Genomic DNA, 58,231 nt, shown 5'->3' with positions numbered 1-58,231 from the left:
CAGAATGGCTAAAATCAATAATACAGGAAACAGGTTTTGGTGAGGATGTGAAGAGAGGGGAACCCTCTTGCACTGTTGGTGGGAATGCAAACTGGTGCAGCCACTGTGGAAAACAGTGTGGAGGTTCTTCATAACGTTAAAAATTGAACTCTTATGATCCAGTAATCACACTACTAAGTAGGCGAAGAACACAAGAGTACTAATTCAAAGCAATACATGCCCCTGTATGTTTATAGCAGCATTATTGACGATAGCGAAGATATGGAAGCAGCCCAAGTGTCCATCAGTTGATGAATGGATAAAGAAGATGTGGTATACATACACAATGGAATATTATTCAGCCATAAAAAGGAATGAAATCTTGCCATTTGCAACAACACGGATGGAGCTAGAGAGTATAATGCTAAGCAAAGTAAGTCAGAGAAAGATACCATATTATTTCACTCATGTAGAATTTATGAAACAAATAAGCAAAGGGAAAAAGACAAACCAAGAAACAGACTCTTAACTATAGAGGACAAACTGACAGTTGCCAGAGGGGAGGTGAGTGGGAGGATGGGTGAAATAGGTGATAGGGATTAAGGAGTGCACTTGTGATGAACACTGGGTGATTAAAATAAAAACAAAAAGGTGAAAAAAAGGCTTAAAAAAATAAAGTTCTTTTTGATAGGTATGTTTTGTTTACTTAATCAGTGTCAAGGTTTATTTCATTTCACCTTACATTAAATTGGAACATTTGGAAGTTCCAGGTGGATCAATATTTTTATAAATAAAACAATGGGAAGGTGCCTGGGTGACTCAGTTGAGCGTCCAACTCCTGATTTCAGCTCAGGTCTTGATCCCAGAGTTGTGGGATCGAGCCCTGTGTCAGACTCCATGCTTGCTTATGATTCTTTCTCTCCCTCTGTCCTTCTCCCCAACTCATGTTCTGTCTCTAAAAATAAAATAATAGTAAAACAATGAAAACATGAAAATACAGGTGAGCTTTTTTTTTAAGTTTACTTCTTTTGAGAGACACAGTGAGCAGGGTAGGAGCAGTGAGAGAGGAAGAGAGATCCCAAGCAGGCTCTGCATGGCCAGTGTAGAGCCTAATGGACTCAAACCCATGAATTGTAAGATCATGACCTGCCAAGACCAAGAGTCAGACACTTAACCAACTGAGACACCCAGGCGCCCCTGGGTGGGTTTTTTTTGTTTGTTTTCATATCTGGTCATTTTCCTGCAATGGTGTATTCATGTACGATAATACCAAGTTCCACTCTCAAGTGTGGTATAAGAAGCTCCTTGTTCTGGGGAACTTTATTTCAGCTCAGGTCATGATCTCACAGATGCCCGCGTTGGGCTCTGCCCTGGTGGTGCAGAGTCTGCTTGGGATTCTCTCCCTCTCTCTCTGCCTTAGCCCCACTCTCAAAACAAATAAATGAACATTTTAAGAAAGTTAATTGACTCCTCTTGTGTTTTGGCCCCTCTTTAATGCTCCTTTTACCTTTTCTGTAGAATTTATTACACTGTACTATAGGTATGTTTTTGTTTTCCCAGTTCCTTAAAAGCAAGAATTGTATCTTTTTCTCCCTCCAGAAGTACTTAGTATACAGTATATGCTTAATATATGTTTGAAAAAAATAAGTTGTCTCACCTTTAACATTTTTTTTTTTTTTGGTCTCTGGAATATCCCATATTGAAAACAAAATAAAAAAAGGGGGTGCGCTTGGGTGGCTCAGCCAGTTGAGCATCCGACTTCAGCTCAAGTCATGATCTCACAGCTTGTTACTTTGAGCCCTGTGTGGGGCTCTGTGCTGACAGCTCAGAGCCTGAAGCTTGCTTCAGATTCTGTGCCTCCCTCTCTCTCTGCTGTTCCCTTGCTTGTTCTCTCTCTCTCAAAAACAATAAACATTAAAAAAAAAATTTTAATGAAAAAAAAGACTCAAATTGTGAAAGGGTTTCAATTTTTTTTTTTTAATTTTTTTTTTTCAACATTTATTTATTTTTGGGACAGAGAGAGACAGAGCATGAACGGGGGAGGGGCAGAGAGAGAGGGAGACACAGAATCGGAAACAGGCTCCAGGCTCTGAGCCATCAGCCCAGAGCCTGACGCGGGGCTCGAACTCACGCACTGCAAGATCGTGACCTGGCTGAAGTCGGACGCCTAACCGACTGCGCCACCCAGGCGCCCCAAGGGGTTTCAATTTTTTAATTTTTAAAAAAAATGTTTATTTTTGAGAGAGAGAGACAACAAACAGGGGAGGTGTGGCAGAGAGAGGGAGACACAGAGTCCAAAGCAGGCTCCAGGCTGTGACCTGTCAGCACAGAACCCGACACGGGGCTTGAACCTATGAACCACAAGATTATAACCTGAATCTAAGATGGATGCTTAACTGACTGAGCCACCCAGGGACCCCCCCCCATTTTTTTTGAGAGAGACAGAGTATGAATGGGGAGGGGCAGAGAGAGAAGGAGACAGATCCAAAGCAGGCTCCAGAGCCCAATGCGGAGCTCCAACCAACCCACGAACCGTGAGATCATGGCCTGAGCCGAAGTCGGATGTCCTCAAAGGGTTTCAAAACTTTACAAAGTTATGAAAACAAAATAACCCATAATCTCAATACCCAGAAATAAGTGTGACTAAAATTGTATACTAAAAGTATGTCCTGTTGGACTTTCTATGCTTATGTACAATTGATTAAAAAAGCAAAAAAGGACCCCACATTTTTAGACCCCTTGAAAAACTGATATTGTGAAAGCTAACAAGAAACTGTGCTACTTAGGAACTGTGGTAGCCAGCTCCGCGGTGGGGAAATTTTTATGTGGCAAGGGAGAACTAGTACAAGAAACATTCAGGATATTTTCCCTAACAGGTTGAAATGGCCTTAGGGTGAATGCCTTTTGCTGTTCTGGGTAGATTCTTTGGCTTCTGTAGCTGGCAATATGTCTTAGGGCTCCTTTCAAACAGTCAGTAAGCTTCCACTATTCTTTGAAATAGACTCAAGTGCAGATAGAAATACAATAGAAAATGAACAAACACTTCCGTATTTACCTGTTCTGATCACAGACTTTCATAGACTCTATTTTCAGTTGTCCATCATCATCCATTTCCAAGGATACAGACTACAGAAAATATTATCGTTAAAAAACAATCTTTGTGTCGGGATGAGCACTGGGTGTTGTATGGAAACCAATTTGACAATAAATTTCATATTAAAAAAAACAATCTTTGTTCTCTTTTAAAAAGCCAAATTTTAGTAATTAGCAAATGGCCTTTAAAATTTGCGGCATAAAGTTTCCTCCTGTGTCCCCAATTTCTAACACAAACATCATTGGGGCTATTTGCATAGCAATATATTTTTCTTTAAGCAAAGAAAAAACACTATTAGTTGTACCGCTAAAGCGCTAATGATAGATGGTTGTTTCCTTGGTTACAAAACTAATTTCTTCCCCTGGATGGAGAGAAAGGACACAAACCTTAAATCTTTAGATTCTTGGTTAATAATACTATTTTTTATACTATAGTCCCTTTGAAATGAGTTGGAAAAATTAGAAACATAATTAAGGAATTATTTTTAGGTATGATGATGGCATTGTGGTTAGGTGAGAAAGAAAAGAATCTTTATCTCTAAAGATATATGCTGCAATATCATAGGAATTATGGTAAAAATCTGCTTCAAAATATTGGGGAGAGGACAGTAGGTGGGCATATAGCTGAATAAATATTAAAGCCTAATAAAAGGTACATTAGGGTACCTTATACTCTTCTTTCTAATTCTGTATAATTTCCATGATAAACTGTTTAATGATATCAACAGGCTTAAGATTAAAAAAAAAAAAAGGGCGGGGCGCAGTCGGTTGAACGACCGACTTCAGCTCAGGTCATGATCTTGTGGTTTGTGAGTTTGAGTCCCACATCCTCGGGCTCTGTGCTGACAGCTCAGAGCCTGGAGCCTGCTTCAGATTCTATGTCTCTCTCTCTCTCTCTCTCTCTCTCTCTCTCTCTCTGCCCCTCCCCCACTGATGCTCTGTCTCTCAAAAAAAAATAAACATTGAAACATTTTTAAAAATTAAAAATAAATAAAGGTGGCAGGAGATGGGGGGGGGAACTAGTCTTAATCAGTTAATTGTTCTACTAGCTGAAACAGATCCTAAAAATAACAATACATATCCTTCTAAACCGTACGTATCCTTCTACTTAGGATAAAGCTGTAAAGAATGTTTTTCTCTAACAAGAAGCAGCTGGATGATGCACAAAACCATAACATTTTTGAGCCTCAGATTGCTGAGGCTGCAAAGGATTCACGGAACCAGAATTCCAAAGGGGGATAATCCACTACAAGGAGAGACAGGAAGAGGTTCGGTAGAATTGTCGGTGCTATACAAACATAAGACAAATCCAGCTAAGATTTTAACATTTTTAAAGGCCAAGCGTGGGCCGCTGTATCACTTTGGAATGGGACTGGCTATTTAATTTGTGAGTCTTAGTGCAAAATGAAAATGTGGGAAACCTCGCTGGAAAGTGAAGAATTCCAGATGGTGACAGCGAGCATTAAATCAAGCGTGAGGACCGTCTAGGTGTGGGCTGTATGTGGCCGCACAAGGCATCCGCCTCAAAGCCAGTCCTGGCCGGTGGTCTGAGACAGAAAGGGAGTTTCCACTCACCTAAAAGCACTTCACTATCAGCCTTCATTCGCCAGGTGTTTGTGGAGGGGAGAAAGACAGGTGCAGGAGACCAGGAAAGGCCAACCTGGTTGCAAATGAGGAGGTGATTGCTGGCTGTGGAGGAATGAGTTTAAAGCTCCACTAGCTTTCTAGGAGCCTTCTCCTCTACAAAGCCTCTTTGTAGAGGACCATAGGCGGAACCATAGGCGGTTCACCAAGTACGAAGACCTCAGGACGCTGGCATAGATCTACTGTTGGCTGGAGAAGCAGTAAAAGGAAGATCCATCTGCCTCTCCGAAGACATAGGTAAAGATTTATTGCTCCCAGGGGAAGAGTAGAAGCAAACATTCTCATTCCTGGGGGATGGCTGGATACAGATACGAAACAGATGCTGGCTATTGCTGGGGGCGGCGCAGCGAACAGCCACCCTAGACCAACCACAGATACAAGGCGGAGTTTGGTTGCCACAGGTAGGAAGAGCAGGAACCCTGAGAAAACCTCACCTGGGAAGTCAAAGCACAAAGGGCCTGCCTGAGATGGAGGCGGAGTTAGGACAATAGGGCATCTCTCCTGCTCCTGCCATGAACTTGGCACCCGGTCCCAGGCACCAGCAGGCTGCAACCACAACACACAGACCGAGCACGGAGGAAAACCCTCTCTCCGATACAGGTACGCAGGGACAATGGAGAAAATATGTTTCAAAATAGAACATGAAACAAATACTTTATTTTATTTTATTTTTTAAATTTTATTAAAATTTTTTTAATGTTTTATTTATTTTTGTGAGAGAGAGCATGAGTGGGGTAGGGGCAGAGAGTGGGAGGGGACAGAGGCTCCAAAACGGGCTCCATGCTGACAGCAGCAAGCCGAATGAGGGGCTTGAACTCACGAACCCCAAGATCATGATGTGAACCGAAGTCATTTGCTTAACCAACTGAGCCACCCAGGTGCGCTGAAACAAATACTTAAAAAAAAATTTTTTTTTACATTTATTTATTTTTGAGAGACAGAGCATGAGCGGGGGAGGGGCAGAGAGAGGAGACACAGAATCCCAAGCAGGCTTCAGGCTCCAAGCAAGCATTCAACACAGAGCCCGACTCAGGGCTCAAACCCATGAACTGTGAGATCATGACCTGAGACGAAGTCGGATGCTCAACCAACTGAGCCACCCAGGCGCCCCCAAATACTTTTTAAGATATACAAAAGCTGAAGGAATGCATTACCAGCAGACTTGTCTTACAAGAAATATTCAAGTAAGCCTTTCAGAAGAAAAAAAACATTATACGAGATGGAAATATGAATTTACATAAAGGAATTAAGTGCATTGGAAATGGTATAGATTGACCTGAGTACATACATAAAAGGTTTTCCTTATTATATAAATCACTTTACATGATAGTCTACTGTTTAAACAAAGTGATAATGTTCTATGGGATTTTTAATACTTGTAAAAGAAAGATGTAAGACAACGGTAGCAGAAAGTGTGAGGGGATCAATGGAAGTATACTAGTGAAAGGTTCTGTACGTGAAGTGGTGGGATATCACTTGAAGGTAGACTATAAATTTATTTTTTTTAAGTTATTTACTTTGAGAGTGAGGGAGGGGCAGAGAGAGAAGGAGAGAGAGAGAATCCCAAACAAGTTCCATCATGCTGTCAGCACAGAGCCCAATGCAACTCGGGGCTCAAACACATGAACCGTGAACTCATGAAATGTTCTGAGCTGAAATGAACTGAAATCAAGAGTCGGACCCTTAACCAACTGAGCCACCCAGGTGCCCCCAGATTTTATTTTTAATCTCTACACGCAACGTGGGGCTCATACTCAAAACCCCAAGATCAAGAGTTGCATGCTCTACTGATTGAGCCAGCCAGGCACCCCTGGTAAGATGAGTATTTAGACTCCATTTATTTTTTAGTCAGTTTTAATAAGGTCAAGATACTCCAGTAATTTGCTCATTGTTTGTTTTCAATTTATTGGCAAATAGTATTCATAGTACCCTTTTAATTTTTTTATTCCCTTTTGAATCTTCTATTTTGCAAAACTCAGGCTTTTATTTGTGTCTTCCTTTCCTTCATATTTTATTAGTCTTCAAGTATCAGCTTTGGTTTTGTTGATCTTTTCTTTGGAATATTTTATTTCTTTTAATATTTGCTGTAATCTTTTAACTTTTATGGAGTAGTAAACACTTAGTTCATTAATATTAAACTCTTCCTTTATTATAATACAAGCACTTAGTTATAAATTTCCCTTTAAAGACTGGTTTGGTTACATTGCACAAGTTTGTTGTGTTGTTTTTTTTTTTAATGTTTATTTTTGAGAGAGAGAGAGAGAGAGAGAGAGAGTGATTGTGTGAGCGGGGGAGGGGCAGAGAGAGGAGACACAGAATCTGAAGCAGGCTCCAGGCTCTGAGCCATCAGCACAGAACCCAGTGAGGGGCTCAAACTCATGAACTGCAAGGTCATGAACTGAGCCAAAGTCGACTCTTAACTGACTGAGCCACCCAGGTGCCCTTGTTGTTTTTTTTAAATGTATACTTATTTATTTTGAGAGAGAGAGAGAGAGAATGAGAATGAGCAAGCATGAGTTGGGGAGGAGTAGAGAGAGAAAAAGGGAGAGAACCCATGCAGGCTCCAAGTTGTCAGCACAGAGTCCAACGTGGGGCTCCATACCATGAACCGTGAGACCATGACATGAAATCAAGAGTCCAACACTCAACTGACAGAGCCACCCAGCTGCCCCTACATTGCACAGGTTTTATTTTGTTCTGTAAACAGCTTCACTAAGGTATAGTTTATATATAACATTTTCCCATTTCAAGGGTACAAATAAAAGACTTTTGGGAGTGCCTGGTTGGCTCAGTCAGTAGAGCATACAACTCTGGATTTTGGGGGTGCAGGTTCGAGCTACAGGTTGGGTGTGGAAATTAATATATTTAAAAAAAAAGATGGGGTGCCTGGGTGGCTCATTGGTTGAGCGTCCAACTTCGGCTCAGGTCATGATCTCACAGTTCATGAGTTTGAGCCCTGTGTCGGGCTCTGTGCTGACAGCTCCAAGCCTGGAGCCTGCTTCAGATTCTGTGTCTTCCTCTCTCTCTGCCCCTTCCCCGCTCATACTCTGTCTCTCTCTGTCTCTCAAAAATGAATAAACGTTAAAAAAAAATTTTTTTTAATAAAAAAAAAAAGATGGGGCGCCTGGGCTGCTCAGTCGGTTGAGCATCCGACTTTGGCTCAGGTTATGATCTCGCGGTCCGTGAGTTCGAGCCCCGCGTCGGGCTCTGTGCTGACAGCTCGGAGCCTGGAGCCTGTTTCCGATTCTGTGTCTCCTTCTCTCTCTGACCCTCCCCCATTCATGCTCTGTCTCTCTCTGTCTCAAAAATAAATAAACGTTAAAAAGAGATTTTTGGGAAAATTTATCAAATGAAACAGCTATGACAATAAATCAGTCTTAGAACATTTTCGTTGTTCCAGTAAGATCCCTCATGCCTATTTACAGTTACTTCCCATTTCTACTGGCCACCCCAAGGCAAACACTAATCTACTTCTGTCCCTATAAATGTATCTTTTTCTGCAATTTTCATATAAGTGGAATATATGTAGTTTCTCATGTTTCATTCTTTCACTAGCACATTGTGAAATTCATGTTGTAATGCATTTCAGTTTATTCCTTTTTATTTATTTATTTTATGCATTTATTTAATTATTTAAACAAAAATATTTTTTTTAATGTTTTTATTTTATTTTTGAGACAGAGACAGAGCTTGAACAGGGGAGGGTCAGAGAGAGAGGGAGACACAGAATCTGAAGCAGGCTCCAGGCTCTGAACTGTTGGCACAGAGCCCCATGTGGGGCTCAAACTTACAAACCTCGATATCATGGCCTGAGCCAAAGTCGGACGCTCACCCGACTGAGCCACCCAGGCGCCCCATTATTTTTCAATGTTTATTTATTTTTGAGAGACAGAGACAGAGTATGAGAGGGGGAGGAGGGGCAGAGAGAGAGAGAGAGAAACAGAATCGCAAGCAAGCTCCAGGCTCCGAGCTGTCAGCACAGAATCTGAAGCGGGTCTCGAACCCAGGAACCACAAGATCGTGACCTGAGCCGAAGTCGAAGGCTTAATTGACTGAGCCCCCCCTTTTTTTCCTTTTTATTAATAGTACTTTACTGTTGTATGAATATAACATTTCTGTCTATCCATTCAGCAGTTGATGGACATTTAGATTGTTTCCAGTTTTTGGCTATTATAGTTGATGTTGCTATAAATATTTGCATACTTATCTTTGTGTCAACATGTATTGTAGTTTCTCTTGGGTAGATATGTACGAGTAAAATTGCTAGGCACAAGGTAATTTTATGCTTAAGAAACTGCCAAGTTTCCCAAAGGGGCTATACCGTCTTACATTTTTTGATAGCAGTGTAAGAGCGCACCAATTTCTCTATGTTCTCACCAACATCAGTTATTGATGTGTTATATTAGTTCCAGGTGTACGATATAGTGATTCAACAGTTCCGTATACTACTCGGTGCTCATCAAGATAAGTGTACTCTTAATCCCCTTCACCTATTTCACCCACCGCCTCCCCTCTAGCAACCACTAGTTTGTTCACTGTATTTAAGAGTCTGTTTTTTTGTTTCTTTTTTCATTCATTTATTTCTTAAATTTCACATATGAGTGAAATCATATGGCATTTCCTTTCTCTGACCCACTTATTTCACTTAGCATTATACCCTCTGATCCATCCATATTGTTTCAAATGGCAAGATTTCATTATTTTTTATGGCCAAGTAATATTCCATTGTATTATACACCACATCTTCATCTATTCATCTAAGTGCATCCATGGGCACTTGGGTTGCTACCATACCCTGGCTATTTTAAATAATGCTGCAATAAACATAGGGGTGCACATATCTTCTTAAATTCGTGTTTTTTAAATTTTTTTTAAACGTTTATTTATTTTTGAGACAGAGAGAGACAGAGCATGAGCGGGGGAGGGGCAGAGAGAGAGGGAGACACAGAATCAGAAGCAGGCTCCAGGCTCTGAGCCATCAGCCCAGAGCCCGACACGGGGCTCGAACTCACAGACCGCAAGATCGTGACCTGAGCTGAAGTCGGACGCTTAACCGACTGAGCCACCCAGGCGCCCCTTAAATTCGTGTTTTTATTTTCTTTGGGTAAATACCCAGTAGTGGAATTATTGGATCATATGATAATTCTGTTCTTAATTTTTTGAGGAACTGCCATACTGTTTTCCATAATGGCTGGTAGTACCGGCTTACATTTCCATCAGTTCCTTTTTCTTCACATCCTTGTGAACACTTGTTATTTGTGTTTTTTATTAGTCATTCTGACAGGACTGAGGTGATATCTCATTGTAGTTTTGATTTGCATTTCTCTGATGGTAAGTGGTGATGAACACCTTTTAATACTATTGGCCATCCGTACATCTTCCATGGAAAAATGTCTATTCATATCCTCTGCTCATTTTTAATTTGATTATTTGTTTTTTTGGTATTGAGTTGTATAAGTTTTTTATATATTCTGGATATTAACCCCTTTTCAGATATATCATTTGCAAATATCTTCTGCCATTCAGTAGGTTGTCTTTTTGTCTTTTTGATGGTTTCCTTCACTGTACAAAAGATTTTTATTTTGGTGTAGTCCCCATAGTTTATTTTTGGTTTTGTTTCCATTGCCAAAGTGGACCTATCCAGAAAAGTGTTTCTATGGCTGATATCAAAGTGATTGCTGCCTATGTTTTCTTCTAGGGATTTTATGGTTTCAGGTATCACATTTAGGTCTTTAATCCATTTTGAATTTTCTTTGCATGTATGGTATACAAAAAGGGTCCAGTTTCTTTTGCATGTACTGTCCAGTTTTCCCAGTACCATTTAGTGAAGAGTTTGCCTTTTTTCTATTGTATATTCTTGCCTCTCCCATTGTAAGTTAATTGACCATAAAACTGTGGATTTATTTCTGGGTTCTCTATTCTGTTCTGTCGATCTATATGTCTATTTTTGTGCCAGTACCATACTGTTTACTATATGATAAACTTACTGGTTACTATAGCTTTTAAATCTGGGATTATGATACTTCCAGTTTTGTGCTGCTTTTTCAAGACTGATTTGCCTATGTGGGGTTTTTTGTGGTTCCATACAAATTTTAGGGTTATTTGTTCAAGTTCTATGAGAAATGCCGTTGGTAGTTTGATAGGGATTGCATTATATTTGTAGATTGTTTTGAGCAGTGTGGGACATTTTAACAGTATTGGTTCTCCCAATCCATGAGCATAGATATTTTTCCATTTGTTTGTGTCATCTTCAATTTCTTCATCAGTTTTTAACAGGTTTTGGAATACATCTTTTATTAAGTTTATTCTTAAGTATTTTACTCTTTTTTTAAATTTTAAATGGGAGTTTAAATTTTTAAATTTTAAATGGGAGTGTCTTCTTAATTTCTCTTTCTGCTACGTCATTATTAGTGTATAGAAATGCAGTGGATTTCCGTATTTAACACTGTATCCTGTGACCTTACTGAATTCATTTATCAGTTCTAGTAGTTTTTTGATGGAGTCTTTACGGTTTTCTCTATATAGTATCCTATCATCTGCATATAGTGAAAGTTTTACTTCTTCTTTACCAATTTGGGTGCCTTTTATTTTTTGTCTGATTGCTGCGGCTAGGACTTCCAGTACAATGTTGAATAAAAGTGGTGAGAACGGACATTCTTGTCTTTTTCCTGATCTTAGAGGAAAATCTGTTTTTTGCCAATGTGTATGTTAGCTGTGAGATTTTCACATATGGCCTTTATTATTTTGAGGCATATTTCCTTTAAATCTATTCTGTTGAAAGTTTTTATCATAAATGGATGTGGATGCTGTACTTTATTGAGTGGTTTTTCTGCATCTATTGAAATGATCATATGGTTTTTATTCTTCTTCTTGTTGATAGAATGTATCACATTGATTAATTTGTAAACATTGAACCACCCTTGCATCCCCGGAATAAATCCCACTTGATTGTGGTAAATGACTTTTTAATGTATTGTTGGATTCAGTTTGCTAACATTCTGTTGAGGAGTTTTACATCTGTGTTCACCAGAGATATCGGCCTCTAGTTTTCTTTTTTTGTGAGGTCTTTATCTGGTTTTGGTATTTGGATAATGCTGGCTTCAGAATTTGGAAGCTTTTCTTCCACTTGTATTTTTTGGAATAGTTTGAGACAGTAGGTACCGACTCTTTTTTATTTTTATCCATTCATTCATTCATTCATTCATTATTTTTAATTTTTTTTTTTTATTTTTGAGAGAGTATTTTTTTTATTTATTTTTTTTTATTTTTGAGAGACAGAATGAGCAGGGGAGGGCTCTGAGCTGTCCATGCAGAGCCCAACATGGGGATGGAACCTGAGCTGAGGTCAAACGCCCAACAGACTGAGCCACCCAGGTGCCCTGGTATTAACTCTTCTTTAAATGTTTGGTAGAATTCAACTGTGAAGCCATCTGGTCCTGGACTTTTGCTGGGAGATTTTTGATTACTGAGTCAATTTCTTTGCTAGCAATCAGTCTGTTCAAATTTTCCGTTTCTTCCTGATTCAATTTTGGAAGATTTTATGTTTCTAGGAATTTATCCATGTTCTCTAGATTGTCCAATTTGTTGGCATATTATTTTTAGTAACACTACTCTTACAATCCTTTATATTTCTGTGGTGTCGATTGTTACTTTTCCTGTTTCAATTCTGATTTTATTTATTTGAGTTCTCTCTTTTTTTAAATGAGTCTTACTAAAGGTTCATCAATTTTGTTGACCTTTTCAAAGAACTAGCTCCCAGTTTCATTGTGTTTTTAGTCTCTATTTCATTTATTTCTGCTCTAATCTTTATTTTTTCTTTCCTTTTACTGTCTTGGGCTTTGTTCTTTTTCTCGTTGCTTTAGGTGTAAGGTTAGGTTGTTTCTTGCCTTTTTTTTTTTTAATGTTTATTTTTGAGATAGAACACGAGCAGAGGAGGGGCAGAGAGAGAGAGCGAGCCAGACATAAAATCTGAAGCAGGCTCCAGGATCTGAGCTGTCAGCACAGAGCCTGACGCAGGCTCGAACCCACTAACTGCAAGATCATGACCTGAGCTGAAGTTGGACGCTTAACCAACTGAGCCACCCAGGCATCCCAGATGTTTCTCGCTTTTTGAGGAGATAGGCCCATAGTGCTATCAGGTTCCCTCTTAGAATTGCTTTTGCTTGGGGCACCTGGGTGGGTCAGTTGCTTAAAGGTCTGACTCTATTTTGGCTCAGGTCATGATCTCACGGTTTCTGAGATCAAGTCCCACGTCAGGCTCTGTGCTGACAGTAGAGCCTGCTTGGGGTTCTCTCTCTCCCTCTCTCTCTGCCCCTCCCCAGCTAGTGTTTTCTCTCTGTCTCAAAAATAAATAAAAACATTAAAAAAATTGCTTTTGCTGCATTGTAAAGATTTGGACCATTGTGTTTTCATTTTCATTTGTCTCCAAATATTTTTAAATTTCTTCTCTGATTTCTTGGTTGACCCATTTGGTAGCACACTATTTAGCCCTCATGTATTTGTGTTCTTTCCAGATTTGTTTTTAATGTTTATTTATTTATTTTGAGAGAGAAAGAATGCATGGGTGTGTGAGCTGGTAAGGGGCAAAGAGAGAGGAGAGAGAGAATCCCAATCATGTTCTACTCTTAGCACAGAGCCCAAAGCTGGGCTTGATCCGGGAACTGCAAGATCATGACCTGAGCCAAAACCAAAAGTCAAATACTTAACTGCTTAATCGACTGAGCCACCCAGGTGCCCCTCCAAGACTTTTTCTTGTGATTGATTTCCAGTTCCATACCATCGTGGTCAGAAAAGATGCATGATAGGACTTTAATTTTTTTAATTCGTTGAGAATTTTGAATTTGTTTTGTGGCCTAATGTGATCTATTCTGGAGAATGTTCCATGTGCATTTGAAAAGAATGTATATTCTGTTTTGGATGGAATGCTCTGACTATATCTGTTAGATCCATCTAGTCCAATGTATCATTTAAAGTCACTGTTTCCTTGTTAATTTTCTTCTGGATGATCTATCCATCGATGTTAGGCAGTGTTAAAGTCTGCTACTATTGGGGCGCCTGGGTGACTCAGTCGGTTAAGTGTCCACCTTCTGGCCAGGTCATGATCTCACAGTTCAAGAGTTTGGGCTCCATGTCGGGGTCCGTGCTGACAGCTCAGAGCCTGGAGCCTGCCTCGGATTCTGTGTTTCCCTCTCTCTCTCTCTGCCCCTATCCCACTCATGCTCTGTCTTAAAAATAAAACATTAAAAAAAATTTTTTTTAATCTGCTACTATTATCGTATTACTATCAATTTCTTCCTTTGTGTCTGTTAACAGATGCTTTATGTATTTGGGTGCTACCACATCGGGTACATAAATATTTACAGTTGTTATATCTTCTTACTGTTCCCTTAATTGTTACTAGGTTTTTTGTTTGTTTGTTTGTTTGGTTTGTTTGTTTGTTTGTTTTAAGGATTGTAAGTAATCTCTACCCCCATCATGGGCTCAAACTCATAACCCTGAGATCACGAGTTGCATGCTCCACCAGCAGAGCCAGCCAGGTGCCCCTCCCTTTATTATTATATGGTGTCCTTCTTTGTCTCTTGTCACAGTATTTGCTTTAAAGTCTGTTTTGTCCAATATAAATATTGCTATCCCTGCTTTCTTTTTGATTACACTTGCATATTTTTCCATCATTTCACTTTCAATCTGCAGGTGTCTTTAAGTCTGAAATGAGTCTCTTGTAGGCAGCATAGAGGTGGGTTTTTTTTATCCATTCAGTCACCCTATGTCTTTTTACATTTACATTCAAAATAACTATTGATAGATACATGCTTATTGATATTTTGTTTCTCATTTTAAGGTCTTCTTTTGTAATTCTTTTCTGTTCCTTTCTTCTCTTGCTCTCTTGCCTTGTGAATTGATGGTTTTCACTAATGATGTTCTTGGATTCCTCTTTATTTTTTTTTGCATATCTATTACAGATTTTTTATTTGTGGTTCCTAATAGGTTTATATATAACATCCTATGCAGGGGTACCTGGGTGGCTCAGTTGGTTAAGGAGCCGACTTCTACTCAGGTCATGATCTCGTAGTCTGTGAGTTCGAGCCCCACGTCGGACTCTGTGCTGGCAGCTCAGAGCCTGGAGCCTGCTTCGGATTCTGTGTCTCCCTCTCTCTCTGCTCCTCCCCCACTTGTGCTCTGTCTCGCTCTGTCTCTCAAAAATAAATAAATGTTAACATCCGATGTATATAGCAGTCTATGTGAACTTGATGGTCACTTAGGTTTGAATCCATTTTTTTTAATTAATTACTTTATTTTTAAATTTACATCCAAGTTAGTTAGCATATGGTGCAACAATGATTTCAGGAGTAGATTCCTTAATGCCCCTTATCCACTTAGCCCATCCCCCCTCCCACAACCCTTCCAGCAACTCTGTTTATTCTCTATATTTAAGAGTCTCTTATGTTTTGTCCCCCTCCCTGTTTTTATATTCTTTTTGCTTCCCTTCCCTTATGTTCATCTGTTTTTGTATCTTAAATTCCTCATGAGAGAAGTCATATATTTGTCTTTCTCTGACTGATTTTGCTTAGCATAATACCCTCCAGTTCCATCCACGTAGTTGCAAATAGCAAGATTTCATTCTTTTTGATTGCCAAGTAATACTCCAGTGTGTGTGTGTGTGTGTGTGTGTGTGTGTGTGTGTGTGTGTACATCTTCTTTATCCATTCATCCGTAGATATACATTTGGGCTCTTTCCATACTTTGGCTTTTGTCGATAGTGCTGCTATAAACATTGGGGGTGCATGTGTCCCTTTGAAACAGCACACCTGTATCCCTTGGATAAATGCCTAGTAGTGCAATTGCTGGGTCGTAGGGTAGTTCTATTTTTAATTTTTTGAGAACCTCCATACTGTTTTCCAGAGTGGCTGCACCAGTTTGCATTCCCACCAGCAGTGAAAAGATACCCTCTTTCTCTGCATCCTCGCCAACATCTGTCCTTGCCTGAGTTGTTAATTTTAGCCATTCTGACAGGTGTGAGGTGGTATCTCATTATGGTTTTGATTTGTATTTCCCTGATGATGAGGGATGTTGAGCATTTTTTCATGTGTCCGTTAGCCATCTGGATGTCTTCTTTGGAGAAGTGTCTATTCCTGTCTTTTGCCCACTTCTTCAATGGATTATTTGTTTTTTGGGTGTGGAGTTTGATAACTTCTTTAAAGATTTTGGATTCTACCCCTTTATCTGATACTTCATTTGCAAATATCTTCTCCCATTCTGTCGGTTGACTTTTAGTTTTGCTGATTGTTTCCTTCGCTGTGCAGAAGATTTTTATTTTGATGAGGTCCCAATAGTTCATTTTTGCTTTTGTTTCCCTTGCCTCTGGAGATGTGTTAAGAAGTTGCTGCAGCTGAGGTCAGAGGTTTTTGCCTGCTTTCTCCTCAAGGATTTTGATGGCTTCCTGTCTCACATTGAGGTCTTTCATCCGTTTTGAGTTGACTTTTGTGTATGGTGTAAGAAAGTGGCCCAGATTCATTCTTCTGCATGTCACTGTCCAGTTTTCCCAGCACCATTTGCTGAAGAGACTGTCTTTATTCCATTGGATATTCTTTCCTGCTTTATCAAAGATTAGTTGGCCATTTTTTGTGGGTCCATTTCTGGGTTCTCTATTCTGTTCCATTCATCCATGTGTCTGTTTTTGTGCCAGTACCATACTGTCTTGATGATTACAGCTTTGTAATACAGCTTAAAGTCCGGGAGTGTGATGCCTCCAGCTTTGGTTTTCTTTTTCAAGATTACTTGGGCTATTTGGGGTCTTTTCTGGTTCCATACAAATTTTAGGATTGTTTGTTATAGCTCTGTGAAGGAATGCTGGTGTTATTTTGATAGGGATTGCTGACTCCATTTTAAGTGGACTTAATTTTTATCCTCCCTCAAAGTTTTATGTATATGTCATAATTTTTACCCTTTTATTTTTTTTTAAGTTTCTAAAAATTTTATTTGAGAAAGAGAGCATGGAACGGGCAGAGAGAGGGAGATAAAGAGAATATCAAGCAGGCTCTACGTCATCAGTGTGGATCCCAATGCAGGATCAAACCCATACACTGCAAGATCGTGACCTGAGCCAAAGTCTGATACCCAACCAACTGAGCCACCCAGGCACCCCCACCCTTTTGTTTTTGAATCCCTTGACTTATTTTTCAAAACGTTTACGAGAGAGAGAGAGAGAGCGAGAACATCCAAGCTGGGGAGGGGCACAGAGGGAGAGAAAGACTCCCAAGCAGGCTCCAGGTGGTCAGTGCAGAGCCCAACGCAGTACTTGATCCCGCAAACTGCAATATCATGATCCGAGCTGAAACCAAGTATCAGATGATCAACCTACTGAGTCACCCAGGTGCCCTTAAAAATGTGTTTCCATAACTAACTTTTCTAAATTCTATTTTATAGAGTTAAAAATTTCCTTTATTTCATCTTTGACCCTAATTTTTAAAATTTCAAGTAAAAAGAATAGATACATCCAAAAATTATATTTTTGCTTTTTAAAAAAAAAATAGTTTCATTTTTATTTAATTTTTGAAAAGAGAGCAGTGGGTGGGTGGGGGGGAATGGGGCAGAGGAAGAGAGAATCTTAAGCAGGCTCCACACTCAGCATGGAGCCCAAAGGACAGCTCAATCCCATGACCCTGAGATTATGACCTGACCTGAGACAAATTCAAGAGGTGGACACTGAACCAACTGAGCCACTCAGGCACCCCAAGTTACTATTTAAATTCCATTTAGTTAACATATAGCATAATGCTAGTTTCAGTAGAATTTAGTGATTCATCACTTACACACAACAACCAGTGCTCATCACAAGTGTTCTCCTTAATACTCCTCACCAGTTTAACTTGCCCACTTCCCCTCTAGCAGCCTTGTTTGTTCTCTATAGTTAAGAGTCTGTTTTATGGTTTGCCTTTCTCTTTCTCCCCCACCTGCTTATGTTCATCTGTTTGATTTCTTAGATACTACATATGAGTGAAATCAATACGATATCTTTCTCTGACTTATTTTGCTTAGCATAATACACTCTAGCTCCATCCAGATCATTGTACATGGCAAGATTTCATTGTTTTTTATGGTTGAGTAATATTCCATTGTGTGTGTGTGTGTGTGTGTGTGTGTGTGTGTGTGCGCGCGCGCGCACGTGTGTGTATACACATACATAATACCTCTTCTTCATTCATGAGTTGATGGACACTTGGGCTCCTTCCATAATTTGGCTATTGTTGAAAATGCTTCTATAAACATTGGGGTGTATGTATCCGTTCAAATCAGTATTTTTGTATCCTTTGGGTAAATACCTAGTAGTGCAATTACTGGATTGTTGGGTAGTTCTATTTTTAACTAATCTCCATGCTTTTTTCCAGAGTGCCTGTACCAGTTGGCATTCCTACCAATAGTGTAAGGGAGGGTTCCCCTTTCTCCACATCCTCACCAACATTTGTTGTTTCCTGTGTTGTTGATCTTACCCATTCTGACAGGTGTGAGATGGCCTCATTGTAGTTTTGATTTGTATTTCCCTGATGATGAGTGATGTTGAGCATCTTTTTGTGTGTCTATTTAGCCATCTGCATGTCTTTGGAAAAATGGCTATTGATGTCTTCTGCCCATTTCTTAACTGGATTATTTGTATTTTGGGTGTTAGTTGTATAAGGTCTTTATACATTTTGGATACTAACCCTTTATGGGAAGTGTCATTTGCATATATTTTTTCCAATTCTGAAGGTTGCCTTTTGGTTTTGTTGTTTACTTCGTTGCTCAGAAGCCTTTTATCTTGATGAAGTCCCAGTAATTCATTTTTGCTTTTGTTTCCCTTGCCTTCGGAGACATTATCTAGTAAGAAGTGGCTATGGTCAATGTCAAAGAGGTTGTTGTCTGTGTTCTCCTCTAGGATTTTGACGGTTTCCTGTCTCACATTTAGTTCTTTCATCCATTTTGAATTTATTTCTGCGTATGGTGTAAGAAAGTATTCCGATTTCATTCTTCAGCATGTTGCTGTCCAGTTTCCCAACACTATTCGTTGAAGAGACTTTTTTCCATTGGATATTCTTTCCCGCTTTGTCTAAGATTAGTTGGCCATATAGTTGTGGGTCCATTTCTGGGTTTCCTATTCTGTACCATTGATCTGTGTCTGTTTTTGTGCCAGTACCATATTGACTTGATCAGCACAGTTTTGTAATAGAACTTGAAGTCCAGAATCGTGATATCAGCTTTTCTTTTCTTTTTCAAGATTGCTTTGACTATCTGGGGTCTTTTGTGGTTCCATACAAATGCTAGGATTGTTTGTTCTAGTTCTGTGAAAAATGTTGGTGGTATTTTGATAGGGATTGCATTAAATATGTAGATTGCTTTGGGTGGTATAAACATTTTATTTTCTTCCAATCCATGAATATGGAATGTTTTTCTATTTCTTCATGCCATCTTTCTTTCATAAGTGTTCTATAGGTTTTAGAGTACGGATCTTTGACTTCTTTTGGTGCAATTGTAAATGGAATCAATTCCTTGATTTCTTTTTGCTGCTTCATTATTGGTGTATAGAAATGCAACAGATTTTTGTACGTTGATTTTGTATCCTGCAATGTTACTGAATTCATGCATCAGTTCTAGCAAATTTTTGGTGGAGTCTTTCAGGTTTTCTACATAAGTATCATGTCTTAATTTTGCTATTTTCTAAATTACATTGTAGTCAGAATTTGGTGTTGTATCAATTTTTTGAAAAATTTTAAGACTTGCTTTAGAGCCTTATTATTTTTTCAATATATGAAATTTATTGTCAAATTGGTTTCCATACAACACCCAGTGCTCATCCCAAAAGGTGCCCTCCTCAATACCCATCACCCACCCTCCCATCCCTCCCACCCCCCATCAACCCTCAGTTCTCAGTTTTTAAGAGTCTCTTATGCTTTGGCTCTCTCCCACTCTAAACTCTTTTTTTTTTTTTCCTTCCCCTCCCCCATGGGTTTCTGTTAAGTTTCTCAGGATCCACATAAGAATGAAAACATATGGTATCTGTCTTTCTCTGTATGGCTTATTTCACTTAGCGTAACACTCTCCAGTTCCAGCCACGTTGCTACAAAGGGCCATATTTCATTCTTTCTCATTGCCACGTAGTACTCCATTGTGTATATAAACCACAATTTCTTTATCCATTCATCAGTTGATGGACATTTAGGCTCTTTCCATAATTTGGCTATTGTTGAGAGTGCTGCTATAAACATTGGGGTACAAGTGCCCCTATGCATCAGTACTCCTGTATCCCTTGGGTAAATTCCTAGCAGTGCTATTGCTGGGTCATAGGGTAGGTCTATTTTTAATTTTCTGAGGAACCTCCACACTGTTTTCCAGAGTGGCTGCACCAATTTGCATTCCCACCAACAGTGCAAGAGGGTTCCCGTTTCTCCACATCCTCTCCAGCATCTATAATCTCCTGATTTGTTCATTTTGGCCACTCTGGCGTGAGGTGATACCTGAGTGTGGTTTTGATTTGTATTTCCCTGATGAGGAGCGACGTTGAGCATCTTTTCATGTGCCTGTTGGCCACCTGGATGTCTTCTTTAGAGAAGTGTCTATTCGTTTTCTGCCCATTTCTTCACTGGGTTGTTTTTCGGGTGTGGAGTTTGGTGAGCTCTTTATAGATTTTGGATACTAGCCCTTTGTCCGATATGCCATTTGCAAATATTAGAGCCTAATTATTGCCAATTTTTATGAATTTTCCATATTAACTTGACAAAAAGGTGTATTGTTAGGGTGCAGAGACCTAGATGTTTATTGTATCAATCTTATTAAGGTGTTATTCAATACTCTACATCTTTGACTTGAGTTGAAATCTGTTTTAATGAAAGTGTGTCAATTTGATTTCTAAGGATTTTTGCTTTTATATTTTGAGGCTATTTTGGTATATACATACAGGTTTAGAATTGTGGCTTAACATTATTTGATCTGTTCTTAAATTTTGTCTATTTTAATATTGATATAGCTATTCCAGATTTCCTTTGTTTAGGATCTTCCTGATCTATTTCATCTTTTTTTCCCCCAACATTGTCTGACTTTGCTTTTGGTATGTGCCTTGTAATCAGGATATAGTTGGGTTCCAAAAAATCAAGTTTGACCCTTTTTCTTTTAACTAGAGAACTCAAAAAATTTAGTTTTCTGGGTCTTCCATTCTCCCACACTCATTCTCAACACTGACTGCATACTCCCCCCCTCTACTTGGAGTTTATATTCTACATTAATAATAGTGCTATCACTATACCCTACTAAACTCTTTTGGAGATTATTTTCATTTAGAGAAATGGATAAAGATAACATATATATATTTTAATGTTTGTTTATTCTTGAGAAACAGAGAGCGAGAGAAAGCAACCATGAGCAGGGGAGGGACAGAGAGATGGAGAGAGAGAGAATCCCAAGAAGCTCCGTGCTGTCAGTGCAGAGCCCAACGCAGGGCTCGAACTCCTGAACTATGAGATCACGACCTGAGCCAAAATCAAGAGTCAAGACGCTTAACAGATTTGAGCCATCTAGGTGCCCCTATATTTTGTTTTTTTTTTTTAATTATTACTTTTTAAAATGTTTATTCTTGACAGAGTGTGAGCTGGACAGGGGCAGAGAGGGAGACACAGAATCTGAAGCAGACTCCAGGCTCCTCTGAGGTGTCAGCACAGAGCCTGATGTGGGGTTTGAACCCATGAACCGTGAGATCACGACCTGAGCCAAAGCTGGACGCTTAACAGACTGAACCACCCAGGTGCCTCTGTATTTTGGTTTTTAAGATTCTTCTTAGCTATAGAATATTCTACAGTTAAAACATTTTTTTAAACATTTATTCAATTTTCAGAGAGACTGGGGGAGGGGCAGAGAGAGAGGGAGACTCAGAACCCAAAGCAGGCTCCAGGCTCTGAGCTGTCAGCACAGAGGCTGACGTGGGGCTCATACCCATGGAACGCGAGATCATGACCTGAGCTGAAGTCGGACACTTAAGTCAACTGAGCCACCCAGGTGCCCCTAGAATATTCTACAGTTTTAGCATACAATCCATACTTCAATACATTAACACGAACTACCTACTGAAATCATGTTTAGAAAGAAAAAATGGCTTTTCTATGGTCTAAAAGATACAGCCTACTAGTTCAATTTTTCTTCCGAAAATAAGCCTTATACAAAGAACATTATACTTAAATTACCCCAACACAATTGTTTATCACAGGTCAATAGGTTTTATTGTCAAAAAAGCAGAACTTTCATTTAAAGTGTACCACAGTAAACCAATTTGTTTCTGTTTAAAATGGAAAGTTTATTTGCTCAGTACACCAAATAGGATGCAAGCACTGTCATGACAAATATACAGAAATATGCAGATCAACATAAAACAGTAATTTAGTTTAAATGAAGGGAAACCTTTTTAAATGTTATGACAACATACTCCCAAGAATCTTTTCTTCAGTTAATTTAACTATACATTTCAATAAAATAAAGGGTAATGGATTAAGTGGAAGTTAGCTTGCGAATTTTTCTTAAAAATAAAACCCAACTCTATCAATCCATGCCAGTTAAACACTAGAACTAAAATTTCCAAGTAAGTGCAAAAGGAGATGAAGGAGTTAGTTACCTTTTTTGCTTCAACAGTCCAGAGGAAAATGGTTACTACAAATACAGCAGGCAAACTGTTAAGACTGACCGATCTAGAACATAGTGTTGTACTAAGTTTCAGTCTCAAATTGTGCTAAATGCTCATCATTAGTATGGCACATTTTGGTCCATAATATGGTTTTAATGCCAAGACAGATCCCAGAAACACATAGATTACTGTTGCTTTTTTTGTTTTGTTTTTAAATATATATATTTTAAAAAGCCAGGTATACTTCCACATACAAAGGCAGGTTTTTCCCAGGAGGAATTTACAGGAAGTAGTCTGGGGTGCGCCGGGTAACATGAGGCTCTCCACGACGAGGTGCTGGGTCAAACTGAAGGCTAGATGTGGCAAAAAAGAAAGCAAATAGTTAAAGGATTTGAAGTTAATAAAGAAGACGCTGCGGTAGAGCAGTGCTGTTTCCCATTTTTACTATGTTGTTTACAACTATTCCGATTTTCTGAGTCAATTTTGGCAGTTTGTCTTTCTAGGAATTTGTCCATTTCACCCAAGTTACCTAATTTGTTGCCATACCGTTACTCACTGTATTCTAATTCTTTTTATTTCAGTAGGGTCTTGCAGTGATTTTTGGTAATGTGAATCTTTACTCATTTTTGGTTGGCCTGTCAAGGCTTTTTAATTTTGTTGGAAAGAACTTCTGGTTTTGACTTTTTTCTATTTGTCTACTATTTCATTTTACTTCCTTCCAAATGCTTGCACTGGATTTAGTTTGCTCTTCTTTTTCTAGGGTCTGTAAAGTACAGTTAGGTTACTGACTTGAGATCTTTCTAAAAATCTGATTTTTAATATAGGCATTTACAGTTATTTATTTCCCTGCAAATACTGCTTTCATCAAATCCCATGAGTTTTGGCACATTTGGGTAAAATGTTCCATACATGTTAAAGTCTCCAACTACTGTTGAACTACCTCTTTCAATTCTGTTCGTTTTGCTCCATAATAAATGCATACGTTTATAACTGGTATATGTTCCTAATGGTTTGACTCTCATCATTGTGAAATGTCTTCGTGTAACAATTTTTATTTTGAAATCTATTTTTGTCTGATACTAGTATAACCAGGTCAGCAGTCATGTGGTTGCTGTTAGCAATGGTATATCTTTTTTTACCTATTTTCAACCTATTTGTTTTTAATCTATGTTTCCTGTAGACATCATAAAGCTGGATCTTTAAAAAAACAATCTTGATAATTTTTGAGTGCATTACTCAAACCACTCATTCACATTTAATACTGATATGACTGGATTTATACCTGCCACTTTTTGTCTTGTTTCTTGGTTCCTACTTTAACTGCTTTTTTATTAAAAGCATATTTTGGGGTGCTTGGGTGGTTCAGTTAGTTAAGCACTGGACTCTTGATTTCAGCTTGGGTCATGATCTCAAGGTTGCTGAGAACAAGGCCCATGTCAGGCTCTGGGCTGACAGCGGAGAGGCTCCTTGGGGTTCTCCCTCTCTGTGCCCCTCCCCTGCGCTATCTAAATAAATGAACATTAAAATAATAAAAGCATATTTTCTAGTGTGCCATTTAAATTCCCTTAATAACTTTAGCTATTTTTCCTAAATTATTTTGTTATTGGTTGCTCTAGATCTTAACCATACATCACTTAACTTATGGAATTCTACTTAAGATTCATAAATTCTAGTGATTTAAGAGACATTTCTACTATATAGTAAGCTCCTTTCCATTTCCTTTTTTTGCTACTGATGTTATGTTACAATCTCCAAAATGCATTATCATAATTACTATTTCATATAATCTCATGCCCTTAAAGAAGCTGAGGAGAGTGTGTAGATTGTTAACCTTCTCATTTTTTAAAATATTAATTTATTTTTGAGAGAGAGATACAGAGTGTGAGCAGGGGAGGAGCAGAGAGAGACAGAAAATCTGAAGCAGGCTCCGAGCTGTCAGCACAGAGTTCGATGTGGGGCTCAAACTCAGAAACTGCGAGATCATGACCTGAGCCGAAGTCGGATGCTTAACGGAGACTGAGCCACCCAAGTGCTCCCAAAGTTTATTTTTTAAGAGAGTGTGAGTGGGGAGTGGAAGAGAGAGAGGGGTAGAGAGGATCCAAAGCAGGCTCTGCATTGACAGCACAGAACCTGATGTGGGGCTTGAACTTAGGAACCACAAGATCATGACCTGAACCAAAGTTAGACGCTTAACCGACTGAGCCACCCAGGAGCCAACCTTCTCATTTTTTATTCATACTCTTCCTTTAGACTGAACTTATCATCAATTAAGAAACATACATGACAGTAATTGCAAATGACAGTATAATTTCATCTTCATAACTGATTTAAAAACCAGCTGCATGTGGGTGCAAAAAATACAGATGTATTTGTAGTACAGTTGAACTTTTAAGAAATGTAAAACACCAAAGGGCAAAGCAGAGCCTTTCCTGGCTTCCTTGGATCACAGTCAACACTGGGAGACAAGAAGACTATGCATATATATTAACTATACCTACAACAGGAATAATTAGTGTAGCATTTGGGGGCATTTTTTTTTTTTTTTTAAACATTTGAGAGCAAGCACATATGTGTGTGAGCTGGAAAGGGGGGGCAGAAAGTAAACATTTGAGAGCGAGCACATATGTGTGTGAGCTGGGAAGGGGGGGCAGAAAGAGGAGAGAGAAAATCCCAAGTAGGCTCTGTGCTGTCAGCGCAGGGCCCGATGCAGGGCTCAATCCCACAAACATGAGACCATGACTTGAGCTGAAATCAAGAGTTGGACAATCAACCAACTGAACCACTTAGCTGCCCTTGGGGCATTCTTGAAAACATTCCCAAGCCACACACAGACTGTGTTGGGTCAAACAGTTTATCCCCAAAATTCATACTCATTTAGAACCTCACAACGTGACACTATTTGGAAATAAGGTCTTTGCAGACATTATCAGATAAGGTGAGGTTATACTTGATTAGGTTGAGCCCTAAATTCAATCTGATGGTATCCTCAGAAGGAACACACAGAGGAGAGTGCCACGTGAAGACAGAGACAAAGACTGGAGAGATGCATCTATAAACCAAGGATTGCAGGAGCCAGGAGAAGCTAGGGAGAGGCAAGAAAGGATTCTTTACAGGGAACATCACCCTGCCAACCCCCTGATTGCAAACTTTTAGCCTCCACATATGTGAGAATAAATTCCGTTCAGGAACCCACTTGGTGGTAATTTGTTACAGGAGCCCTAGGAAACTAATCAACAAATGGGTATAACCCTCAATGGTACTAGGGGTTTAAACACAATCTCTAATCAATTACTGGCCAATAAACAAGTTCCTCTGACCCAGAAGCAATTCCTAGGAAGCCAGGCTTAAAATCCCAAACACATACATCTCTGACAGTCTGGAAAACTACTTTGTGTCATCCTTAAGCTTGTGCCCTCTCAGGACTAATCACACACACACACCCAACATACTGGTGCTTTGTTGAACTGTGAGCCAAAATGTAAATTCTTTCGACTGTGACAGCAACTTCTAAGCCACATACATTTCCATCCATCTTACTAGTTTAGGGTGGGCCCTAACATTTCACTGACCAAGGAGGCTTCAGCACAACCTCTGACCAATAAGTAGCCCGTGCCTACAGAGAGGGGACTTCGAAATAACTTTGTTGTGTAGTTTAACAGAGGCTAAAAGATTAAAACCAGAAAAAAATATGAGCAGGGTCCAGAGCGGAGTGACTGTGGAGTAGTTTCTGTACAAGGGATCTGGAAAGAGGGAGGGAACACACTATGGCTCAAATCCCACAGATTGTGGCTGTTATTACTGAGATTTAGATTTTTTAGAATGTTTCTCTATGGGCTGCATGCATTTAGGACAATATTCAAAAGCATGTAATAATTGTTTCAAATCACTTTTTCTAGTTAAATGATTGTCTCTGTTGGGAAGAGGGTTTGCCAAGTTCCTTACTCCACTATTTGAGAAGCAGAAATCTTTTTTTTTTTTTTTTTTTTTTAAAGAGTTTATTTGAGAGAGCGAGCAAGCAAGCATGTGCAAGCAGAGGAGTGGCAGGGAGAGAGACAGAATCCCAAGCTGGCAGTGCAGAGCCTGACGCGAGGCTCAATCCAAAGAACTGTGAGATCATGACCTAAGCCAAATCAAGAGTTATAAGCTTGACTGGGAGACACCCAGGAGCACCAGAAATCTATCTACATTTAAAGTTTTCCTTCTAAAAGCAATTATATACAATTTAAAAATTGTATTTAACATCAAGTTACTTACAAGGAGTATTTTAAAGTGTCATCTAATTCCATGATAGCAGCCTGGTTCCCACAACGATAACAGTAATTGGGTGCGCTGAAAATGGTAACCACATTCCGATCATGACACCAATTGTATCCCTGCAGCATTAAAAAAAACAACACAAAATATTTCATTATAAAATTATAATATTGACACAGGTAAGTTTAGAAAACTAAATTCAAAACTTATAAAATATTCTTGGTGGAAACGTAGTCTTCTATGCTACCTTATATGGTATCCATCCTTAACACTGTGCACCTGCACTGAATACTCAACTGTTGGGCACAGGGTTCTGTGACACGGAGGCTCAGTAATGGTGCTGTTCTGCTTAGATCTATACTTCAGCTCTTGGCTATGATGTGTATTAAAATTTCTCCCACAATGATGGAAGACTTCACATAACTTCTCCTTATAAATTGTATCAACTTTTGCTTTATGTTTAGAATCTGTTTATTACTAGGTAAACAAAAACCTAGAATTATTTCTTCCCTAGATCACGAGGCCAGTTTTTATCAGGAATGACCTCTTTTTATTTCAAAATATACCTTTTATCTTAGAGCCTATTTGATTCACATTATTAGTTGACTTTGGATAACTATCTAATTGATATGCCAACATACTATTTTCCCTCTTTCTAGGCTGCACTGTCATGTTTTACTTCTAAGTTTTACTCTTTATTTTTTCATTATGTTTTAGATTCATCCCAAGTTAACAGCTGAATTTTGATTATCTACTTCAGACTTTCAGTATTTTAGGGAAATAAAAATTTTCATCCATTCACATCTCTCTCTTATGATTACTGATAGAATTAGGTTTATCTTTTACTGTATGAATTTATAGTCCTTATTAACCATATTCTCACTCCTCCTGCCTCAATTGGGTTGAAGTTTTCTCTAACATCTTTATTTTTTTTTTTATTATTTTTTGTAATGTTTATTATTTTTGAGACAGAAAGAGAGCAAGCAGGGAAGGGGCAGAGAGAGGGAGACACAGAATCAGAAGCAGGCTCCAGGTTCTGAGCTGTCAGCACAGAGCCCAATGCGGGGCTTGAACCCACAAACTGTGAGATCATGACCTGAGCTACAGTCGGCCACCCAACCGACTGAGCCACCCAGAGGCCCCTTTCTCTAACATCTTGAAGCTACTCCCTAACTGGTTTGAAAAGATAAGACTCTATTTCTATTCCTTTAGTATTTATAAAACAGTAACATCATGGTAGAAAAATCTGGTGGCCACTACCTTAACTGATTTAAGCAGATAACACCAACAAACTATAGGGTAAATAGATTCCATGACTTGAATATGATGCACTGAGAAGCATATCACATTATTCTGCAATATGCCTGCCAAAAATGCATATCCTGAATCATAAGGAAACATCAATCTACAAAATAAAATTGCTTGTAGTCTTCAAAAATGTAAAGATTATGCAAAACAGAGAATCTGAGGAATTATTTCTACATTAAAGGAGTCCAAACAGCATGATCCTGGATTATACATGCTCATACATAATTAAATTTTCCTATCAAGAACATTAGTGGTATACTGAAAAACTCAAATGAAGTGTTTAGATTAGATCATAGTAATATATCAATGCAAATTTCTGGACTGCAAGAACTATACTGTCATAATATAAGAGAAAAACCTTTATTTTTGCAAAATATACATGGAAATTTGGAGATAAAGGAGTACCATATCTTCAATTGGCATTCAAATAAGTTTAAAAGAAAGTAATGTGTGCATGGAGGAAGGGAAGTTGGAGGGTAGAGATGGAATGATAAAGCAAAGATGAAAATATGTGAAAATTTTCGTATTTGCAGAATCTGAGTGTAGGATACAAGAAAATTTTTTGGTAATATTTTTGCAACTTTTCTCTGACCAACTAGTACTACCTGCTAAAACCAGCCAAATATTTTCTTCATTAATTTAGGTAATAGGAAGGACTATTTCATGAAGCCTTATTATAGAGATATAGATTTATTTGAAATAAAGATCATCGTGCAAGAAAAGGACATACCTCCATTACAAGTTGGTGAGCTCGAGAAACCAGTGTGAGACCGTTGGCATGGTTAAATGTTTCAGAAATGTCTTGTCCAAATGTGTAGCCAGCACCACGTGGTGAAATACCCCACCCACCACGATCATCTGGATCTGACCACAACAGATCACACATTGGGCCCTGGCCAAGAAAATTAAGTACATGTCATAAATTATTGACAGTTAAGTTTAACTCCTTTAGCTTTACTACAGTATGGTTGTATTTATTTTTAAAATTAAAACTAAAATTACCTCATGTGGAACTTCTTGTAAACGATCCAAGGCTCTTATATGATCCAGTGTATCTATGGATGGAGAGAGGCCACCATGAAGGCAGAATATCTGTTTATGAATTAAAAAAAAAAAAAAGAGAGAAAAAAGAGTGTTTTGTTAAATGCTGAAAGTTAACAGAGAGCCAATAATGGTTACTATAAATGTCAATCCTAAGAGCTCTTCTTTTCTTCAACTTTTTTTTTTTTAATTTTTGGGACAGAGAGAGACAGAGCATGAACGGGGGAGGGGCAGAGAGAGAGGGAGACACAGAATCGGAAACAGGCTCCAGGCTCCGAGCCATCTGCCCAGAGCCCGACGCGGGGCTCGAACTCACGGACCGCGAGATCGTGACCTGGCTGAAGTCGGACGCTTAACCGACTGCGCCACCCAGGCGCCCCAGAGCTCTTCTTTTCAAAAGTTTAATAATACTTGGAAAGTTTATAAAATACAGTGGAAAAGGAAACAAAAAATCACATCATCAGAGACAGTTGATACTTTGAAATATTTCTTCTTGGGGCGCCTGGGTGGCTCAGCTGGTTAAGCATCTGACCTGGTTTCGGCTCAGGTCATGATCTCACGGTTCTTGAAATTGAGCGTGAGTCAGCCTACATTCTGACAGCACAGAGGCTATTTAGGATTATTTCTCTTCCTCTCTCTCTGCTCCTCCCAACTCACGTGCACGCCACCTCTCTCAAATAAACTTAAAAAAAATTTTTTCCCCTTATATTCCTAAATATTTTGTATAGGGTTTTTTTTCCCTTCTCTAGTGGATGTGAGTTCCATTCTTGTGATTCACCATTACATTTTCTGACATATAAAATTTTTTCTCATATACCAAAGACTATCAATTCCTGCTCCATTTTTCAGCTTTCTTAAGAGTTCTCGGAGTACATAATCGTGTTAGCAAAAATATTTGTTAATTTCTTCTCAGTGTTTATTCCTTTTAATTCTTTTTATTGATCAGTGCACTGGTTAGAACTTCCGAAACAAAACTGAGAAATACAAATTTGGGGGGTGGGTGGGTAAAATATCTATTCCCAGACCCATCCTCTAGGGAAGCTTTAAGAGGGCATTTTTCTCCTGATTTTGATGAGATTTCTGATGTTTTGCTGATTAAGTATAGTCAATGTAAGTTTCTTTATTCAATTAGTATTATTTTATTTTACTACTTAACTGAGTTTTATTTTTTGGTGCTTGCCATGTCTGGCTTGGTATTGAGGTTATACTACTAGCCTCAAAGAATGAATTTTGAAGCTCTCCATCTTTGCCTAATCTCTGGAACACAGATGTACCTTTGGCAGAATTTGCCTATAAAACTATCTAGACCTGGTTACTTTTCCAATTCCTTCTAAGTTTGGTAGTCTATTTACACTGGCCTAATTTCCTTAAAAACTAATTTGCCAAAATAAATTTCATCTATTTTTTCAAGTTCAATAAAATAAATCTGTACCCTATGTTATTGTGATTGTAAGTAAGCACATTCACATTTATAGTAATGCCTTCTCATTCCTAGTGGTTTTTTGGTACCCATTTCTGCTTTTATCTTCATTTCTTAAATGTTTATTTATTTTGAGAGAGAGGGAGAGAATCCCAAGCAGGCTCCGTGCTGTCAGCACAGAGACTGACTTGGGGATCGATCCCATGAACCATAAGATATGACCTGAGCCAAAATCAAGAATGCATGTATGAGCTGGGGAGGGGGCAGAGGGGGAGAGAGGGAATTTTAAGGAGACTCCACAGTCAGCATGGAGCCCAAGTAAAGGCTTAATCCCACGACCCTGGGATCATGACCTGAGCCTGATCCTAAATTAAGAGTCAGATGCTCAACCAGCTGAGCTACTCGAGTGCCTGAAAGCATGCCCTTCTTAGTGAGAAGGTCTAATACACAATATTACTTCTTGCAATTACCATGAAAACAGGAATAAAAAGTTAATGGTAGTCAGCAAACTGTGTATGTGTGGAGCTAGTTTTAAAAAACAGCTTTGCTTTACTAGTATTGCACATCAGGGTCTTAAGCATTTATTTATGGTATTTATCTATAACAAAAAAAGCATACTGGCAAATACTTTGGCCAAAATATTTATACATCTGAGAACAACAGGGAAATCTTCTGGTTACAATGTGCATAAAACTTACCCCCAATTCCATATTCTGAAATTTTAATTATAAGGAAAAGCAGAAAAAGCTAAGGAGAGGTGGGTAGCATGTCATGTAAATCTAAACCCTAAATTACTATTAGAAAATCTTAAGAAAACAAAACAAAAAACCAAAAACACAGCTTTTCTTTTATTCCCCCCCCCACCATATAAGCACATACACACCTGTCCATCTACTAAAGCTGTAAGTGGAAGATAATCAAATAGATCTGTAAAATATTTCCAAACATTGGCATTTCCATACTTTCGTAGACATTCATCATAAAAGCCATATACTTGGGTAATTTGTCGGCTTTCATGGTTTCCTCTCAATATTGTAATGCGCTCTGGATAACGCACCTGGAGGAAAAGCAAAAAAAATTCATGGAATAAAGCATATTGTTACTAGTGTTAATCTTAAGCAAATTTCTGACCTATTTCTTTAAATGGCTCTTTTGTTTGCTATTACATTAAATGCTAATTCTTTTTCAGAGTTAAACACCTTCTCATTCTTTGACTGACCTTTGAAATATTTATGGTCCTTCTTCATTACTATTTATACCACCTTCATTGGAATCTTATTAACTGATATTACTGTTAATAAAATTATATATGATGCTTGGTATTTAATGTCTTCTTCATCCTCAAATAATTACTAGTCTTCTAGGTCTTTCCATACACTACGATATCTTACTGCTAAATGGATACCAAAGGTCAAAGATTTGAACCCAAGACAAACTACTCTATACAGTAACTTGTCTCTCTCCTTTCAATTTTTATTTCCCACGGAAAGACTGTATTGCTAACAAAAACACAAAAATAGGCCCTTCCCAAATCTGGGCAAGATTTCAAATGTATTTAGTCTCCTCTTCATAAAAATACACAGAGACATACCTTATAAGCGTACTATTTAGTTAGGAGTGTGTCTGATAAGAAGTATGAAAAAGCATCAGATTCTGTAAAGCAAATTAACCAAAAAGCTGCATACGCATACTTCAATTTATACGTATTTATTAACTAACCATTATGTGTCCAACATTAAGCTCAGTGTTTAAAAGTAGGTGCCAGGTCCACATAAATGCAATACGTGACTTACGCTGTTTAGGGACTAATCTTACTAAGGAGCTATGAGACGTAAATACTACAAGGCAATAAACCACTATGGTAATATAAATTAGGAGTGGAAGAGTAATTTTCCTAGTACTTAAGAGTAGAAGGAACAAGGCTAAAAAAAATGGCTGGAGACTTCAAGAAAAATGTAGGACTTAAGCTGACTCTTGGCAGAAGGGGGTAAGAAACCAGAGTCATCTTGTGGGAAAATCCAATAAGGAAATAATGAAGACGGGCAGAGTGTTTTGAAACTCTCTGATTTGAAATACGGAGTTTATGCTACCAACTACTAGCAAGCAAATTCAAGCTAGACTACAGAAGGCCAGCCAAAGGGTTTGATTCTGTAGGCAACATGGAATCTCTGAAGAGTTTGGGGACAAAAAAGTAACAAGACGAAGTGTTAAATAACATTTAATCTCAAAGCATATGCAAGCAAGGCACATTTGGAGAGGTCAGAAACATTAGATACCACACTTACACTAGCTGAAGCTATGAAGTGATGAAGATACGTATTGTGTGACAGAAAAAAACAGACACAGGAATAACAGACTTCTCAAGGCAAGAATTAAAACAAACTTATACTACCTGACTATGAGGGATACCTGACTAAATAAAAAATGATCCTAAGACTTCAGCTGCGAATTACCAAAGGGAAATGATTTACCAGGAGTAGGCAGGACAAGTTAAATGTTAACATTTTCATTTTTCTCTTTTTTACAAGATGTAAAACCAATGGTTATATTTTAAGGGGTTATAAATTGAATGGATCGTAAAATAGAACAGATGATATGCAATACTGTCATGCTCGTCTTTTGCTGGTTTGAGGCTTGAAAACAAAATTGAATTTCATTAATCATACCTTTAATGCCACAAGAAGAGTCACAGTCTCCACTGAGTAATAGCCCCTGTCTACATAGTCGCCCATGAATAGATAGTTTGTATCTGGTGATTTTCCACCAATTCTAAAGAGTTCCATAAGATCATGGAATTGACCATGCACATCTCCACACACGGTAACAGGACAACGAACCTCTTGCACATTTGATTCTTTTGTTAAAATTTCCTTAGCCTGTTAAAAGAAAATATGGAGAAAAAAGATACCTTAGAAAATCATAAAACTAAAACCACAATGAGACACCACACTACATATACTAGGATAGCTAAATTTCAAAGGTAACAACTGTCTCTGAGGATGCAGAGAAATTGGAACTCTCGCACACTGTTGGTGGGAATGTAAAATGGCACAGCTGCTGTGGAAAAGTCTGGCAGTTCCTCAAAATGTTAAACATAGAATTACCATGTGATCCAGCAATTCTGTTCCTAGACATATACTTAAGAGAAACGAAAACTTAAGTTTACACATGTTCATAGCAGCTTTATTCATAACAGCCAAAAAGTGGAAACTACCCAAATGTCCAGTAAATGATTAGGGGATAAATAAAATATGGTATTGCTCATTTGATGGAGTATCATTCAGCAATAAAAAGTATTGATACAGGCTGTAACTCTGAACATGTTAAGTGCAAGAAGTCAGTCACAAATGGGCATATGTTGTATGACTCTATTTACATGAAATATTCAGAACAGGCAAATATACAGAGACAGAAAGATTAATGGTTGCCTAAGGCTGAAGGATTAGGGGATAAAAGCTAAGAGGTACAGTGTTCCTTTTGTGGGCAATGAAATGTACTAATATTGTTCTAATATTGTGGTAATATTTAGTATATCTGCAATACACTAAAAGTCAGTGAGCTGACTGAATTCTGAATGCACTGTATTTATTAGAAATATATCAATAGGAATTCCATCTCAAGAAATCTTTCATTTAAAAAAATAATCTTATTTGCATTTTTTAAAAGGTCAATACAGAAAAGTTACCAATCAATTATTCAAATGTTTTGTACTTCTTACACCAATTCATAGGCTAACATTCAACTTCCTTATTGCAACTATTTTACATTTGAGTCAAATTAAAACATAGCATTAGTCAGGGCTCCTGGATGGCTCAGTCGGTTAAGTGGCTGCCTTCAGCTCAGGTCATGATTTCACGGTTCAGGAGTTCAAGCCCCGTGTCAGGCACTACACTGACAGCTCGGAGCCTGGAGACTGCTTCGGATTCTGTGTCTCCTTCTGTTCCTCTCCCCTTCTCGCACTCCTGTCTCTCTCTCTCAAAAATAAATAAAGATTAAAAAAAACAAAACACAGCATTAGAAGGCCTTGAAGGACAGGATTTATATGTAAACCATGGCAAAATACGTAAATAAACAGGCTAAATTAAAGTTCATTAAGTCTCATCTAGCCAGCAACTTTGCCTAATAGAAAAAGAGCCCAGAAACAGAGAAAATTAAAAAGGCCTCTTAAAGTAATAAAACAGATATGATAAAAGTTTATGTACCTCCCTACCAACCTGCCAGAAGAGTCTCTTAGGCCTTCTTTTGGGCCTAGTTACTTAATTATGTGCAAAATTTTAATAAGCTATTTATAGAGTTTCCAGATCTATGGTAGATGAGGAACAGAAAACCATGAAGAATAAGAGGGAAGAACTGGACCAACGAAGACATACAAAGTAAGGCGAAGGTAGAGAAAATGACATGGCAACAAAAGTCAAACACTAAGGATGAAGCTTACAGTAGGACCTGGTAGAGGAGAGCTTAAGACTGTAGGAGAGTAGAATTTTAGGGACAGACATTTCTCTGCCTTGGCAGATGTGATCATCTGAAGAGCATTTAAAAACATGAATTTTCAATGTCTATACAGAAGTTTCTGCTGCTCTGCATCTCTGTCAACGCTTTAACATTCTTGCCAATGGGTCAGAAATAGTATCTTTTAATTTGCAACTCTAACAGGTACACTTTTTTTAAAGTAGCTTTTTATGTTTACTGGTCATTGAATTTTTTTTTTTTTTTTTTTGGTGAAATACTACTCACAAAATTAGCTTAATTTTCTATTTGGTTGTTTATATTGTCCCTATAGAGTTGTACCAATTTTTTTTTAATTATGAATATTCACCTTTTATTGGTTTTATGCATTTTAAATATCTTCTCTCAATCTGGGGCTGGTGTTTTTATTTCGCTTCTAGTGTCACTAGTTAAGTTTCTTTTATTGTTTCGAAGACAGCCAAATCTATTTCTTTTCCTCCTTTACAGTTTCTGGTGCTTGGGTCTTGTTTTAGAAATTGTTCTCCACATCTAGGTCCAAAAAGGCACTCCTGTATTTTTTTTTTTTAAGTAGGCTCCCCACCTAGCACGGAGCCCAACGCTGGGCTTGAACTCACGAGATCAAGACCTGAGCTGAGATGGAGTCTGAACCACCCAGGTCCTACAGCACTCCTGTGTTTTTATCCCAGTTTGCCTTTTCACATTTAACAGATCGTGAACTCAGCTGGAATTCGTTATAACGTAGGGATTCATTTTTTAAAAAAGATTTTCTTTTTAAGTAATTTCTACACCCAAAGTGGGGTTCAAATACACAACCCCAAGATCAAAAGTCACATGCTCTACCGACTGAACCAGCTAGGTGCCTTTGGGAACTTTTTATTTTTCTTAGTGGTTACTCAGCTAGTCCAGCACTATTTATATAGTGCCAGACTTTTGTAAAGACCAACATTCTGTTTCCTGATTTCTTATTTGTACTGGAAACTGCCCTGTACACTTTCTCAGATTCCTTTATAATTCTTTTTCTTAGGAAGCTGCCTGTCGGGGGGACTGGGTGGCTCAGTCGGTTGAGCGTCCAACTTCAGCTCAGGTCATGATCTTGTCATGGCCCATGAGTTCGAGCCCCGCATCAGGCTCTGGGCTGACAGCTTGGAGCCTGGAGCCTGCTTCAGATTCTGTCTCCCTCTCTTTCTGTCCCTCCCCTGCTCATGCTCTCTCTCTCAAAAATAAAATATTAAAAAATATTTTAAAAAAAGAGAAAAAAAAAAGGAGCTGCCTGTCTTCTGAACTGTACTGCTGTCATCACTGATGGTACCCTGAGCTGGTTAGAATTTAAGGTGAAGTTGTGGACCTGGTTGGTCCTCATGCTGAGCCCTAACTATGCCAAGTTGCTCCTCTATTTCCAGGCATGCAATGACACATGGTGGGGATGTGGGATCTGGTCTATTGAGCAAGTGTTGAAGGCAGGATGCACAATCCGGAAACAGGTGGGGGTCATCTGGAGTGCACCTTGACCAGCGGGAAGAGAGAGTAAAGAAGGGAAGAGGGAAATAAATTGCCAGCCTGGTTTTTCCTTTCATGGGCTTCTCTGAGGTATGATTTATCTGGACTTGGCAGAAGCCTCACCTCCCAAGGTAATGCATCATATATCACATTGCTTCACAGCTTTCTCACCTGATTTTTGGGCTACCTGGGCTTGTACAGTCCCTGAATAAAGTGTCAGCATCTTAACCTTGCCTCAGATTACCTTCTCACTGGTCTACTACCCCTGCATCAGTAACAGACTAATTTAATTCTATGAGAAATGATGGTAACAGAACTGAGATGGTAACAGAGAACTTACTCCTTTTATTCAAAATTATTTGGTTTTGGTCCTTTCATTAAACCTGCCATATGAATTTTAAAACTAATTTGTCAAGGCCTATTAAAATTTTGTTGAGATTTTGACTCAAATTGCTCTGAATTTATATATTTGGAGTAGGCATCTTTAGAATATGAAGTTTTTACACTGATAAACATAGTACTGACAATTATTTCAGATCTCCTTTATTCTTCAGTCAAGTTTTTTATTTTTTTATTTTTATTTTTGAGAGAGAGACAGAGTGTGAGCGGGGGAGGGGCAGAGAGTGAGAGCAAAACACAGAATCAGAAGCAGGTTCCAGGCTCTGAGCTGAGGGCACAGAGCCTGACGCGGGGCTTGAACTCACAAGCTGTTGAGATCATGACCTGAGTGCAAGTCGGACGCTTAACTAACTGAACCACCCAGGCACCCCTGGTCAAGTGTCTTTTAATTGTCTAATAATGTCTACTTGTTATTGCAGCTGTCATACATAATCCAAGATAATCTATATTTGATACTGTACTGGGATTTTAAAAATATCTCTTATGCCAGATTTTTACATAATACTCATAACTTAGAATACTTAAAACTTTATTTAAAATTTTTTTTTTTTAATTTAGTTTTGAGAGAGAGGGAGAACACAAGTGGAAAAGGGCAGGGAGAGGGAGACAGAGGATCTGAAGAGGGCCCTGCACTGACAGCAGAGCCTAATGTGGGGCTCAAACTCAACAATTTGAGGTCATGACCTGAGCTTAAGTCAGTTGCCCGACTGTGCCACTTAAAATTTTACAGATTCTCTTGGATTTTTCATATACACTCCAGAATGACAATTTTTTTTCCCCTTATAAATCTTGTAATTACTAATGTCTTAGTCTGTTTGGCATTCTACAATAAAAATGCCATAGACTGAGTAGCTTAGAAACAACAGAATTTTACTTCTCACAGTTCTGGAAGCCTAAGAGTAAGATTTCCTAAAACTTAGTAAGATCACACTCCTTTGACTTATAAATATCATCATTTCTTAAGTTAGGGGACATTCTCTTGTCATGACATGGAATCTGCTCTATTTGAATTTCCTATTTCAGAAGTTATAAGGCAATGGGAGATTAAGGAGTACACTTGTGAGAAGCACGAGGTGATGTATGGAACTGGTGAATCATTATATTGTACACCTGAAATTAATATAACACTGTGTTAGACTGGAATTTAAAATTAAAAAAAAATTTAATTACCTGAATTATTTTTAATTATGTTTGTTTTTTTGTTGTTGTCACTTGCATTCCTTGTGATTACCTTAACTTTCTGGAGGTAGATTTTTTCCTGCTACATCTATTCTGCTTCTTTTGTATTACTACTGATTTTGACCTCAATGTTTCCTAAATCTCTATTCATCTCCTCCTATGCTATCGTTTTTCAAGCTTCTTTTATTTAATCCACATCACTGTCAGTTGTTTTATAATTTGAGCACATTTGGGTAATTTCTTCCTGTTCCTCGGGATAAGGTTTGCTTTTATTTTTACTTTGGGTCTTTTGTACAGTATTTCCCAAGCTATGTTCCATTCTTGCTTTGCTGTAATTTGCTTGCCATGCTGTTCTCACTTTGTGGTTGTCTAAACCTTCTATTTATGCCAATATATTGTAGGTGATTTATTAACTCCCACTCTACCACATGAGACTGGTTTGTTTTCCCCAATGAAACAAGGGTTTAAAGTTTTTTAAAAAAATTATTTAAATAATCTTGACACCCAACGTGGGGCTCGAACTCATGACTGTGAGATCGAGTTGCACGCTCTTCCAGCTGAGCCAGCCAGGTGCCCCTGAACCACAGGTTTAATGTTGAGGTAGTTAATTTCAATTCTTCTTTATGTAGCCAAGAGAGAAGGTAAGAGGGCTCACAAGAGGGTGTTTGGGGTCTAGAATGCCTACAAACTGCATTTGCTTCTGAGGTTTTTTAGGGCTCACTCCACTCCCATAGGGGTACACTCTCAGACTTTGGACATATTTCCCAATGTCTTGTCTTAGTTTGGGCAGCCATGACACATTCAGTTCTGTCGCTGTCAGGCCCACCACTCGCTTCCCATTTCTTTCCAAAAGCCATTTCCACTATTTCTCAGACAAGAGAGGACCAGATCAAGATCCCACTTAGCTGTCTCTTTTCAGAGATGAGGGATGTCAATGAAAACCCTCTGGGTTTTGCTAGTTTATTCATATGGCTTGGAGTGGCAGGGTACAGTAAGGAGTGGTACTTCATTGTGCCACTTGGTGATCATAGCCCTGGGCTGTGCCTCTTTTTTTAGTTACTGATTATTTCCTGTCCTTTAACTTTGGCTCAGGTCATGATCTCATGCTTCATGAGCTCGAGCCTGGGGTCAGGCTCTGTGCTGACAGCTCAGAGCCTGGAGCTGCTTTGGATTCTGTCTCCCTCTCTCTCTGCCCCTCCCCTGCTCATGCTGTGTGTGTGTGTGTGTGTGTGTGTGTGTGTCTCAAAAATAAATAAAACATTGAAAAAAATATGCTTCTTTGGGGCTCCTGGGTGGCTCAGTTGGTTAAGCATCCAACTTTGGCTCAGGTCATGATCTCACGGTTTGTGGGTTCGAGCCCCGTGTCGGGCTCTGTGCTGACAGCTTAGAGCCTGGAGCCTTATTCAGATTCTGTGTCTCCCTCTCTGTGCCCCTTCCCCCGTCCCCTCTCTCAAAAATAAATAAACATAAAAAATTTTTTAAAAAATGCTTCTTTTCCATTCGTAAGATTGGCAAAAAAGACATTCACTTACTGTTAGCAAGCCTATTCTCATACCCTACTGGTAGGAATGAACATTTATACATCTTCTTTGGAAAACAATGGACAGTAGCTAACAAAATGTAATGTGATCTAACGCAAAGACTGCTTAACCTCAATAACTAGTTTCCCCTTCCTTCTCCATAATTAAACTAATTATAGTCAAGGTAGCCATGCTCCCAGCTCAAAGACTCTACTTCTCAGCTGCCTTAGTTCAGGCTCCTACAGCAAATACCACAGACTAGATGGCTTCAACAACACAAACTGCTTCCTCACAATTCTGAAGGTTGGAAAGCCCAACACCAAGGTGCCAGCAGATTCAATTCCTGGTGAGGACCTTCATCCTGTTTTGCAGAGGCATGCCTTCTTGCTGTATTCTCACATGGTGGTGAGAGAGTGAGAGAGTGAGAGGGAGAGAGAGGGAGGGAGGGAGGGAGAGAAGGAGGGAAGTCATCTCTCCAGAGTCTCTTCTAAATAAGGGCTCTAATCCCATTCATGGGAGCTTTACCTTCATGACCTAACTACCTCTCAAAGGCCCCCTCTCCAAAAACCATCACATTGGTAATTAGGCTTCATCTATAAATTTTGGGGGGGACACAAATAGTCCATAGCACCAGCCTCTATGTAGCTACAGATAGCAATGAGACTAAGTTCTGGTCAGTGAGATGTAAGAAGTGTTATGTGGGAACCAGAAAATTTCCTTAAGGAAATGAAGGCATGTCCTTCATCACTCTCCATCCTGTTTCCTGGAATGCTTTATGGGATGGCTGGAACTTCAAAAACCACCTCAGACCACAAGGACAAGAGCTGCTCCCTGGTAACAGGAGAAGAGAGTGCTGGAAGATGTGGCAAAGCTGAAAAAACACCCACAAAGATATAGTCACTTCCTAATCACCAAAACCTGTGAATATTATCCTCGCATGAAAAAGATGTGATTGTGGATTCTGACAGGAGGAGCTTATCCTAGATTATCACAACAGGCATAATGAGGCAGAGGGAGTTTTGGACGGACAGACAAGCGCACGCACACACACCCTCATGTGAAGATAGAGGCAGAATGAAGTGATGCAGCCAAGGAATGTCACCAGCCACCAGAAGCTGTTAAGAGGCAAGGGACAGATTCTCTTAGAGCTTCCAGAGGGTGTGTGGCCCTGCTGACACCTTGATTTTGAACCTCTGGCTTCCAGAGCTGTGAGATAATATATTTCTGCTGTTTTAAGCCACCCAGTTTGTAATATTTTGTTACAGCAGCCACAGAAAAATAATACGGCAAGTGTCTATGGTTTCCTAGTAACTTTGTAGGGCTACCGTATCACCTCCAGATATGCCTATATATAAGAAAAATATAAACTGCTACTTTGGTTAAACGCTTTTTTTGGGTTTTTTGTTACACATATGAAACCTAATGCTAATATTGATATAAAGGGCATTTGATATATAAACGAAAAAGATAAGTCCTAAAACTACTTCATGATCACCTATTAAAATAAGGAAAACGGTCTAGGAACTCCACTCCAAGAAGCTGTTTGGCCAATTTTTAAGCGTTAGGTTCTCCAAATAGCTGGTTTAGATCACAAGGGCAAAATACTTATAGCAAAGTCAGCCAAGTCCTGTCAAACCACTAACGCATCAGGGAAGCAGGGGTGTAGAGAAGGAAATTCCTCAATAGAAGAACTGAGTTTACAAAAGCCAAATCCCAAAGTCAACAGGATCCCATAAAACAGCTAAAGATTGAGAAAACAATCAGAAGACCTTCAAAAGCAACATAACCTCCTGCAATGTAACTATCAACTGGAAAAAAAAAAAAAAAGGTCAATGGCAACAGGCTTAAAATGAGAAAATCATTGTCATTTACTCAGCAAGCAAAAACTTGCTTTTCAAGTAAACAGGAGCAAGTAACCAAGATTTTGCAGAGTTAAAGAAAATCCTCAAGTCATATAACATTAGTAATTTAACAAGCTAATCACAAGTACAAATCTACTAAAGGAAACATTACCAAAAACAGGAAAAGTTATTTAACATTTGTAACTGCATAGGACAACAGTTGTTAAGATGATAATCCATTCACTTTGATGTATACCATACACAGCAATCACCTGACACATCAAAATACTCCTGAAGAGTAATGTTCATGTATACATGTAACACACATTTGTGAAGTGTGTGTTGTAGGCCAGGCACCAGAGATAAAAAGAGGAACAGGTAAACCCTCTGGCATCAACAGGCTGGTTTAGATGGGCTGCACCAAACAAAATAAAAATTTCTCATACAAAAAGATAAAAGGAGAAGCCTGGGAAAATATTTATAGCACACAAGATAACAGAAACATACTGACATCTATCATCTAAAGATATCTAGAGAACAAACTATGTCTTAAAAAATCACTAACTGGTAGTCAACATTAAGAGGTCATAGTTTTGAGAAACCCTAAGAAACTATACAACAGTGTCTGGGAATATAAGTCTCTGAATTAGCCATCTTTGTTTGAACTGTTAAATGGAAGAGGGCTTGTAACTATTTTTATAGTAATGGACTTAAATGTAATTTATACTTTTCTGTATTTTATCAAAAAGTTATTTAAGTCTAGGTAAAGAGATTTTGGGAATATTGATGGCTTTCATACTTTTAAGACTTGTGTGGTGTCTGGGTGGCTCAGTCGGATGAGTGTCAGACTCTTGATTTCAAGCTCAGGTCATGATCTCAGGGTCATGGTATCGAGCCCTGTATTGGGCTCCTTCCTGAATGCCTGCTTAAGATTTTCTCTCTTCCCCCTCTACCCCTCTCCCCTTCTCGCACACGCTCAAATTAAACAAAAACAAAAAAAAATGTTCCAAGACTTGTAATATTGAAACTATGTTGAAGAAACTAATATTGAGACTATGTTGAAGAAACTTTATCTTTTAATATTTCAGCGTTAATTGCTAATAAAGTATCAATCATACAACCCACATAAAGAAAAGCTCTTTTTGGAACTTAAATTTTAAGAGTATAAAGGGGTCAGGAAACTAAAAAGTTTAACAAAATCTCTATGTTAATGCTTCTGTTGTTGACCCACATGTAAGATGAAAGACAGAGATCATGTAAGGGTAAGCAGATTCACATTTCTACAAAGACATGTTTCCCATTCACTTCAACTTGTTTTCAGTGACTATTAGTGTCCTATTAACTAATCATAAGGACTGATGTTAGAATATGTAAAACAAATTGCAATGCAAGTTTGCATACACATTGTAGGAATCACAAAGTCTATCTCCAGATTCATCTATGCCAATTGGATGCACTTAGCCCAGACTTTTAATTTGAAGTGACTCTAAGCAGTAGGGACAATAGCAAGTTCTATTCCAAAAGAGCCATTCATGGGGCGCCTGGGTGGCGCAGTCGGTTAAGCGTCCGACTTCAGCCAGGTCACGATCTCGCGGTCCGGGAGTTCGAGCCCCGCGTCAGGCTCTGGGCTGATGGCTCAGAGCCTGGAGCCTGTTTCCGATTCTGTGTCTCCCTCTCTCTCTGCCCCTCCCCTGTTCATGCTCTGTCTCTCTCTGTCTTAAAAATAAATAAACGTTGGAAAAAAAAAAAAATCCAAAAGAGCCATTCTTTGTTAATTTCTACAAAATTTCCAAGTTAAGTTCTCCAGCTTTTTTTTTTTTTTTTTTAAAGTTTATTTACTTTTGATAGAGACAGAGACAGAGAGAATCCCAAGTAAGGCTCCTCACTGTCATCTCAGAGCCTGACACAGGGCCTGATCCCATGAACCATGAGAACATGACCTGAGCTGAAATCAAGAATCAGATGCTTAACCGACTGAGACACTCAGGCGCCCCTCTCCAGGTTTCCTTTTGATTCTAGGCTACCAAATATTGTTTCTGCTTACATTAGCCTGGTAGGCCTTCCCAAGAGTTATGAACAATGTAGCCCATGTTTTTTCTTCTCTTTGCCTATAGTTACTTAGAGATTATATGTATAGAAATCTTTCAGGAAATAGGGACTCCCCTTCTGGTTCAAATCTGTGTAACCTTATATACTTTTCGTGATCTTGGGGTTGTGAGTTCGATCCCCATGGTGGGTGCAGGGATTAACTTAAAAAATATGCAGTCTTCCTTCCACATGTATAATGTGGAAATAGCTATCCTTTTGCAAACTGATATTCTTTAGGGGTTGATTTTTAGCTGTGTGGTAAGTACATTATTTTATAATCATTATAATACTGAAATTATCCCTTTTGGCAGTGGGGGTGGGGGGGAGAATACAAACTGGGTTTATTTTTGTCACATTAAGAAGAAGCCTGGAGGTAGGCATCCTGGACTGGTGCAGCTTCTCAAGGGTCACCAGGACAGCAGACTCTTTCCACCTACCTTGTGATCTGCAGTGAACACAACTGTCAACTCATGGTCACAAACTGGTGGTGCAACTCTAGTCACTGTATCTGGTGCCCTATTTCAGCAAGAAGGCAAAGGGACAAAAGACTAAAGAGTACATGCTGGCCTAGTCTATCTATCTTAGAAAACTTTCTCAGAAGTCCCACTCAGCCACTCTGCTACAGCTCACTGGCTGAGACACACGTTCCCTGCTGCCCCAATCCATCACTGGCATGCGAACAGAATGAGGGTAGAGTCACTAAAAGGTGTAATTCCAATTACAACTGAAGGAAATTTTAAATTATCAATCATCTCCTACATGGGTCTGACAAACAGCTCAAAAATGTCTAAAATCACAAATGAAAGAAACTTTAACCAACTTTACTCCACAAGACAGCTTCCCAATTATGTTCAGGAAAAGAAAAATCAAACTGAACAGCACAAATCATTAGAAGGTTCATTCGGAGCTGATGTCTTCTATTTATTACTATTATTTAAAAAATAAAAAAAACAACACTCGACTGATGGTTCCAACTCTGAAAAATTCTGCTTGATATGCAACCCTTATCACTTACTGTCTTACTTTAAATATAGAAATAAAAAGCACCAAAATACAAGTATTATCTAAGTCAATTGTTCTTTTAAGGATATACGGTTATCTTAACCCAGCACAGGTTTCACAAAACTACCTGGTGAGTTAAGATATGATATAGAATGTATCTATGTTTCACAATAATACAGCAATACTCCGTCTACACTACATAGTAGTGAAGAAAGTACTTCTCAGGCCAGTGTGATATCCATCCCACCTCTCAGTTTTAATCTCCATTGTATAGATCCCCTGATGTTTTAAACACTCTTGATTTTTAACTCACACCCTTTCTTTCAGGATTCCTGGCTCACCAAGTGATATTATTGTAAGATCACTTTGACTTGCCTACAGGGAAATCATGTGCTGGACTGGCAGAAGTATACAGTTCACCTGATATTTAAAATTCTCCATGTAAAAACCTTTGTGTGTCAGGGCCCCCCCAAACCATCCCCAGGTTTCCTGGTGGTTCACAGGTTCACAAAGAAGACCAACAGAACTCAATTATATAGTCACACTTATGGCTAGATTTTATTACAACATAAGGATACGAAGTGAACTCAGGGAAGGGAAAAGGCACATGGGGGCAAAGTCCTGAGTAAATCAGGCACAAGCTTCCAAGAGTCCTCTCCCGGGGGAGTCTCAGAGTACACTGAATGCCTGCAGCAATGAGCTGTGACAAGAAGTGTGAAATGCTGTCTACCAGAGAAGCTCATTAGACTCCGTGCTCAAGATCTGTAATTGGGAGTTGGTCACACAGGCACCCTCTTGCCAAGCATATACCAAAGTGAGGAAAGCACGTGCTCAGCATAAATCATACTGTTTGCATACAAAGTTTAGGCACAGGTGAGCCATTCGTAATGGGATGGTGGCAACCCTTCCCAAATTCAAGTTCCCAGACTCCATACAAGGGCAACCCTGAAATGAGGCCTTTCTACAGATAGTGGTCTCAGGACTGCTATGTCGACTCTTTTTATACACCTGTGATTGTATATGTAATTCTCATTTTTTTTTAAGTTTATTTATTTTGAAAGAAAGAGCACGCGCAAGCAGGGGAGGGGCAGAGAGAGACAGGCAGACAGACAGAATCTCCAGCAGGCTCCACACTGCCTGAGCGCAGAACCCAATGCAGGGCTTGAAGCCACGAACCCGTGAGACCATGACCTGAGCCAAAATAAAGAGTCTTAATAAAGATGCTTAACCAAATGAGCCACCCAGGCGCCACCCCCCCCACGAGTGATTTTTAATATGATTTAACACCCAAACTTTAATATCTCTAGGACACAGATAAGACCAAGTTTAAACCTGTAAAGTGAAGGACTGTGGGGATGGTAAATGCCACTTGGCAGGAAGCTGTTACTGCTGCATGGAATGCTGTATACCCATCCATTTAAACTGGTTTCCTTTCTCACCCATTTAAGACATGTTCTTTCTTGCTGCTATGAACCAAATCTATCTTAGGAAGAGAACTGAGAAAACAAAAATTTGGGAATGATGTTTATATAAAATAGGAGGAAAAAAATATTTTCCCTCCTACCCATGTTTTAGGAACGCATAGTATGTAAATGTACTAAAATCTCCCCTGCCCAACAGGTGAAATTCTATTTCTGTTTTTGTGCTGGTGCCCATCACCAGACCCATATTAATGAAAAGCTACTGTATTTGGTTTTGGCAGAGTCAGTATGCAAATTTTCTTTCCCCTCTATTTACACATAAATAATTTGCTCTAAAACATAGGTAAATTCATCTTAAGGCTACAGAACAGACTGATCTATGAAAGAGATGAGATTAAATGAAGTTAAAAATCCTACAGACCTAAGTTAATATAAGCAGGGTGCCTGTCCTCCTATAGTTCCAAGATTCTTCCATAAATGACATCTGACCTATTTTTTATTCAAACATATAGTACTATATTAGTACATACAGTACTATATTAGTTTCAGGGGTACAATAGAATGATTCAACAATTCTACACATCTCTCAATGTTCAAGGTACTCTTAGTCCCCTTTATTTCACCCATACCCTTACCCCATCCATCCCTCTGGTAATTATCACTTTTTTAAAAAAAAAAAATCTTTTTTTATGGTTTATTTTTGAGAGACAGAGCACAAGTGAGGGAAGAACAGACAGAAAGGAGGACACAGAATCCGAACCGGGCTCCAGGCTCTGAGCTGTCAGCACAGAGCCTGATGTGGGGCTCGAACCCACAAACTGTGAGATCGTGACCTTAAGCTGGTCGGACACTTAACTGAGTCACCCAGGCACCCATCTGTTATCTGTATTTAAGAGTCTGTTTTTGTCTCTTTTGGTTGTTGTTTCTTAAATTCCACATACGAGTGAAATCATATGGTATTTGTTTTTCTCTTATTTCACTTAGCATTATACCCTCTAGGTCCATTCATATTGTTGCAAATGGCAAGATTTCATTCTTTTTTATGGCTGGGTAATATTGCATTGCATATATACCATACATCTTCTTTATCCATTCATCTATTGATGGGATACTTCAGCTGCTTCCATGTTTTGGCTATTATAAATGATGCTGCAATAAATATAGGGGTGCATATATCTTTTTGAATTAGTGTTTCTGTTTTCGTGGGATAAATATTCAATAGTGGAATTACTGGATCATATGATCATTCTATTTTTAATTTTTTGAGGAAACTTCATACTGTTTTCCACAGTGGTTGCATCAATTTACCTTCTCACCAAGAGTGCACAAGGGTTCCTTTTTCTCCACATCCTCACCAACACTTGCTATTTCTTGTGTTTTTGACTTTAGCCATATAGTTACAAGCTTCTTCCATAAATGATAAATGACAGCTGACTTTTTTTTAAATACAAGGAAATGAACTTTTCCTTTCAGCTCAGCAACAGTCAATCTGTCTGTCTGCCAAGCAATTTCAAGCCTGGAAACACATATAAAAATAAGTCATATACTCTGTTGAAATAAAAAGAATGAGTTATGTATATGCGTATAGGTCATGATATATTGTTCAGTAAAAAAAGTTTTACGATGTTATATCTGTGATCCCATTTTAATAATAACATTATACCAAAAACACTCCCCTCCCCAACAGATGTTTTTTGCCTCTCAAGAACAAGGTCTGGAAAACTATGTTTGTCTCTGAGGTAGGAAGGCAGTGGTTGGGGAAGGTGGGTGCAACAGTGAAGAGCATTTGTGTTCTTTTCCCTACATTTCTGTGTTAAAATTTTTAAAAAGTCCTTTTTAAATCTGAAAAATAAAATTTTAAACTTCAAAAAAAAAATCCAGATGGCAAGAACTTAATTATAAAAACAACCAGGGAGCTATATCCATATGATACAAATTTATTCAGCCAATAAAAGGAATGAAGTACTGATATGTGCTACAACATGGAAGAATCTTGAAAATTTTATGCTAACTGAAAAAAGCCAGACACAAAAGACTACATATTGCATGATTTCATTTATATAAAATATCTAGAATAGAGACATTTTATAGAGACAACCTATAGAGAAAGTAAATTAGTGGCTGCCAAGGGATGGGGGAAGGGTGAAATGGGGAGTAACTGCTAATGGGCACAGAGTTTCTTTTTTGGGGTGACGAAAATGTATGAAATACTGCTGTAGCCCAATGGGGTTAGAAAAAAATTATTTAGTGGATATGAATCCTACCCCAATAATTTCTCTTTAATACAGGCAATTCTCACTTTGTATTAGTTCCTATATGCATGAATTTCAGTCAGCATGGTTTAGTTAAATTAGGCCCCCAATAACAAGGTTCAAATTTAAGTTACCACAGTATATTTACTGTAATTAAAAATTCTGCTGCTAGGGCACCTGGGTGGCTTAGTCGGTTAAGCAGCCAACTCTTGATTTCAGGGTCGTGAGTTCAAGCCTCATGCTGGGCTCTGCACTGGGTGTGAAGCCTACTTAAAAAAAAAATTTTTTTTTTTGCAGGGTGCCTGGGTGGCTCAGTCAGTTAAGCGTCCAAGTTGATTTCGGTCATGATGTCATGGTATGTGGGTTCAAGCTCTGTTTTGGGCTCTTTGCTGACAGTGAGGAGCCTGCTTGGGACTTTCTCTCTCTCTGACCCTCCCCTGCTCATGTGCTCTCTCCCTCTCTCTCAAAATAAATAAACTTTATTATTTTTTGCTGCTGGTATACAAGTTACTATATAAGCAAGAGGTGCAGCATCACGATCAGTAACAATCACATCACTTCTTTCAAAACTTTTAGGGATGGGTCATAGCACATTTGTTATTAGGTTTACACCCAGAGAGCAAAATGTACAGCTATGTTGCCTCCTTATCTTCTAGCAATAAACTCATGTGACATTTTACAAAAATGGATACTCAAAAAGAGGGATTTGGTCAACAATGATGAAACTGCAGCAAAGAAATGAAAAGTGGTAAAACTCAAAATGAAATTCAAATAAAAAATATATCAAAGAAATGGCTGTCTATGAGATATGGATACTGCTGCTGCTGGAGAGGCTCTAAATACGCAGCTAGAAAATAAATAGTGACATAAATAAATAAGGAAACTTATTGACATATATGAAGAAAGTGGTTGTGATGAGGAGAATGAATATATCCCAGAGGAAGTGATGCTGGCAAAAATCTCAGTAAAGAAGCTCTCAGAGACATCTTGCAACATGGAAAACACAAAGGAAAAAATGTTGGTAGCTGATCCAAACTTAAGGTAGAGGCGCTTGGGTGGCTCAACTGGTTAAGCATCTGACTCTTGATTTGAGCTCATGTCATGATCTCAGTCTGTGAGTTTGAGCCCCACGTCAGGCTCTGTGCTGACAGTGTGGAGGCTGCTTTGGATTCTCTCTCCCCCTCTCTCTGCCCTTCCCCCACTCACTCGATCTCTCAAAAGTAAACATTTTTAAAAAATGCAGGGACACCTGGGTGGTTCAGTCAGTTAAACATCCCACTTTGGCTCAGGTCATGATCTCATGGTTTGTGGGTTTGAGCCCCACATGGGGCTGTCTGCTGTCTGGAGCCTGCTTTGGATCCTCTGAGCCTCACCCCCTTCTCCCAAAATAAATAAATTTAAAAAAATACATATTCTTCTTAAATGCAGATTTTTGGACATGCCAAAACATAATCAGTTTCTGGGATGGAATTAAGGAATCTGAATTTTTTTCTTTTCCGAGTGTTTCTTATGTACAAAGTTTAAAGAAAAGCTGAACCATCTGACTACACAAAAATGCTAAAATGTCCAGTAAAAATTACAAGAATAGGGAAAGAATATTTTAAACATTAAATGGTCAACATTCTGCATTTTCAGAGTTTACAGAATCAAGAAAAGAAAATGTTATGAAATTACAACAAAGAACATACCAACTCAATTTGTAGGAAAATACCTCATATCCTACACACTCTAAGATTCTGATAAATCTACCCATGTTTTCTTCATGTATTTTGGCATTATTTTCCCCCTAATTATTTATTACAAGTTCTTGTCACCTAAAATTTGTTACGAAGTAAAAATCTGTATATGTTAAGAACCTTCCCCAAAGAGAGGCCTGGCATCTGCTCTTGACTACTGAGAAGTGACTGTTAAGCCCCAGAATGTCCTGCTTCATGAGAGTGTCTTTGCCTGGGGGCTGTGACCACTGGACGGTCTAACAAGGTGATTCACAATGAGGGCTTTGGGTGACCCGGTGCCAGTTCTGCCTCTGGAGACAAGACATCAGGCCCTCCTGAACTCTGCCCTGTGTGTCTCTTCCCTTGGCTGATTTTAATCTGTATTCTTTCCCTGCAATCACGAGTACATTCTGCGAGGCCTTCCTGTGAATTACTGAACCCGAGAGAGCGGCTGTGGAACCCACAGGACATGTAACTGGTGTCAAAAACGAGGGTAGTCTTGGGAATGTGCCCTCTAACTCCTGCAACACACTTTCAGATCACAAAAGTAAATCATCTAATGAATAATTTGCTAGGCTTTCTCTGACTAGTCTGTTCAAAGAGCCTCCTAAGCTCAAGTCCATCACTCTCTTCTATCCTCTGCTTTTCTTCCTACCAAGAATCACCGTCTGGCATTCTATTAAATCTGTTTATCATCAGTCTCCTCTTCTGTTCACAGCTGAATCTCCAGCACTTTGAACAGCGTCTGGCACACAGGAGTGCAACTAAAATTTGCTGAATCTATGGTATAAAAAATACAATGCCAGCATTTATTCGACCATTCTTTTCTTTTCTTTCTCATTTCTCGAAGAAGTGTCTCTATTGCTACTAAAGCAAAGGCAAGACTGCAGAGCCAACTCTGCTCCTTATCTGGGTCGTGTGGGAAATCTTTCAAAAGTAGAAGACACTTTGTAAGTATTTTCCTCTCTAGAAATGAAAAGAGAAAAATTAAAGAATAGGCTACATATTACTTTGGCACATTAAAAAAATTACATGCTAAAAAGTCACTTCAAAAAATATTTCATATAAGATGGAAGAGGTGAGGGTACGATCTCACCTTCCCATCCTATTCCCAAAATAAAATGACCGCCTTTGTATAAAATATTATTTAACAGATCTTCAATGGAACTTTGCATGCTTTCATTGTGCTATATCACAATGCCATTGTAGTGCAAGTCACTTATCTTAGACTGTACCTCAAGATTATCATTTAACTCTTGCTCAAAAAAGGGCAGTTTGCAAGGCATAATCAACTGTCCCAGACTATAAGAGACAGCAAACCAAGTCTAGGCTTGAGCTCCCCACCATTCCCTAGAAAAGAAACCAAATCTGTAATAAACTGACCTCATTCCCTAGATTAATATGATCATTAAAGAAATTTAGACTTGAAAAGATACAAGAAGCATAGACAAGATTTAATCATTAGTAAAGGAATAGTCTGGAAGAAAATATTTCTTTATATAAGTTATTTTAAAGAAGCAAGATTAGCATCACATTTAACTATGTTTACATCAAGAAGAATCAGTATAAGGGAATCATTTCAAAACAAAATTCCTATTTAAAGTAGACTCAAATTCTTACACGCAATAGATTACATCTATGATTTTAATGCCATTCTTAGAACAACTAAGTTCAGAAAACAGATACACTTTAAAACACAGCAATTGTTTTGGCATTAATTTTATCTTCAACTTCTGGTATTTGGTTTCCTTTTACCAAAGAAGGACTTCATTCAGCAAGTCCCTCATAGTATTTATCCTGAAGAAAAGACTGTGAAGAAAAAATTCATACAGGCTCTTCACATTACAATAAAAGGCACCTACTACAAAGAAAACTATTCCATGCGAAAAAAATATGTAATGTAGACATCTTCATTTTATCTACCTACAGAGATGATTTTACACATCATATAGAGTTGAGAAATGAACTGATTTTAAAAAGTCTGCTTTCTAATCATTAGCATTTCGTGCTAGTCTAGTTTGGTTTAGTTTCTTTACCTGCCTGCTATGAGAGGCTGGCTTAGATAAGCATGGAAAATGACTGGTTCGGTCAGCAAAATTGGGTTTTAACCTCATAGTCCACTGTAATGAGGTCATTCTGTGTTACAGTTAGAAGGGAAGGAGCTACTTTCTACATCACTGTATTTTAGACTCTATCAAATGGACCACCAGAGCTTAAGAGAAGTTAAAATGAAGCACCAGTTAGGCTTTCTGATTACTAAGACCACTATTTTTTAGCTACAACCTATCAAAGAAAAAAGTAATCCAAGAAATTTTTCTTGCTCACAAAAATCATTCATTTTTATGAGACTCTAATCTTCATTAAGATGGTTTTAAGCATTCAGGAATTTAAGCACACTATTTCACATTAATGAGGTAAGTAATATCCTAATGATATTTCTGTTTATTTCAAGGCTGAGGCCACAACCCAGAAACATATCCATTAGTTTAACATAAGATTTACATATTTACACTCCTACACAAACCTCAAAAAAAAAAAGCTTATTTATTTTGAGAGAGGGAGGGGCAGAGAGGGAGAGAGAGAATTTCAAGGAGGCTCCCTGCTGTCAGTACAGAGCCTGTTCTCTGTGGGGCTCGATTTCACAAATGGTGAGATCATGACCTGAGCCAAAACCAAGAGTCCGAAATTTAACCTACTGAGCCACCCAGGTGCCCCAAGCCTCAAAATTTTTCTAAGTAGGCACTTTGTAATCATCAGAATAAAGATCTGCTAGTACACAGCTAAATCTCCTTACCTACTTACAGTATCATTGCCCGGGTTCTTCAGTATAAAATAAAGCTTACTGGGTAAAAGAGCCTAAAAAGTTTCTCTTCCTGAGATGCTACCAAGAATTAAATATAGTTCTAGTCACACAATGTCCTGAACAGCGCCAGACTGGCTCTCCAGGCATACTATCTTTTAAAATTACTGTACACACTGCTGTTGCAGAAATGAATCACAGAAACTGATTCTCTATGCACATTAGTCAAATTTGCAATTAGCTTCAAAAGATGGACTGTTAATTTAAGAGCTAGTCCTCTCAGAAGATGTACCTTACTATTTTATGCAAATAATTTTCTTTCTATACAAAAATGAACCTGGAAGGCCAGACCACATTTTTTGTAGTTCTTCCCCATTTGGCACTGGATGGCCTTACTTTTGGATGGATGGATCTTACTTTTGCCATTCTCTCAAAATAGGGCTTTTACCAGTCCCACTTTGGTTTCAATTTCAGCTGACTCCTTCAGTGTTCAGGCAACCTGAATTAGAACAGGAATTTAATTCTGAGGGGAAAAAAATCACCACTATATAAAGCAATGTCCTATAGAGTATTTTCATTAGACTCCAAAAGATTCCTATTAAAAAACAAAAAACAAAAAACCATGTAGTCACAAAGAATTGAACCAAAAGATGGTCTGTATAACTAGGTTTAACATTTTATTTTTCTTTTATATTCCTTCTTTATGCCTGCCATTCTTGACCTGGACAGGTAGAGGAAGTACTAAGTAGACCAGGCAAGGAGTTTAAAATCACTTCACAAAATTGTTACTAATTCTAGTACTTTGTGCTTCAGATAACAGAGACTACATGAAATACAGAAACTATATTTTTCAGGGTTATACAACCACTACACATAAAACCTCACATCAACACAGTCACATCCACACAGCTATTTAATTTGCATCTTTTCCCAAAAGAAAATGAGATGACAGATTTAAAACGCGGTAAAACGGGGGCACCTGGGTGGCTCAGTCAGTTAAGCTTCTGACTTCGACTTAGGTCACCATCTATCTCACAGTTAGTGAGTTCAAGCCCTGGTTGGGAGCCTGCTTCGGATTCTCTGTCTCCCTCTCTGTGTGCTCTCTCAAAAATAAACAAACATTAAAAAAATAAATAAAAAATAAAACAAGATAAAATGGCTATTTTTACTTGGCTTTTTCTAAGATTCACTCACTGAGGGCTTCTTTTTTTTTTTTTTAATTTTTTTTTTCAACGTTTATTTATTTTTGGGACAGAGAGAGACAGAGCATGAACGGGGGAGGGGCAGAGAGAGAGGGAGACACAGAATCTGAAACAGGCTCCAGGCTCCGAGCCATCAGCCCAGAGCCTGACGCGGGGCTCGAACTCACGGACCGCGAGATCGTGACCTGGCTGAAGTCGGACGCTTAACCGACTGCGCCACCCAGGCGCCCCTCACTGAGGGCTTCTTGCTTGTCAGTACTTTATCTGTGGTATCTTAAAAAAAAATTTTTAATGTTTATTATTTATTTTTGAGAGAGAGAGAGAGAGAGAGAGAGAGAGAGAACGAACACACGCAAGCAGGGGAGGGTCAAAGAGAGAGAGAGAGAGAGAATGAATCTGAAGCAGGCTCCAGGCTCTGAGCTGTCAGCACAGAGCCCAACGCGGGGCTAAAACCCACAAACCGTGAGATCATGACCTGAGCTGAAGTCGGACGCTCAACCAACTGAGCCACCCAAGGCGCCCCTATCCGGGTAGTATTTTAATGTTACTCTTGTCTTACAAAAAAGGAATTAGAGGTGCAATGAGACTGGGTTTAAACTCAGATATGCTGACTACCAGAGTTCATTGTAAGTAAATAGCACACCTGTCAGGAAAAAGAATGTTAGGGGTAGAGATATAAAGTGGAAACCAAAGACTAAGGTTAGAAGACAGAATACATATGCCACCAAGAAATACCACAGTGGCCATGAGAGGGTTGTAAAACTAAGCATTGCTCAAAAGGGTGGTGAGAAAGAAATACTATATTACACTTCTCCAGTCCATTGGCAATTCCACCTAAGGGGTAGAGGCCACAGATAAAAGGCTGGGTTATTTTCACTTAAAAATTCATGTTTAGTGGATATGAGCTTTTTTTTTTTTTTTTTTTTTAAGTAGTGGGGTAGCTAGGTGGCTCAGTCAGTTAAGCATCTGACTTTTAATTTCGGGTCAGATCACGATCTCATGGTTCATGGGATTGAGCCCCACACTGGGCTCGTGACGACAGCATGGAGCCTGCTTGGGTTTCTCTGTCTCCCTCTCTCCCAGCCCTCCCCCTCTTGCCCATGTGCTCGCTATCTCTCAAAATAAAAAAAAATTAAAAAGAGTGAGGAATTTATAAGCTTAAATATACCTATAAGGTCCTAGAGATCTGTAGTCCAATTTATTTAAGTGCTGAAGTACAAATAATCTCTCTTAACAAATACAGAAAACTTCTTCAGATGATTAAGACTGAAGCGTGATTGAGGGGGTGATTGAGGGGTGCCTGGCTGGCTCAGGGGGAGCCTGTGGCTCTTGATCTCGGGGTGGTGAGTTGGAGCCCCACGTTGCATGTAGAAATTACTTAAATGAATAAAATAAAATAAAGTGACTTAAGTGTGCTTGGGAAGTGGTACGATACTCTTCTCTATAAACGTATCTTAAAATTATTTTAGTCAAAGGGAAAAACTGATTCAACACCAACTCTGTTCACAACTTCAAGTCTGAATCTAATACTCACAGCAGGGTTAACCGACTCAACTAATTTCAAAACTAGGTATTTCAAAATTGAAGGTTGACACTAGGCCTTGAGAGAGCAATTTAAAATGGAAATTTTAAGACTCATGAAATTATAGATTATCAAATAAGAAAACAATGTCGACTTGAAGCTATAAGTAATGTTTGTTTCAGAAAGAAAAAAAAAACACCACTGGGTTGGCAGTTCTATTTACAGAAATTGTCCCGTGTTAAGAGTTATAATTATTTAATACATAACAGTCCTTGGCAACCTTACTTGTTAAAAACACTGTTCTAGATTATTAGCTATTACTCCTCCATCCGTAAGTTGCATAATTTTAAGAGTGCCCTATTATTTTCTTCTTCAATGCATTTCTGAGGCGTCCTGATTTCCAAACAAAATGATCAAACAACTCTTACAGATTATGCCTTAAAAATACAAACCCCACAGCAGTTAAGAATAAATAACTTTGTTACTCTTTCCTATAGGACTTTTTCTACATAAAAACGTGTGAAAATTTAGTCTCGACTATAAAAACTGAATAAGAAAAATCCCAGACTTTAAAATGGAGAGTGCGAAATGATCCCAGTGGTTAAGAAAACAATGGATACAGAATTCTGAAAGTTGCCCAAGATCACTCAATCAAGAACAACTGTCAGCAGTTAACCACCTGCATATTTTATTATTCTTTGGGATAGGGGGAAAACAAAACAAAAAACAAACCCAAATACTTTAGATAGAATAGAAACGGAAATAACTTTTTGAAAAGGGTTATTGTGCACCAAAACACGTTCTCATTTATCATTTCAAGTAATCACCGTTGCCAAACTTAAGACATGCTGTCTTGTTTTTGACAATAAACATTTTGCTTCCAAGGCCACTCAGTTCGAAGACCAGTCACCATCTGTTTCAACCACAGTCAACCTCTATTTAAAACATCAGCCCGCCATTACAGCCATCCCTCCACAAACAAACGCGTGACACATCCCAGGTTAGTGATTTTTTTGAAGGCCCTGATTCACCTGAGAAAATTCCTACGTCTACTAAAAAGTTCATTAATAGTAATAACATCCAGGTTAACTTTCCGTGCATTTTCAAATGAGATTGCATTAATTTGCCTGCATTCTAAAGCGCCGAGATCGCCAGTCCCCACGTGAAACGTTAGGGTCAGTAATCCCCAGAAGAGCGGCGGTGACCCCAATAAAATCTAGGGCGTGGATTCCTGATGCCACGTTTCCCCGCCCATCTCCACCGGACTCCTTAGGCCAGCGAAGTGAGCTTCCGGATGGGGCCCTAGGGTGGGCCCAGAGGAGAGGTGGAGCCCGGGGAGGCCCCCTGAAGCTAGGTCATGGAATGGCCCGTCCCGCCGCCCGGGTGGACGTCCCAGCCGGGAGACGCAGCCCGACGGGGACCCGGACCGGCTACGCGGGGCACAGGGCGGACAGGCCCGGGAGGGGAGGGGCCGCCCCCTCCCAGCCAAACGCTCCCACATTTCTTCTTTTTTCTCTTACCTTTTCGCACAGCGTCCGCACTTGGTTCTCGTTAAGCTGTTTACACTCGTTCAGCTGCTCGACCCACTGGTCGAGCTCCTTGGTGAACGCCTTGTCGTCCATGGCGGCCCGATCCCCCTTCCCTGCCGCCTCCCTCCCCCCTCCCCGCCCCTACCCACCCCTACCCCGGGCGCCGCTCCCCTCTCTCGCTGCCGACGCCGCCGCCAGCTCCCAGCGGGAGAGGAGGGAGCCGGGGAGGGTGGCTGCGGGCCCCTCGCCCCGCCCAAGGCCAGCGGGCGGCTCCGGGAGCAGGGCCTCGAGACCCTCGCCCGCCCGGCTGCGCGCCCCGGGAGTCGGTGAAGGGCGAGGGAAGTTTAGGGGGGAGTGAGGCGCGGGTCTTCGGCGCAACACCCTACAGAGGCTAACCACCCGCCGCCTCACGCCCGCCCGCCCGCTTCTCCCGGCTCTTTCGCCCCCTCTCTCGCTCTTTCTCTCCCCTCCCTCTGGGTTTCCGTCATCGCCTGGGCATTTCCGCCGGGAACAGGCGAGCTGGCGGCGCCGGCGGGACTAGGGACGCGGAGGGTTGCAGCGCCCCCTTGTGGCTTGGAGGACAAACGGCCCGTGGGGGTCAAGGGTGGCTCCTCTTTTACCCTTCTCCTTACTCACTTGGGGTCCGGACCAATCTCTTCCGGTTCTCCCTTCACATCTTTTTCTCTGGGAATTTAGACCCACCTGAGTCTCCGGCAGGGCTGTTTCAGCGCTCTGAAGAGGAATTGGGAAACCTGTGCCTTTCCTCAGCTGCATTGTCTCCCCAGAGTCTAGCACTCTCCCATAGCAAGCATTCAATATTTATTGGGTGTATAAATGAATTCTTTCTAGTCTTATCTCTGCAACTAAGTAGCTGTGGACCCTAATATCTTGAAGCCTCCCTTTCATGAATTTTCTGTATGACAACAATCTGTGTCCCTTCCAGCTCCAGCATTCTTTACTGCATTTACTGCAGTGTTTCCTGAGTTCTAGTGATTTGTACATTCAACATATATTTATTGAACAACTGTTAACTGCTAGATCCCTCGTACAGCAGGTGCTAAACAGCCATACTGACTATATAGAAGGCACATACTACTGCCAACTCAACCCAAGTAAAAGAAGAAGGCAAGTTTCCTATCTTGGCTTTGCCAACTTCATAGGTGTGTTCTTGCATCCAGTTTCCCCCAGCCTCAGATTCCTCATTTGTTAAAAGGGCTCAGTAAGGTCTACCTTTTCAGGTTGTGAAGAAACATTTACAAGTGCCTATCCAATAGTACAGTAAGGGGTTAACATGTTAGTTGTCTTTTCCCTCCTGGGCAACAGTTACAGAAAGCTTTTGGAAGGTGGCATTTGGGGGCACCTGGGTGGTTCAGTCGGTTAAACGTCTGACTCGTGATCTCGGCTCAGGTCATGATCTCACAGA

The 58,231-nt window shown here is 39.2% G+C and overlaps 1 protein-coding gene across 1 annotated transcript; it reads right to left on the bottom strand.

Moving 5' to 3' along the window:
- Positions 1 to 22,002: 22,002 nt before the first annotated feature.
- On the bottom strand, positions 22,003 to 56,935 carry PPP2CB (protein phosphatase 2 catalytic subunit beta). The gene is made up of 7 exons (XM_047091059.1): positions 56,800 to 56,935; positions 33,041 to 33,250; positions 31,258 to 31,431; positions 28,916 to 29,005; positions 28,644 to 28,805; positions 26,606 to 26,724; positions 22,003 to 22,704 (listed from the first exon to the last, which is right to left on the bottom strand). Exons 1-7 carry the CDS (start codon positions 56,899 to 56,901, stop codon positions 22,632 to 22,634), a joined length of 930 nt encoding a protein of 309 aa, XP_046947015.1. The 5' UTR covers positions 56,902 to 56,935; the 3' UTR covers positions 22,003 to 22,631.
- Between the last annotated feature and the right edge of the window lie 1,296 nt (positions 56,936 to 58,231).

Source organism: Lynx rufus, unplaced genomic scaffold (assembly GCF_022079265.1).
Source record: "Lynx rufus isolate CCGP_SWC_20201006 ecotype Redwood Valley unplaced genomic scaffold, mLynRuf1.p SCAF_3, whole genome shotgun sequence".
Lineage (NCBI taxonomy): Eukaryota > Metazoa > Chordata > Mammalia > Carnivora > Felidae > Lynx > Lynx rufus.
Note: the sequence above shows the minus strand (reverse complement) of the source record. Positions and strands in the feature narration are given on the sequence as shown.

What these genes read in the sequence shown, in the direction of transcription:
- PPP2CB (XM_047091059.1), bottom strand. Translation starts at nt 56,901, where the DNA reads ATGGACGACAAGGCGTTCACCAAGGAGCTCGACCAGTGGGTCGAGCAG. An exon ending in CTCACCAACTTGTAATGGAG is followed by an intron (nt 26,725 to 28,643) that starts GTATGTCCTTTT and finishes TTAATGCTGCAG; the next exon opens with GGATACAATTGGTGTCATGA. An exon ending in GACACTTTAAAATACTCCTT is followed by an intron (nt 22,705 to 26,605) that starts GTAAGTAACTTG and finishes TGCCACATCTAG; the next exon opens with CCTTCAGTTTGACCCAGCAC.